Source organism: Lithobates pipiens, unplaced genomic scaffold (genome assembly GCF_037356315.1).
Source record: "Lithobates pipiens isolate NorthernLeopardFrog02 unplaced genomic scaffold, aLitPip1_a1.2 Scaffold_18, whole genome shotgun sequence".
NCBI lineage: Eukaryota > Metazoa > Chordata > Amphibia > Anura > Ranidae > Lithobates > Lithobates pipiens.
In genome coordinates this window covers 332908867-332970678 of record NW_027507758.1, presented here as the reverse complement: position 1 = coordinate 332970678, position 61812 = coordinate 332908867, and the positions used below count along the sequence as shown (strand labels likewise).

General features: G+C 41.4%; 2 protein-coding genes across 4 annotated transcripts in view; both read left to right on the top strand.

The window, feature by feature from the left end:
* The first annotated feature begins 1860 nt into the window (after positions 1 to 1860).
* SH3BGRL2 (SH3 domain binding glutamate rich protein like 2) lies at positions 1861 to 33379 on the top strand. 3 transcript variants are annotated; one of them, XM_077487339.1, is made up of 4 exons: positions 1861 to 2235; positions 15140 to 15325; positions 30045 to 30125; positions 31942 to 33379. In XM_077487339.1, exons 1-4 carry the CDS (start codon positions 2191 to 2193, stop codon positions 32110 to 32112), a joined length of 483 nt encoding a protein of 160 aa, XP_077343465.1. In that variant the 5' UTR covers positions 1861 to 2190; the 3' UTR covers positions 32113 to 33379. The 3 variants fall into 3 exon arrangements, with proteins under 3 accessions (XP_077343465.1, XP_077343467.1, XP_077343466.1); XM_077487341.1 differs by having other exon boundaries at positions 1864 to 2235; positions 31880 to 32096; XM_077487340.1 differs by lacking the exon at positions 1861 to 2235 and adding an exon at positions 11478 to 11579.
* A 22294-nt stretch (positions 33380 to 55673) lies between these two features.
* Positions 55674 to 61812, top strand: part of LOC143988073 (dynein axonemal heavy chain 5-like) — a 310868-nt gene continuing 304729 nt past the window's right edge. The window contains exon 1 of the mRNA XM_077487337.1: positions 55674 to 55900. Within this exon, the coding sequence (XP_077343463.1) occupies positions 55765 to 55900 (136 nt within the window). The 5' untranslated portion in view covers positions 55674 to 55764. The remainder of the gene's footprint in view (positions 55901 to 61812) is intronic.

Genomic DNA, 61812 nt, shown 5'->3' with positions numbered 1-61812 from the left:
ATGTTTAAGTTGTTTTAGTGCCAATTTTCCCTTCTAATAAAGCTTACTTGTAGGTAAAATGAATATCTCCTAAACATGCACATGAGCAGCAGCGCACGTGCTCTAAAGGAAAGGCAGAGCTGTGTGCCGCGGCCGCGTGACATCATCACAGCTCGTCCAGTCAGATGGCCAGAGTCCTCAAACTGGTGCATACTAGCACATAATTGCTTTACCTTGCAGGGTTTGTGTTTGTTTGTTTTTTTAATGCCTTTAATAAAGCAGAACTGTACTTACCTTCAGCTCCAGCGATGTGGTGTCCCAGAGCTTCAGCTCGATCTTTGGCTTGATTGCTGGCCGTTCTCATTGGCCGGATGGGGATGATGTCATCTGCCTGTTTGCCGGCTTCCACTTTGAAGGAGAACTAATCCGTTATCATTTTCAGCCAAGGAAGCTGCCATCTTAGCCTTTGTTTGATCTTCAGCTGCAATGATGCTGCACATGTGATTAGTTATGACACCAGCCATTGGATGATTTGACAGTTTGGTTGAGCGCACAAGTAAATGTAAGTTACAGTACATTCCTTTCACATGTCAGGAATGTAACTGTTTATGGAAACTGTTAAATTAATGGGTGCAATAAGGCAGGGCCTGGTCCTGTCAAACAGGTAATTAATGGATTTCCTTTCCCCCGCAAAGCAGGGAATACAATCTATTACTTCCCTTAGTAAAAGCACCACACACAGTACACTAAAAACACTGGCTAGCCACACATTTAACCCTTTGATCACTCTAGATGTTTAACCCCTCACAGCCAGTGTCATTAGTACAGTGACAGTGCATATTTTTAGCACTGATCGCTGTATTAGTGTCACTGGTTCCCAAAAAGTGTCAGTATGTCTGCCGCAATATCACAGTCCCGCTATAATTCGCTGATCGCCGCCATTACTAAAAAAAATGTAACATTACAGTATATATCCCATAGTTTGTAGATGCTATAACCTTTGCACAAACCAATCAATATACGCTTATTGGGATTATTTTTGACCAAAAATATGTAACAGAATACATATTGGCCTGAATTTATGAAGAAATTAAAACATTTTTATTGGATTTTTTTTTCAGAAAGTAAAATATATTGTTTATTTATTTATTTTCAAAATTGTTGGTCTGTTTTTGCTTATAGCGCAAAAAATAAAAAATGCAGAGGTAATCAAATACCACCAAAAGAAATCGAAAGTGAAGAGGTTACTCAACTTACGAAGATTCTCGTATGACAGAACACAACTTCGGAAGAGATGTAATGCGTTGAATTGTTTTGCAATGTATTCTTTCGTTTCCGAGCATGTATTGCTCTTACGATTTTTTTAAATCGGACGTTGTGTTTGTGCACGATAAAAATTTTATAGCCTGAACCTTCAGGTTTTGTTGTCCGAAAAGTTGGAATCAGCTGTCGAAAGCATTATAATAATGATCAGATAGTTGACCGATCGTTCATCGTACGAAATTTTACTTCCGATTTTCTTATCCTGTTATGACTTACCATTACCCTCCCCCCAGACTGAAAAAAAAACAAAAAACTGCAGCGACTGCATGCAAAAATATGTAAGCTGCAATACATTCCATTTTTGTCTTTAGGTTTAAACCACTTTAGTAAAAATAAACCTAAATGTTCAATGAGCAAATATAAATAGTATCACTCAATAGCTGTACTTGTGCTAACAGGTTTATAAAATAAATAAGTGATAAATAACACAAGTAATTAGCTAGGAGCAGCATGTTGTAATACCACCCACGTACACATGATGGCAGTACTGACTGCCGTTGACTGCCTTATCAAAGAGTCGGCTCTACATGATCAGTGTAGGGAATAGGAGATTTGGAATGTGTCGGCTGTCCATGTGTTTTATGGGCTGTATTGTACACAGACCGGACTAATCCTTATTGATGTGTTTTGATGATGATGCAGCTGAAAAGTCAGGCTCACTGCCCTTTGCCAGCGCTCCTCCCTTCCCAGTGAGGGCGGTGGAAGAGGCGGTAACTGGTTCTACTTGGCTGTACGTTGGTGTCAGTGAGTGTGTTAAAGAGCCGTGCGGGAGGTTGGAGCGGATCCCGGGGTCGTTCCACTGCTAGAGTCCATCGTGACACCGGAAGGTGGGGGACACCTGCATTGACAGCTGCTGGAGGAGTAGAGCTGCATCTACTACTAGGCAGGATGGTGACCAGGGTTTACACAGCATCTTCATCCTGCTCTACCACGGTAAGTCTCCTTTACATGGGGCTTACTTTTCTGATGGGTCCTGTGTAATGTCACTAGGAATTCCTGTATTCACTCTGGCTCCTCTACACATACATAACATTACTTTTCTGTTTTCATTACTTGCTGTAGTTCAGTTCACCAGGTGAGATCACATTTTAGTGCAACACAGTCCAAATGTATTATTACTTAACCTAAATTTCCTTTTTATTTTTTTAATTTATTTATTTCATGCAGTGTCTAAATCTGTTTTCTATTTTTCAGATTATAATATTATTTTTATTTGTTTTGTTAATAAATTAGTTTTAACACCCCAACTCCTTTTTTGCATCTGTTCTCATGGCCTTGGGGATGTTAATGATTAGACTTTTCTTAACCAGGTTTCCAGAGATTTCTCTGGGTTCCTTGAGCAGTGGCAGATTTGTCCCCCACCTACATTGACCACTAATGTCAAGGGGAATGTATCCTCTGACGTACAATTTAGAAAGCATTACTTGGACAGGGTTCTGTGGAATCCTAAGGTTCCTCCAGAGATTGCTAGGGGTTCCTTGAGTAGTGGCTGATTTGTCTCCCATCAATGTAAAGAGGTGTTTTTCCTTCTTGTCCCTTTTTAGATTTTGTTGGATGAACTGTCGTTATTAGCTCTTGAAAGCTGCATATTAATGAATAGATTACACGATCAGTCTGAAATAAAAGTTTGTGCTATGACTTTCTGATCATGTGTGCTACGCATTACTCAACCCAGAGTTTTCTAGGGGTTCCTAGAGCAGTACATTGACCACCAATGTACATGGGCATTTTTTTTCTCTGACGTGCAATTTAGAAAGTCTTTCTCAACTAGGGTTCTGTGGAACCCTAAGGTTCCTTGAACAATGGTGGATTATATTCCCACCTGATGTTGCCTACATAGTTATGGTACCAATGCCACTTGATAGAGCCAGTGGTCCTCCTCCCTCCTCCTCCTCCTTTTTTAATTGGCTAACCACTAGCACTTAAGATCATGTTAGCTGCCTCTATAGGAGGGTATTCTTTCTACTGATGACAAATTTGTATATAAAATCCTTTTTAGCAGTGGTTACCCAAGCCCTGAGTATTATTGGAAGGGTTCCTCCATGGTTAAAAGGTTGGTTTAGATGATATTTCTGGGGAACAAATACATTAGAGCAGCCTTTCTCCACCAGGGTTCGGTAAAACTCTAGGGGTCCTCCTGAGGTTGCAACAGTTCCTTGGGTGTAGACATTGAGTAATTGATATCCCAGCTACACTTAGCTGCTAAGGATGAACCTGGGTTTTTGAAGACCCGGAAAGAAGCTGTCATTCCTGCCCAGTCAACTGTAGCCAGGGTATTTCCACATAGCAATCTAAAGTTGATTTCACAAGCAATGATGAGTATGTTAGGACAAGAGTCTGAGCTATCCCGCCAGGAAGCTGTCAGTCAAAAATGGTGTTCCCAACCCCGCAGCCGCACATATACACACCAATAGCGTATGTGCAGCTGTGGAGTGAGGAATGCCGTTGTCAGCTTTGATTGCTCTGGCCAGTTTAGACTTGTATGCCGATACACCTGAGCTCGTCCCTAGTCATGAGCATCTCAGCCCCTTTGTTAATGTGCAGCTGCTGAGCAAGGACTTTGCCGGCTGCAGTTCACTGGGTGGAAGTGGACACGAGTGACATTCCTTCTGGATTCAGACCAAACCCAAGCTTATCCTTGCTAGCCACCAATGCAAGACTTTTTATACTTTCTGCTAGGGATGCACCAATGCTATTTTTTTGTTAACACTGAGTACGAGTACCAAAACTTTTTTAACTTGCTTGCCAATACCACTTGCCGATACCTATTGCCTAGGAAGAGTAGGCAGAATGGGGGAGGGGGGGCTGGGAGGGCAAGTGGGTGGGGGATAAGCTAGAATGGACTCTGGGAACACAAAGGACAGAAAGTGCAGCATGACTGCAAGTTAATGTCTAAAAGGTACAAAATACACTCTCACACGGTTAAAAGCCATCACTGCCTGCCTGTGGTACCATGGAAGCCCCCATCACCTGGTTCAATGCCAGTCCTGCTTCTGGTATAGTGGCAGGCCCTGCCAGTTCCCCCATCATCCTGCCCTAGGTATAGTACCAGTCCTCTCCTGCCCTCCTATCCCTGATGGTGTCAGTCCCACCCCTTAGTGTAGTGCCAGCCCCCATTCCCCATATATCCCAAGTATGATTCCATCCATCCCCCAGTACAGAGCCAGTCCCCCTCCTCCCTATGTTTGGATCCCTCTTCATCGGTCGGTGTCCCTCAAATGGAGCCCGGGCGGACGTCACTTGCCCCTCAGCAGGCAGCCCAGGCCACAAAACGGCTGGCTACTCAGCACGGCGCTCCACATATTGTGTTATCTTCAGGGCCCTGACATGGTAGCGACTCCTCAGTGCTCCCGGCTCTCTTGGCTTTCCCTCTCCAACCACTCCATGATGCGTGTGAGCGTCCTCTGCTCCCCCTCTCCTGCCATGGACAGTTTACATTCAATCTGTCCATATACTAACATTGAGTTTTTGATCAGATCTGTCTGAAAACTGATCGCTGGGTATTATCGGACTGCCCATGTGAAAGGGGCCTTTATTACAAGAATAGTGATTTCAATACAAAAGCATCTTGGGAGCAAAAAACAAAACGAAACAAAAAATGCACATTCTGGAGGCTGATCTCCCTGATGCCTGGAATCTGCTGCACAATCCCTCTCTAGAAAGCACTTCTCCTTAGATCACTTTTCAGAAGACAGTAAAGCCCGCTACTCACTCAGTTTTTTTTCTGTGTTTTTCCTTCAGGTTTACCAAAACCATGTGGTGCAAAGGCCACATTGAAACTCCTAAGGTTTGACCTCATTATATGGTTTTGGTAAATTCGAAGGAAAAACTCAGCAGAAAAACTGATAGTGTGTATGGGGCTTAAGAGACTGCTGCATGTGTGAAAGGGGACTTGGGGACTGTTATATTGTTTTTAAGTTTAAACATGACAGTACTCCAAGTGATTGTTTTACAATATCTGTTTTAGTATTCTTGTGTGTTTTTGTTCTCATATCACTATTGCTCAAGTCTGCATTGTCATTGTTTTTCTGTAAGACTGTTGTCACTATTACCAAGCCTTTGTAAATATTTGAATATAGGGACCTGTTTGTTGATTCATTAGTTACGGGATCATTTCAGCCTACTAAATAGCAGAGAGGAATGTTTTCTATAGATAGCCAGCTGATGATGTCATAGATGACACGGTCTTTTAAACATTTTACTTTTTTTTTTTTAAATATATACAGGAGCTGTTAGAGCCAGCTAGGATTTCCCCAGACAGTTTAACTTGCCTCCTGTACTGTCTTCTGAAGCTCAGGCTAGTCTGATTAATAATTAAGAATTATTTGACTGCTAAATCTGCAGCCTTTCCAAGGTCCAGCTCTATAGGCAATGCAACCTGCATCTCGCACCACCAGTCTAGCCCAATGCACCATTAGGTAGCATGACTTGTGCAGCCTTCCTGCATGTCCCACACATTTCAGTTAGATGCTATCTTTGGAGGAAAAACTTTAACTCTCATTCCCTAGACTGCCTCAATTCTTGGCAAGCATCTGGTACTCATTCTGAGGTTTGCTTATTTTTTGTGGTGGCTTACAAATTAGGAAGCTAGGTTGGAAGGTGGCCACTTTGTCAGACTGTCCCTGAATATGTTATATAGTAGTTTCCTAAGCGTGGAAAGCCTTCAGTTTGTGTGTGGCTTAAATGGTATGTCGATATGTCTAATGATTTAGATAATCACACACACAGGATGGACTTGTGTCTTTTTTCAACCTCACCTACTATGTAACTATGTAATGATTATTTTTTAGCAATTCAGGTAATATTGTGGTACGTAATTTATAGGTGTAGCATGGTGGTGGTCACTACTATCTGCAAAGGTTTGACTGGCAGTTCTGCTTTGGCTCTAATTATGGGCACTCTCTCTCTCTCTCTCTCTCTCTCTCTCTCTCTCTCTCTCTCTCTATCTGTAGTATTCTTTGATTTCCACCATCTAATTGTTGTATTGTGAATTTTGCTGCAGTGTTTACTTTTTTTTTTTTTTTTTTGTTGTTTTCCTGGCTGTAGCAGTGGTTAGAGGCAGTAGTGGTGGTAAGTTCATGTGTCTGTGGTGGTCATTCTCTGCTGTAGCAGTGATCTGTCTTTGAGTCTAGTCATCATCTACTCGTCCGCCTCACAGAAGTAGCCGGAGTCCAAGACATAGATCTCCAATGGTTCGCGTCCTTCCTAGGAAATCGGTCACAGACAGTGAAACTAGGAAAATACTTCTCCGAATCTCGGGCAGTCACCTGCGGGGTCCCTCAAGGCTCTCCTTTGTCACCCGTTCTCTTTAACATTTACATCCGCCCACTGCTCCAAATCATCAGATGCTCAGACCTTTGCTTCCACTCTTACGCTGACGACACACAACACTATTTAACGATCAATGTTAAAAGATCACCAACAACTTGAAAATTGCCTCAGATCAATAGAGGACTGGATGACCACCAACTCCCTCCAACTGAACGTATCAAAAACAGAGCTGCTTATCTTGCACCCAAATCATAAACCCGCAACCAACACCCCCTGCTCTCCAATAACTGCCTTTGGGCAGGCTATCTCCCCAAAAACCAAAGCCAAGAGTCTTGGGGTTATATTAGACGCACAATGTCAATGGATGCGCAAATACGAACAGTAGTCAGGGGATCTCACCATCTGCTGCGCATGCTTCGCAGACTCATCCCTTTTATCCCAAAGGAGGACAAGGCAGTGGTAGTTGGAACAATCATCAATTCGCGACTGGACTACGCAGACTCGCTTTACATAGGATTACCTCAATATCAACTTGCGCAATTACAACTTATCCAAAACACGGCGGCAAGGCTGATAACAGGAAAAAAAACATGGGAATCCATCTCTCCTTCGCTGAGGAGCTTACATTGGCTAACTGTAAAAAATCGGATCACGTTCAAAACCCTTTGCCTCACCCATAAATGCGTGCATAGAGAAGCTCTGCAATCCCTAATGGAGAAAATAAATCATTACACACCAAACTGCAGTCTTCGATCTGCTAACAAAAACCTCCTCCTTGTGCCCAAAGCCCGGTATAAATCCAAGGGGGATCGGAGATTCGCTGTCCATGGGCCCCGGCTATGGAATGCTCTACCAATCGACATCCGTTTGGAAGAAAATCACCTGGCTTTTAGGAAAAAACTTAAGACCTTCCTCTTTTAGCAGATGATCAAAGCTCGCCACAGCGCCTAGAGGCGATTCAGTTCGCATTGTGCGCTATATAAGTATTTCATTCATTCATTCATTCATTCATCAAGTCCCATGTCCTTTTGGAATTTATATCCTTATCCCTTTTGGGAGTCATTCACTAGCTGGTCTGTGTTTGGGTCTAGGCACCGTCAAGCCCCATATCATTTTGAATTTAGAGGCAGTGACTCAACCATCTAAACCAGGTGTGTCCAACCTGCCACCCAATATGGCTATGAACTTACAAAAAAAACAAAAACTTTTTAAGTATCATGTTAACATGAGCAGCGTTTTTCAGCTCAAGTGTGCATGAGGCCTAAAATGTATGGTGCCTGTTTACCTTGTTTTATACATGGTTTCAGTTTGACTCCAATATTTATGGCTGCATGTAAAGGCAAACTCCTGGCTCCTGATGCATATTAAAAGTAGAGAATGTCTACTTCTCATTATTAAGGAATTATATTATATGAAAAATTTGTACCTGCCTTTACTTTTACTTAAACTGTTCATGTTGTTGCTGGCCCCAATGACTTTGTTCAGGACAATGTGTTCTGTATACCTTGTGTACGTGACCTACTTGTGGTAGTATTGTTTGCAAATGTATATAGCAGCTACATGATTATAGGTCAAATGCTATTTAAAATGATGTAATTCCACAGGGTTTATTGCCCATAAAATAAAGTTTCTTTTGTGTAAAACGCACACACACACACACACACACACTCCCTGGTTGGTTATTTTGTTGATTGTCCATGGTGATGAGATAAGCGGCTACCATTTTGTTTGATTTTTTAGCAACATGGTTAGGTTAGAAAGACCAATGCAGAATCTTAGCAACAGGTTTATTACTTATATTGCTTATTTATTATGTGTGGCATTTTGGCGGAACTCGATCACTTATGCAGTTTTTTGTGCTCTTATTGCGCTTTTATTTTATTTTTTGTTTTGTGGGACTGTGACATTGCGGTGGACAGATCAGACACTTTTGACACTCTTTTGGGACTTGCAAAATGCACTGGTTACTGTATAAATGACACTGGCAGGGAAGGGGCTAGAAATAGTGGTGATCAAGGGGTTAAATGTGTTCCCAGGGAGGTGTTTCTAACTGTGGGGGCAGTGTACTGACTGGAGGAGGAGAGAGATCGCTGTTCCTGTTCACTAGGAGCAGAGGATCACTCTCTACTCCCCTTTCAGAACGGTGATCTGTTGTATACATTGACAGATCCCCTGTTCTGGCTCTGTGGAGTGATCGCGGCCATGCACATTGGCTCCCCCGCCATGCAGCAGGCCTATAGCTCTTAAAAGAGCAGACTACAGCTATGGCGATTTTTATCATGGGAATGTGCCGACCTGCCGAAGGATGACAGCGGCTGGTCGGCAAGTGGTTCATCTTTCAGTTACTTGACCACACAGCCCTTGTTATCTTCTTCCTTCCTTTATAGTGTCCCTTCACTAAATGGATGGCTAGAGTGCAAGTGGGTTATAACCCCTGTCATTTTTTTATTTCTTTACTTTTTCAATATTTTCACAATGGCATTTCATTTATAAATTTTTATTTTCATTAAATCCAATAAAGAACTTCTACAGATGAAACAAACTTATGTAGGATGACAACTTGTGGTGAGGTCATCATGTTTTTTAAATTTTATTTTATTTATTTATTTTTATACTCAGGCTGCCTGTTTTTTGCTGAGACGGTCTACTGGTAGCCTGTGCCAGTACAAGGTCATCTAGAGCCCAGGGCAAATATGCCAAATTGTGCCACTATACACTACAAAATTCCCCTTTTTCCTAGCATGAATCCTCTGCCCTCCAACAATCCCCCTCCAAATCCTTTTTTTTTATTTTTTTATTTTTTTTCCGTCCTAGCACAAAGCTCCTCTCTCCCCCCCCACAATATTACCTTTTTTATCTAGCACAAGTCCTCTTCCTCCATCTCCCCACTCAATACAAATCTTCCCCCTCCCCTCAAATCACCACACCACCTAAAATTTCCCCTCCTAGAACAATTCATACCACCTGCTGCCCCCGAACCTCACTTGATACCACAGTACCCAGGGCAGCCGCCCCTCCTGCCCACCTCTTGTCCCGGCCCTGCTGATAGCCATGTAACCATTGAGGTGCATTGTATACTTATCGTTTTCCCATATGCATTTAACTGTTGGGCACTCAAGTTTATGGATTTTATCTTTTTAAATAAAGTATCTATAGTGATTTTACACTAAGAGAAGTGTTTTGCACATCGCAACATATGATTTCTAGATATGTCAAGGTGACAGATGAACTCCTTTCCGATTTTGAGGCAAACATTCTGACATCCTGAGTTACTGCTGAGGCCTGGCACACACCATAAAGCTGGCCTCGCATTATACAATTGTGTTGTAAAATTTTCCTTTAGATTTACCAAAACCATTTAATATGAGGTCAAACCGAAACCCTTTTAATTTATATGCAGACAGGCAGGCCCTTGCCCTACATATTTGAAGGTAAATCATAAGAAAATTGTATAATGTATTGCCAGCTCAAATGTGTGTGTGTGTGTGTGTGTGTGTGTGTGTGTGTTATTTTTTATTTTTTTTTCCAACCTAGCGGGCTGAATGGGGGGGGGGGGGGGGGGGAAGCTGACAGATTGCTGTTACTAACACAATGTTAGTGCAGCGATCTTTCCCAATTTGTTCTGACAGAGGGGCCGCCCTCCTCCTGGTTTCCAGCATGCTCATCTGACAGAAGCTTTTTGGGCAGCTGTACACACGTGACAAATGTCAGCCGGTCTCTAGAGACTTTCTACTGTACTGACATCGGATGGTACTCGACTTGACAACATTGACCTTTCTAGAAATAGAGGTCATATCATGATGGCGAGTTGCTTTCCATAGGTGGTGTGTGTGTGTGTGTGTGTGTGTGTGTGTGTGTGTATATATATATATATATATATATATATATATATATATATATATATATATATATATATAATATAGTGTATTTGCCACATTTCAGGCTTCAAACATAAAGATATAAAATTTTTATTTTTTGTGAAGAATCGCCAACAAGTGGGACACAATTGTGAAGTGGAACGAAGTCTATTTGATTTTTGAAACTTTTTTTAACTAATAAAAAAAATGAAAAGTGGGGCGTGCAAAATGATTCGGCCCCCTTGTGTTAATACTTTGTAGAGCCACCTTTTGCTGCGATTACAGCTGCAAGTCGCTTGAGGTATGTCTCTATCAGTTTTGCACATCGAGAGACTGAAATTCTTGCCCATTCTTCCTTGCAAAACAGCTCGAGCTCGGTGAGGTTGGATGGAGAGCGTTTGCGAACAGCAGTTTTCAGCTCTTTCCACAGATTCTCAATTGGATTCAGGTCTGGACTTTGACTTGGCCATTCTAACACCTGGATACGTTTATCTGTGAACCATTCCTTTGTAGATTTTACTGTATGTTTTGGGATCATTGTCTTGTTGGAAGATAAATCTCCATCCCAGTTTCAGGTCTTTTGCAGACTCCAACAGGTTTTCATCCAGAATGGTCCTGTATTTGGCTGCCATCTCAGCTAGCGTGGCTATCTGGCAACTATCTTTGATACACTGAGCACTGTAACCGAGGCGGAAGGAGGTGTCTAACACGAGGAACAGAACTGGGAGAGTGTGGCGCTGTGTTTGAACTGTGAGCTCCGCTGTGAGGTACCAAACAGCAGAAGGAAGGGTGAGAGACAGTATCTGTGCTGCTAATCCAACCAGTATCCACTGTGACCACCAATACCTTGGAGTAGAGTGCGCTGTTGCTGAGGATTGTAGTGATTTTGAAGTGCTTTCGTTCAAGTTGTGTCTATGTGAGTGCATTAATGAGTGGGTTTTAATTTTTGTAATTAAAGATTTTTTACAGTGTTGCACTATGGGAGGTCTCTTTTTTTTTTTTTTTTTTTTCTTTCTGAGGTGCTTTGAGGGGTAGCCCTATTGAAGCCTTAAAGGAGAATATACATTGAGTGCTGAACATCTGCTGTCATCATTTTAAGAGATCTAACGCCTATTTAGCTTGGCACGAGAGTGCTGGGCGCCGCAGCTGGTGAGTGCTCCAACGAGGGGGGTCACGGACACTGATGGTGTGGTGAAGGCTTTATCATTACTATATGGACACTGATAAGATCTGCACATGAAAAGGATTTAACATTTAAGAATCCTTTTTTTTTTTTTTATTATTTCCTATGGACTATTGTTTCTGTTTTAAAGAATATAAACACTTGTATTGTGGTGTTTTGGGATAATCACATTCAGTTTGTTATTCACAAATATTTTACAAGGAATTGTATATTTTTCAATTGAATTTCATATATTTGGTTCTATATATGTTTTCGTGAGAAACAGATTATTGATTGAGGGGTAGAATTAATGAGGTTATCTTTTACGTAAGTCTAGCACTACAAGGTGATATTTATGTGGTAATTTGGATTTGCAGATTTATATTCACCTTCTTATTTATCTATAAACAGAAGCACATTTTTTGAGGCCTCGTTCACATGGGTGGTGACATGCCTACACTGGATTCCAGCTGCAAGAATCATCTGATTATGTGACTAGAATCACAAGAGTATGCAAACAGCAGAGACTGCCCAGCCTGTACAAAGTAATGACAGGCTGACAGGAGCTGTCCTTATACATGTATCCACATACCCAGGGCTTACTTTTTGTTGGGGCTGGATGAGCACCCTCGGGTGCAGACAGATGCATCCAGGTGGCCCTGACATCCGTTCCTAACAGCAGTTAGACTCTGGTGTGCGAAATACATGTGAGCAGTGATGGCTCCTCTCAGCCTGTTATTGCTTTGTACAAGCTGGGTGGCCCCTGCATCTTAGAAAAAAATGGTTGCTGGAACATCTGAAACCACAATGGAGAACATACTGTATGTAGCAGTTTAGTGCCAATGCTTGTGTAGTGTCCCCACGCTATACAAGCAACACTACTTGTCAAGGTTCAGTTCATCTCTGGTATGCATACCACATAATAGGAATCGCTAAACTTCAAATATCAGCAGTGTGTTTGGTTTTGCTGGCATTTTTGTCTTGTGTGAATTCTCAGTTTTCATTTAATGCATTGAAGACAATGCTGTTTGTAAATGGAAGACTGTTTGCATTGCGTATCTTGCTGTACACATGAACCTTCCTTGTCAAGATTATCACGTCTCTGGTATGGGGAGGGGCAATTTAAGAGTACAGTTTGTATTAATGCTTTTGTGAAATGTGCGGATTTGCCAGCATAGATTCTTCTTTAGCCTGTGTAGGTTGTTGTGGGTTCTCTTCTCTTCCCCCCCCCCCCCCCCCCCAAAATTGTGTATACTGTAAATAGTTTGTATTACAGTAGTTGCATGCTATGATGTTGGCATGCATGGTGATGAGTTCTGCTTTTTTTTTGGTCAGCAGTATTAGTTCGGCTGTCCCTCCTATTGTAAATGTGCTGTCGTATTGTGGAAATATATATATATATATATATATATATATATATATATATATATATATATATATATATATATATATATATATATATTTTTTTTTTTTTTATTTTTTTTGATTCTTGCTGTTTACTACTTGATCCATTCTACATCTACTTGACATGCCCCAGAGTTTGTAGTACCCACTACACACAATATAAAAATTTTATGAAAAGAAAGTTACTGGTGTGTGTGTGTGTGTGTGTGTGTGTGTGTGTGTGTGTGTTTTTTTTTTTTTTTTTTTTTTATGCATACATGCTATTTATTTTTTATTTTTTTGGGGAACTTTCATTTAGTGGTAAATGGTTTAAACCAGCGTTCCAACCACTTTTGAAAGGTGGTCTTAAACTTAACGACCACCCTCTACCCCTTGTTTTTGGATAGTTTAAAACATTTTTTTTTTTTTTTTCCAAAGCGTGTTTGTTTCTTCTGAAGTACTGATTGTACTTCCATTCCAGCCGGGCTGCAGTGCAGGACATCATGTCCTCTTGTGTGGTGAGCACCCCACCCCCGTTCACAAAGTGATGCGCAACTTGCATATGGGCAGTAGGAAATCAGCTGTGAAGTCTCAAGGCTCCACTACCGGTTTCCCTTAGTTAGAATGCCGGTGCCTGCACCCAATCTAATGGACGGAACAGCTTCGGGGGGGGGGGGGGGGCAGGCGTCTGACATCGCTGGCTTCCTGGACAGGTAAGGACAGTGTTTGTAGCTGCTGACTTGGAAAAAAAAAGTGTTTGGCTGAAACTCCGTTTTTAAAGCTCAACCTACAAGGTATCAGCAACCCCACCCCCTCCAACTATTGATGCGTTATCTCTCTTCTGTTTACATCCCTGGGTCCTCATCACTGCCTCCTATTGTTGGATGTGACACTAGCAGCTGCCGGGCTCTTTTCTCATAGTCTCCAGAGGCAGAAGAACCCAGGTGTGGGGAGAGGACCAGTGTCTATGATAATGAGCAGGGAAAAATGCCTGGTCCCCAGTGCAGGAAATGAAAGTGGAGTTCCACCCAAAAGTAAAAGCTCTGCTTATCATACAAGCCCCCCCCCTTTCCGGAGCCATATTTGGCACTTTTCAGACGGGGAGCAGGTACCCGTTCCCACTTCTGAGATCACTCCGAGTTCATCCCCCCCCTCCCTCTACAGTCCATCTTCGTCCGATTCCCCCATAGAGGAGAGCGATGCTCTGACAGGTCCGTCGCTGCACAGTATGCAGAGACAGACCTGTCATCTGCCTGCTTGGCGTGGATCGACAGAGCGATCCCCTGCTAAGCAAAGTGGAGACCATACACGGGTACGTCCATGTGAAAGGGCCCTTAGTCTTTTGACTAAAATGCAATTATTTATTTTTTAAGTTTTAGTTGTATTTTATTCATCTCAATTGACAAGTAAGTGTTCTAATGTTAAGTCAGCAGCTACAGTATGTGTAGCTGCTGACTTTTTATTTTATTTTTTTTCATTTTTTGTAGGCTTCCTAAATGTGTGATTACCTGTCACAATAATCATATCATTGGGAGCCTGTCCTACCAGCAGCCAATTGTCACTCTGTGGCTGGGAACTGTGGATAACAGCCCTGTCAATGCTGAGAGGTGCGTGATTGAGCGCACTTCCAAAATACACTAAAAAGGGTCACATATACTGTATGTGACAGCACAGAATGAGGCCCATTCCATTCTGCCATGGAGCATCTGTTTGGAACTAAAGTATAATTGCAATTGTCCCTGATTTCGAGGGGCTGTCGTCCCTGATTTGGAGCAATGTCCCTCTGTCCCTCAATCCACCTCATTTGTCTCTCATTTTGGTCTGATCTATATAATTGTATATAAAATGCACCTTTTATCGTTCAAAAAGGTGTTTCCCAGTGCTAAACCTTTCATCCAATTTTCTAAATTCCTGCATTTGTACAAAAGCCAATATAAAGGAATAGTAGTGGTGGAAAAAAGTCTGTGTGGATTTAATTAACTCCTTTTTTTTTTTTTTTTTTTTTTGGCTAATTCTCCTTTAAGGGTGTGTGGCAGGGGGTGTGTCCTATGCCTACTTACATTTGTTAGTAGATGTCCCTCATTTCCATCTCAAAATGTTGGGAGGTATGGAATTGGTCAGTGAGCTTGTGGCATATTCATTAAACCCGTGTTCTCTCCAACAGATGAAGAAGCACCAACAGGAAGTAATGCAGTATTTGGAAGCCCACAATATTGATTTTGAAGTTGTGGATATTACCATGTCGGAAGAGAAGCGGCAATGGATGTACAAAAATATTCCAAAGAGTAAATGGCCTGAGCATGGCAATCCTTTACCACCACAGATATATTATGGTGATACCTACTGTGGGGTGAGTATGCCTGCATAAATTTATTTTTATTAAACATTTTCACCTGTTTATATTGCATTCATGCTAGACAACTTTCAAATATACAATGTGAGCTGTTTTTTTATTTTTTTTTATTTTTTACTATAACAATATTTATAAGGCCTCCTATACACACGAGCCTAATACAGCATACACCCATGCATGCAGGCAGCCCCATTCATGTCATTTGGGATATAGCAGCTGCATGGACACAGCATTTGACAGCCACTTGAGCATTTCCATTATTTACCACTTTATAGAACCTGTCCTCTTCTGCTCATTCTCCTCTTACCATGCATTCCTCTGCTAAGTGGAGCAGGACTTCTTTCATCTGGTGTATGTGATCCATTCGCTAGGTTTAAGAGTATTTATACCCTTTTAGTAGAAGGTGATGGCAACAGCCAAAACCTAAGGAGAGCCAAAAATCTCACCTCTGATGGTGACCCAGGTCTGAGTTAAAGTGCGCACCACATAGGTACATTTGAGCAATATAGCAGCTAATGGGTACAAGCTGCACCAAAGGAAGATATATAAATGTGTATATACAGATTTCTGAACCCCCCCCCCCCCTTTTTTTTTTTTTTTTTTTTTTTTTTTTTTTCTCCTATTGGCTCCTAGGTAGTTTCTTATATGTATGTGGGTACAAACATGGTTTATACTGTACATTTTCCCAGGACAAATCTTCATAAGAGATGTAACAGAAATGTTACAAGTTAAATACTGTAGGAAATGTATTATCTCCAGTTCTCATGTCACACAATTTGCTTAGTAAAGAGGCTAAAAACACAAACTTTGGATAAGTTTTTTTGTGTGCCATGTGCACAGCACAGATAAGACTCCACAGTGACATCCAGAAATGTTACTTATCCCAGTAAGTATTTCTCTGTGTGTTTTATAGCTAATATTCATAGCTTGGTGCAGGCAGGGTGTATCATTTTATAATGAATAAAGTATATAAAGACAGAGCCACAATCGGGAACCACACCTTAGCCTAACTATAGAATGCAATCTGCATTATTTCAGCAGGAAGCAGGATTGGATCAGATGGCTGTGGGTGTCAGCGGGCATGTGTCTGTTGACATCAACCGCTCCATATAGACGAAGATCAGGTGGACTTGATTTGATCACCCATGTGAAAGGGGTTTTTCCCATCCGTCTTGCCCTATAGAAAAGAGCAGGCTATGTCTGCAGAGCGGACACGGACCTGTCATCCACCTGCTCAGCAGGGATCAGCGGAGAGAGCCCCAGAAGAGCAAGCGGATCCTGCTTCATGAAGGTGCCCGTGTGAAAGGGACCTCGTACCAGGTAGTAAATCAATCATGATCTGGGAAACCGTTTCTTTTTGGTCTGTAATCGTCACTGTATATTGGCAGCAGATTTCTACCTCTAGGAAACCAAATCTTGTGACCTAATTAAAGAAAATGATCTTATGGTATAGTAGCATTTTAAAGAAATAATTAAACATTTTTTTTCATAGATGCATTGGGTTTATCTGCTGAACTATGTTTTTTATTTATTTTTATTTTTTATCATGGTGCCATGGCACCTGATTTAAAGCAGAACTAAACCCTCCTATCCTTTTCAGTCAAGGAAGCTGTCATTTTAGCCTCTGTTTGATAAGCAAATGCCATTAGTTAGGACACTGAACATTTTACGATTTTACAGTTTGGTTGAGAACAGAAGCAAATGTGATAGTTGGCATTCCTAGAATATAACCAGTTTTCTTTTTTTTAAACTGTTAAATCAATGGGTTTAAGATCTTGTATAAGCCTGGTCATGGAGGACTCCCCTATGAGAACATATTTAGCTTCACTGAATTTATTCACCTTCCGAAAGATGCTATTAAAATGGTGTATAATAAGCATCTATATAGACAATTTACATCTTCTTCAGAGTCGGTTACATTTTTTTTTTTTTTTTTTCTTCTTTCAACCTGATTTAGTATATAATGATGTGCGTTCATTTGACTCTAACGAAACAGACTGGTTATAACCTAATACGCAGGAGCAAACCAATTCTGTGAGCTGATTTCATGAGTGCCATTTCACTGAGAACGTTCCACCAACAGAAGCCGGCTGAAGTTGCCAAAAAAGATGTAGGGTAGGCAGCAGAAGGGGAGTTAGAAGAGACGCCAGTTTTCATTGTCCCCAATGTCCCTCCCAAGTGGGCCTATGCATCGGAGACTGCTTTTGACATTTTCAAACGTCACAAAATTTTTTGCATATATCTCTAACAGCCTACCATTTCCTGTATACTGTATGTGCTGATCATTTGCTTTCTGCCTCAACCCATCATGCCACTGCCTTCCACCTGAACTGACCCCAGCCTGTTTATCGTTTATGCCTCTGCCTGCTGTCTGCAATGTTTATCCACCATGCTTCTGCCTTCCACCTGAACTGACCTCAGCCTGTTAAAGAGGAAGTAAACCCTTCCAAACAACTTGGACCTATAGGTAAGCCTAGATTAAGGCTTACCTGTAGGTCCAAGCAATATCTCCTAAACCTATATGGTTTAGGAGATATTTGCCCGAAAATGGGCACCGCTGTCTACGGCGCATGCGCCGTAGACAGCGGCGCGCATGCGCACTAAATGCGGCAAATCCAAGAATGGATTTGCCAAATTTGTCGACTCCCGTGCGCATGCGCGGGAGTGACGTCATCGCGGCCTCGCCGTATGACAGCGGCGGAGCTGCGAGGTGCGACTCCCGTGCGCATGCGCGGGAGTGACGTCATCGCGGCTTCGCCGCTGTCATTGGTCGGAGCTGCGAGACGCCACCAGCAAGATGGACGCGGCGGACTACAGGGATCAGCGGCGACTTCGCTGGCTCCTGTGTCAGGTAAGTGACACATAATGAGCTACTATGCGATGCATAGTAGTCCATTATGCTTTACCTTTGCAGGGAAAAAAAAGAGGAAGTAAACCCATTAGGGTTTACTTCCTCTTTAATTGACCATGTTTTTTTTCCTGCTGCTTGGACTAATCTTTTGCCCTCCTACTGTAGTAGTGGGATTCAAGATAACACAGGAGTCTCGCACATGAGTGGCTTCAGAATAGTGTTCTGAGTAGAGAAAAACAGTTTTTGTTTTTTCTCTGGGTTTTGCAATTCCCAGATCAGGGTCTAGAGACCGGAGGGTTCAAAGAGATTTGGGTGGGAAGAAGCCTCTACCCTGTGCCCATTCTTTCCTGAGGCCCTGAACTTGATGTTCCTGCCTGTTGCCTGAACTAATACTTTGGCTGTGCTGACCCATATCTATGCTTGCTGCCTGTACTGACTATGGATAGTATTGCTGCCTGGACAATTCCTTTTGTTGTCTCTGACCGTGTCCCTGCCTGCTGCCTGGATCACTGCACTGTAATTCCTAGTATGTACATGGTATGTGTTAGAAATATGAAGGGCCTTCTGTCAGGAAATTAGATTTGTAATTTTATGTCTGTAAAACACCTGATGGTGCTGCTTAGATGTTGGGCCTCTTTATGTGGCCAGGCTGTCAAAAAGTATCACATGTGGTATCGCCATACTCGGGAGGAGTAGCAGAATGTATTTTGGGTGTAATTCTTGCTATGTGCACAATGTATTTTAGAAATCTCCTATAAATTGACAACTTTGTGTTTTAAAAATAAAATAAAAACATTTCCACTTTCTTTCAAACGTTTTCCAAAAATTTGACTGTCTACTGTCTACCCTCACAGGGGTAATTTGGGGGTTATTTGTACTGTCTTGAGATTTCAAGGGCTCAAGAAATGAGATGGGCAGTCAATACATCAGGATTGATCAATTTAGGCCCAAAATAACTAATCGATTAGTTGGACTGCATACCGAATGCATTATGTGTTTACATATTAGAAAAAAAAATAGTACAGCACACCTACAGCTCAGTACACCATCCATACATGTCAGTAAGTGCCTGAGAACTTGTAAATTTGTCAGGAGCAAAGTCTCATGGCATATGTAGTCCTGGGCAGGAAGTGGGGGTTGTTCTAAAGGCAGTGTGTATATGATATATATATATAATTTTTTTTTTTTTTTTTTTTTTTTACCTTGCTATAGGGGTGCTCTATAGTATACAGTATCTCCCAAAAGTGAGTATACCACTCACATTTTTTGTAAATATTTTATTATATCTTTTCATGTGACAACACTGAAGAAATTACACTTTGCTACAATGTAAAGTAGTGTGTGTATAACAGTGTAAATTTGCTGTCCCCTCAAAATAATTAAACACACAGCCATTAATGTCTAAACCGCTGGCAATAAAAGGGAGTACGCCCTTAAGTGAAAATATCCAAATTGAGCCCAAAGTGTCTATTTTGGCAACCCTTCTTTTTTTTTTTTTTTTTTTTTTTTTTTTTCCAGCACTGCCTTAACCCTCTTGGGCATGGAGCTCACCAGAGCTTCACAGGTTGCAACTGGAGTCTATGATGACATCGCAGAGCTGGTGGATGTTGGAGACCTTGCATTCCTCCACCTTCCATTTGAGGAAGCCCCAGGTCTGGAGATAAGCTTGGCTAGTCCATTACCTTTACCCCCGGCTTCTTTAGCAGGCAGTGGTCATCTTGGAGATGTGTTTGGGGTCGTTATGTTGAAATGCTGCCCTGCGGTCCAGTCTCCGAAGAGAGGGGATCATGTTCTGCTTCAGTATGTCACAGTACATGTTGGCATTCGTGGTTCCCTCAATGAATTGCAGCTCCAGAGCATGACACTCCAACCACCATGTTTAACTGTAGGTAAGACACACTTGTCTTTGTACTTCACCTGGTTTGCCTTGACACCATCTGAACCAAATAAGTTTATCTTGGTCTCATCAGACAGCAGGACATGGTTCCAGTAATCCATGTCCTTAGTCTGCTTGTCTTCAGCAAACTGTTTGCAGGCTTTCTTGTGCATCATCTTTAGAAGAGACTTCCTTCTGGGACAACAGCCATGCAGACCAATTTGTGTGCGGCATATGGTCTGAGCACTGACAGGCTGACCCCCTCACCCCTTCAACCTCTGCAGCATTGCTGGCAGCACTCGTTTGTCTATTTCCCAAAGACAACCTCTGGATATGACACTGAGCACGTGCACTCAACTTCTTTGGTCTACCATGGTGAGGCCTGTTCTGAGAGGAACCTGTCTTGTTAAACCTCTGTATGGTCTTGGCCACTGTGCTGCAGCTTAGTTTCAGGGTCTTAGCAATCCATCTTATAGCCTAGGCCATTTTTCTGTAGAGCAACAATTCTTTTTTCAGATCCTCAGAGACTTCTTTGCCATGAGGTGCCATGTTGACCTTCCAGTGACCAGTATGAGAGAGTGAGCGATGACACCAAATTTAACACACCTGCTCCCTATTCACACCTGAGATCTTGTAACAATAACGGGTCACATAACACCAGGGAGGAAAAATTACTAATTGGGCCCAATTTGTCCATTTTCACTTAGGGGTATACTCACTTTTTGTTGCCAGCAGTTTTGACCTTAATGGCTGTGTTGAGTTATTATGAGGGGACAGTTTATTTTATTTAATTTTTTTTACAATGTAATACAAGCTCTACACTCACTACTTTACTTTGTAGCAAAGTGTAATTTCTTCGTTGTTGTCACATAAAAAGATTATAATATATTTACAGAAATGTGAGGGGTGTACTCATAATATTATTATTATTATTTTTATTTTTTTAAATCAGCAAAACGTTTATTGAGCATGTAAACGGAGAATACATATACAAGTGCAACATGCACCAAATTTAAGGAGATCACATCTGACACTTATTGATACAGAATGCATACAGTATAGAAAAATGGTTACGGTCCTCCTAGGGATCATGATGGGGTATACCTTAGGGTGGTCCGGGAGGGCAACATACAGCAATCAACCACAAGGGCACACAGAGCAACCACAGTGTTGTAAATACCGGCTATTAGGGCGCACCAGTAGGAGACGACCAATTATGCTCTGGGACACACCAAAAGTCGGCAATGTAATAAAGGACTAGTCCTGTTCCGTGCATGTGGACGAGTCTTCCACCCATCTTTCCCATATTTTATTGAACTTGATTGGACAGCCTCTATGCACCTACAGCACCCTTTTGTAGGGAAGGGTGGCAATAACTGCCCCCCTCCATTGTTGGATGGTGGGGGGGCGCCCTAATCCAGGTGCGAGCAATTTGCATCCTGGCGAGGAACAATGATTCCGGCACAAAAGTGTACTTTTTTTTTTTTTTTTTTTCTCTTCAGGTAGGAAGAGGATGCCAAGTAGGCATTGACGGGGACATGAGGATAAGGGTGATCCCATGCCATGGTTTAGAAATTTCACCACTTGGGACCAGAATTCCTGAAGCCTTGGACATGTCCATAGCAGGTGGTAAAACATACCCTGGGGGCCGTCACTTTTAGGGCAGGCCGGGCTGTAATTTGGTTTGAACTTGGACAGGCGAATGGGGGTGACGTAAGATCTGTGCAGCATATACAGGTGGGTAAGTCTGTCTGACAATTTAGGGGAGACTACCTTGGAGGTAGCCAATGCATCCGCCTCCCACTTGGGCTTAAGCCAGTAAGCCTGTAAAGTGGCTGCCGGCGTTATAAGCTGGTTATAAAAAAAAAAAAAAAAAAATCATCCCTTTTGGGGTTTGGCCGCAGAGCACGTTCACGAGTGGTAGCCACTCGAGTCTGGGAATGGAATCTACAAATTGGGAGCTGAGGGCATGGCAAAAGGGCATTCGACTGGGGAGGCTGAACTCATCCTTAAGAGCTTGGAACCATCTAATCGCCCCGTCTTCAAGAACTTGTGAAAGAAAGAGAGTATTCCTTTGACTATCCACTGGTTCTGGGATTGTGTGTAGTTCAGGGAGTTTGGAGTTGGCCCATAGGGGTGTGTGTTTGTGTAATGTGGGGACCTTAGTTGTGATGATGGCTTTATTATTAAAATTATTATTGTTAAAATTATTTTAACTTTGTAAACAATTAGTTTGAAAAACAGGCCTGGTCTTTAAGTGGCCCTCACTCTTCAAAAGGTTGGGCACCCCTGCTCTGACTTTTACACAGACTAAATAATATACTCTAATTTGGGTTGTTTTAACATGTGTAGCAATATACATTTTAGCGCTAAAATCGATGAAGAAAAATTTTTTAATTGTTTTTTCACTAATCACAAAAGAGAGCACTATTTGAAAAAAAAAAAAATTATAAAAATGTTTTGGTACAGTGTAACATGACTGAGCAATTGTCGTTTTAAAGTGTGAGAGCACTGAAAGCTGAAAATTGGGCAGAAAGGGGATAAAAGTGTCTGGTATTGAAGAGGTTAATGAAGTTTGGTGTCGAGAGAGAGCGCATCTTCACAAGGGGGAGGAAAGGGTTCTAGGGCAGTTCCATAGCACACAGATCAAGGCATAGCATAATGTGCTGAACTCCTTAACCCCCCCCCCACTTCTATGTTATTTCCTTGACCTGGCAGCCCATTGTAATGTGCTGTGATAATAAAATGATGGGATGCATTATTTTAACTCCACACCAGCCCAGTGTACTTGGGTGAACAGGACCCATACAAAGCATTGTCTTTTGCTTTAGGAATGCTTTTGGCAACATCCCCCCCCCCCAATGGGTCTGGTGCAAAATGGATTGATAAGTCCTTGGAGGTTCAGAATGTTGATTAGAACATATTCTTTTGTATTGTGGGAAAGCAAAATTTTTACATTTTGAAGGCAACTGCTTACTGTCATTTTTGTGCCACATTTTGACTAAAATGGCAGCTAACAGAATAATTGCTTGTACAGCTTGGTTTTGAAATTTCATACACCTCCGCACATGGAGATGGGAAGATATTTATTTATGCGGGTGTGTAAATGCTTACCACTCTTTTGCATAACGTGATTTAAAATGGGATAAGTTAGTATGACTTGGGTATTCTTTAAAGAATACAGACGTTCATCCCTCATATTGTTAACCTAAACTAATTATGGTGTTGTTTTTCCCAGAATGTCCACTCCTGTCCGTAGAGCAACCTAATTCAAACTGTACACCATAGTAGAGGCCCATTACTGGTTTGTTCTCCCTTCTCAGCCTGGAAGCTAATTGAGTTTCTCCTATTTGGCTCTCTATTAGTGTGCATTTTTGCTTTTAGAGCAGAATGAATCACTCCCAGCAGAATGTGCGTTCCATTAGTCATGACTTTTTATGGATATTCACTTGCTTTGATAAAGCAGAAGTATCCTTTACATTTTGTCTGTTTTTCTTTTTTATTCTTAGATTGTATTACATTTTGTTGGGTTTTGCTGTCCTCTGTCCCCACTCAGGACATTCTATGCATTTCTATACTGGCTGCTCTGTGCAACAGGGTGGCACTGGGAAAGAAGGCGATGGAAATTCTTCCCGACCGAATGGCGATAACCATCTGGAAGTAGTTCTGTCCTAATTTTAACTCCATCCAAAGCTGAAAAAGGAAAATCATTTGACTGGAGTTGGACTTTAATGGTCAATTTATCCAGGAAAAAAAAAGGAATAGTGCCCCATCGTTGGTTTCAGTAAGAGAAGTAGTGGCCCATCGTTGGTGTCAGTGGGAGGGATGGTGCCCCCTCATTGCTGTTATTGGGAGGAATGGTGGCCCCTCATTGCTGTCAGTCGGGGGGAAATGGTGGCCCCTCATTGCTGTCAGTGGGGGGAAATGGTGGCCCCTCATTGCTGTCAGTGGGGGGAAATGGTGGCCCCTCATTGCTGTCAGTGGGGGGGAATGGTGGCCCCTCATTGCTGTCAGTGGGGGGAATGGTGCCCCCTCATTGCTGTCAGTGGGGGGAATGGTGCCCCCTCATTGCTGTCAGTGGGGGGAATGGTGCCCCCTCATTGCTGTCAGTGGGGGGAATGGTGCCCCCCTCATTGCTGTCAGTGGGGGGAATGGTGCCCCCCTCATTGCTGTCAGTGGGGGGAATGGTGCCCCCCTCATTGCTGTCAGTGGGAGGAATGGTGCCCCCCTCATTGCTGTCAGTAGAACGAATAAACCCGAGGGCCAGATAAAGGCTAGCAAAGGGCCACTGTTTTAGTATATCAACCTCAGAGCATAGGTGTCCAACTCCATTTTGTTGTGGGCTGCATTGGCATTATAGTTTTCCTCAAAGGGCCGATTGTGTCTGTAGCACTATATATTTCTGCTGTGCTTTTTTTTTTTTTTTTTTTTTTTTTTCCCCCTCAGAGAAAAGGTCCAAGAACTCAACCACACATCGCATCGAATTGTGGGTGTGGCTAATTTGTAGTGGGATGGTCTTAAAGGGGCAATAAATATCAGAAGTGGTTCAGGGGTGCTCTGTGTACTGTGTGCAGAGTTTAGGGGTTTGCTATGCACAGTGTGCGGGAAGTGGCTCTTTCAGACTGCCATAGAGTCTACAATAAAAGCCTAACTGCCAGCAGTGTGACGTTTTCTTCTTCTTCTTTTTTTATTTATTTTTTTTTTTTTATTTATTTTTTTTTTTTATTTATTTTTTTTTTTTTTTAGTTGAACTTAATTTTTTTTTATAGCCTAGCCAAAAAAATCCATCCAGAGAGTGAAGTGATTCTGTCACTAAATAAAAAAAATCAAAGCTGCTTGCAGGTACTGGTGCAGGCGCACAGACTTGCTGGCTAAAAAGAACGCATGGGGGGGCTCAGGCAAGCTCTATCACAAGCCCATGTCTTTTACATTAGCACCAGAGACCTACATAATGGATGAGTGTTCCATGTGCTGGTGGCTGCCATATTCCATGAAACCTGTCTCCCAAATATCCCCACAACTGTGATCTTCCAGTGCTGTGGGGGTAATAAGAGGTACTACCTATCACAGGCATGTGTCAAAAGTGCTGACTAAGCCCCTGTACACACGGTCGGAGATTCTGCCAACCAAATCCGTCGAATTTAGTCCGACGGATTGTGTCCGAAAACTGTTGCATACACACGGTCGGGGCAAGTTGGTGAAAAATCCGATCTTTCAGAACGTGATGACGTAATTTCGTTATGATGGGACTACATTCAGGCTAGTAGCCAATAGCTTTGATGTAGGAATTTGATCTGAGCATGCGTGGCACTTGGTCCGATCAAAATGCTATACACATGATCGGATTAGGTCCGATCTGCCCAGTTGGTCGGGAAATATTTCCAACATGTTGGAAAATTGGGTCGAACGGAGATTCGGACGGAATCAGTCCGATGCATACCACACACAGTCGAATTATCTGACGACACGGTCCGATAAGACGCAAATTCCGACAGATTCTCCGACCGTGTGTACAGGGCTTAAGAATGCGCTTTCCACCCTGCCCGGCTCAATTGGTATAAGCATGCTATCGGTTCCCGTAAAAGCACTCTGAGTGGAGGGCAGACGGATGAATGAAATACCCACAGTATGATCTGTGCCTGAGCAGCCTATTTACTATCCTTGGTGCTGCTAGTGGGAGGCAAAAGAGGGGAGGGCATTGATGTGATTCAACTTTCTCAGTCGATGTTTGCTTAGAAACTTTTGGGTTCTAAGATGCACTGGGGGACTCCTAATATACTAATAGGTGTATACTGGCACCCTTTTGTCTCTAAACTTAAATCGCCATGCTTCTTTGTGTAATTAGTTGATCTTGCTTTCAGACAGAAACTGTTTTCTCTCCAACAGCTGCCTGGTGGGGAAAAAAAAGAACCAGACTTTCAGCTAGGAATATGATTTACCTCTTCTGTGGCTAAATCTAGCCCTCTTGTGTGCCACTGAGACTGGAGAGGTGTACCACCCCCACACATTTAGAAATACAGACTTTATTGCACAAACAAGGTCCTTAAAGACATGGATGAGCGAGTTTGGGGTGGAGGAACTTAACTGGCCTGCACAGAGTCCTGAACCTCAACCCCATAGAACATCTTTGGGATGAAGTAGAGCTGAGACGATGAGCCAGGCCTTCTCAGCCACATCAGTGCCTGATCTCCCAAATACGCTTCTGGAAGAATGGTCAAACATTCCCATAGACACACTCCTAAACCTTATGGACAGCCTTCCCAGAAGAGTTGAAGCTGTTACAGCTGCAAAGGGTGGGCCAACTCAATATTGAAGCCTACAGACTAAGACGCCATGTTCATGTGCGTGTAAAGGCAGGCTTCCCAATACTTTTGGTAATATAGTGTATGTAATGTCACAATATTTGTCAAAAAAGCTGTAATTTTATTAAAAGCAATTTAGGCTCCCTGAACAAGTGACTTTGTGCCTTGGCTGAGATGTTATTAGCAACTGCATGAAGCAGTTCCTCAGTCTCTCTTCTCTTTTTTTTTTTTTTTTTTTTTTTTTTTTTTTTTTTGAGGGTGGGGGAATGCAAGTCCCTTCACCTATTCAACAAAAAAAAGCCCTGGTTATGCCCATATCTAATGCTCCCTCACACTCAAGTAGACATTTCACACTACAAGCCTGATATCATTCACCTCATTTATAAAGCTCATAGAGCTCATGAAGACAGATTTCAAGTAATTGCAATTACTTGAATTAAAGTAATTGTGGATTTAGCTTGCCTGTGGGAGGGGGGTCTTGAAATGCTGTCAATTTTATAAAATATGGCAAAGGTCCTGAGATGCCTGAAATTTTAATGCGGCAAAATGTGAATATTTTCCGTAATTATTCAAGTAATTGGTACTATCAAGATGAAGTTTAACCAGCTACGTGAGATGTAATGTAAAGAAGCAATTATGCCAGATCTTTTCTCAAGGAAAGTATCCAAAATAAAAATTCTTGGATAAATTTGAAGAGAACATATGGAAATGCTGGCTTTAATTTCTAGTCGGGGGAAATCCTTAGAAATTGTATTCAGATGTTGGCAACCACAAACAGTTTTTAACCCAGCCTTGTAATTACACATTTTACATTGAGTCTCGCAAACTTATAGCAAAGAGTATTTTCAAATCAAAAGCGGTGTTAAAGAGGAACTGCACCAAAAATATAAAAAATTAAAAGTCAGCAGCTACAAATACTGCAGCTGCTGACTTTTAATAAATGGACACTTACCCATTCCAGGGTCCAGCCATGTCGGCAGCAGATGACGAGCAATCGCTCGTCTCTCGGCTGCCCCCGCCGCCATCCTCTGTCGGGGAATCGGGAAGTGAAGCATTGTGGCCTCGCTGCCCGGTTCCCTACTGCGCATGCACGAGTCGCACTGTGTGTCTCCACTGGTCCCCGCTGTGTCCTGGGAACTGTGTGTTTCCCAGAACACAACGGGGGGGGGGGGGGGGGCGCATCTGCGGCTAGCTTGTCCCAGAAGTGGCTGCAGATACCTGGATTATCCAGGTATCTGCACCTCCTGAAAGGTGCCAATTGTGGCACTGGAGGGGTGGAGGGTTCCGATGAGCGGACCTTCCACTTTAGGGTGGGTGGTCTGCTTTAACTATTCTCTAACTGCTAGGCATTGACTATGGTAAATTTTGACACTTTTTATTTTTTTATTTTTTTATAACTTATTTCTTACGGCAAGTCCGTTTTGTCAAACTTTTTACCATTCTGCAATATCTTTTGTTAACAGTTCCTTTTTTATGACTGCCTACATCCTGAAGATGGCCATGAAGGCTAGAACGTGTGTGTGTGTGTGTGTGTGTGTGTGTGTGTGTGTGTGTGTGTGTGATATATATCATCAAATGTCCATGTGGACTTGTCAAGTGAAATGATCTTTAATATTTACGTTATACCCCTTTATGTGGGTGACAAGAGAGACCCAAAAAAGTGACACGGGGTGTCGGAGTACAATACTGGTCTGACTTAACCAGTTTATCGTATAAAGTTGTTGTTCTATGATACTAGGGCAATGGAGGATGATAAAATTCAGGAACATTCAGATAATTTTTATTTAGTATGGACCAATGTTTTCCAATTATATTGAATTTGAGAAGGGATGGAATTGGGATATGAAAGGGATCCTGCAACCTATATCCTTATCTTTATTGAGATGTAAATTATTACGTTCTTGGTGAACAAGCTCACTGGGGAATCCCCGTTGGCGCAGTCTGCCTTCCATTTCATCCAATCTCTCTTCTCTAAAGATGAATTTACTAGTAATTCTAGATACTCGTTCAGCTGACTCCTGGGTCTAGATTTAAATACTCCAGGTGGATGGAAGCTAGAGTAATGTAGCAGCTGGTTCCGATCTGTCAGTTTGCGATACAAATCGCTCACGATCATCTTGTATATGCATTATTGTATCCAAGAATGGAGTAGCTGTATCCGAAATGGACATTTTTCAGAGCTTTATTATAGCAATGCCTATACCTCTACAATGTGAACTTGTCTGACAGTTTACTGAGGTGCCACAAAGTGTATTGGGGATTGTGATCAAGAACGCAGGGAACAGACTGCATAAGCTAAGTGCTTCTTGCAAAGTGCTTCTTATGAGATCTTCCTTTTAAATAATGAGCTCACCGAGCACTTCATCTGAAAACTGAAAACTTCATCCGAAGCACTTTACAAGAAGCTTTTTGTTTTACATATGAACTGCAAGCTTTATTGGTACATCTAGGATTTTTTTTGTTTGAACTATACACAGTATTCTTTTTCTTTTTTGATCATGCTTTATTTCAATATTTTTGAGCTTTTTTCACATTTTATTTACTTGGATCATTCATCAGTTGTATTTATTATCATTTACTGGGATTGTTGTTAGTGATCATCACATCATTTTGCGGTTGCGCTCATCACTATTTATTTCATTCAGTTCTAGTACCTGTACTTGGTGTGCCACGCATGCAGCTCAGTCCACCCCAGGTGGCAGTAGGGGTTAGAATGCATAAGGCACCAAGGTCACCTACAGTGATGGTTTTTATCGTAGTTACTAATTATTGTAAGTGTCTTTTACATCTTTGAGATTACCAGTGTTTTGCATCACTTGTATACGCTGTTGTTTGTTCGTGTGAGTTTGTTAACATGAGTGTTAGAGCAGTCTATTCATTTAAATGGGCTCCCTTGTGCACTAAAACGCAAAAGGGGGTGTGTATGTGTGTATATATAATGAATGGCATTTCAGCCGCACAATGCGCACATTTTTACGCATAGCAGTAACGCACACGTTTCCACAGTTGAAAGGTATGAACCCAGCTTTATTTGTTATGATGAATGCCTTCTGGAAGCAATTAGGACAGAGAAAAGTAAAATATCACTTGCTGACATCATCCCCAGGCATTTGCTTCAATAATTGTGTAGGGCCCTGTCAAAGCATATAATTGTAACCAAGTATGCGGAGTTGTCAGGCAGGGATATATTTGAAATAGTTTTTAATATATTCACCAAAGTCATTCTTTGATATTATGGAAAGGCAGTTTTTGGAGCATTATTGTTGCCAGTAATTTCATACAATGAAATAGCTGTGTTTTGGAGGAATGGTTTGGTAAGTGCAATGTGTGAAAAGGAATAGCCTGTCCTCTATGGCTTGTGTTTTATAGCATTGTCTTGATTTCACTTTTCTGCAGCCAAGAATTAATGCTGCACACCCACCACTGGTTGTAGATTTAGTAAATAACAGTTGTCAGTCTGGTTATCTACAAAGTGTAGCCGAATGCTTGCCTGATCTTACACAGCTTAAACTATTGACAAACAGATGGAAGAATAACATCTTGGTTCAGGGAATTAACCTTCCAGCTGCTGTCAGTTCTCTGTACTCGTACTATAACATTTTGTTTTGCCAATTTTTATTATATTTTTTTTTTTTCATTTTCTCATACATAATTTTATATTAATTTTGTACTGGGGTTTTTCAACAGGATTATAATGACTTTTTTGAAGCCAAGGAAAGTAATACAGTATCTTCCTTCCTACGGATAAAGTCAAAATCTGCATCAAGGGTATGGCATCCTATTTCTATACTTGTTTTTTTTTTTTTTTTTCCTCTGTGCTAGAGCATTCTAGAAGTTAAAATGTTTAAAAATGTTTTTGAAGGCTGAATATTTTTTAACTTCATGCATTTTATGCATGATGATAAAAACCTTCAGTGGGCAGTATCCTCCCTCTGCTCCCCCTAATACTGACCCAAGTCCGATCTTCCTCTAGCAATATGCATGAGAGCCTTGACTCTTTGGGGCCTCTCCCTCATTGGCTAACACAACAACAGCAGATATTGACCCCTGCTGCTGGCAATCACAGTTGGTGAACCAATGAGTAAAGAGGGAGCGGGGCTGAGCTTAGGTTCTGTGTGTGTGAATGGACGCGCACAAAGGGGCAGCTCTGGACTGCGCCTGCTTGGGTGCTCCCATTGCAAGCTGCTTGCTCTGGGAGCATTTCGCAGGAGGGAGACCAGGAGCACCAGTCGGGGACCCAAGAAGACGAGGATCGTGGCTGCTCTGTGCAAAAGCACTGCACAGAGCAGGTAAGTATAACCTGCTAGTAAAGTAAAAAAAAATTATTTGAATAACAATCACGTTTGACGATTCCAGTGGATCATTTTGATCTTGGCATTTTTAGGAAGTCATGATAGAATTATGGCAACTGCTGTTGCTGAGGCTTCTGACATTTGACATTTAGCTTGTCAATTGCCTGACCCCACAGTTTCCCATCTTCTGAATATGTAGCATAAGAGATCAGGTAATTGATGGGCAGTAACTGTCCCTAACTTTCCAGTTTGTCAGACTTGGACTTGAACATAAGCCGTTAGAACACAATAGCGGTTTGATTTGAATGGGCGAATCGCTCCTGTTGCGCCGTTGTGTTCGGACAAGGCAGAGCCTTGCCCACCATTAGAACACACTGATCAGTGTTGCTAAAGCCGGCGGCACTGATTGGGAAAAAGCAGCTGGGTGAATGAAAGATGTAAAGACTGAATTTTTACATTCCTACATAAGCCCAGTCATAGTGAATTATTTTCCATAAATTACCTACACTGCCACTTTCAGTAGTAGCACAATCATATGTTGGAACTTGCTTTGTCTATGTTCTAAAGGTTCTAAACACTGGTATATTCTGTCAGCTATTGTATCCGCTGCCCAAACCCCCCCCCCCACTTCCACTCATTGTTGGTTGCTGAAGCAACCTACAACTGTGATGGCCTAACAGGGAAGTGCAAGAGACTTTGGGTTTCATCTAGTACACTAACTCTTTATAACATATTTGGAGGTGCCCAGAGGTCTAAGTTTGTTGAGTGGTGGATTGGGACATTCATACAGGTGTATACAATAAATTAGTGGTTACAAAGGCTCAAGGTTTTTTTTACCATGCATTCTCTTATACTAAACCTAAGCCTGATCTTGATCCAGTGCTGATCCCTTTGGCTCCTGCTGCTATCAGTCAAATCCTGTGATAAGGGGCAATGCCGAGATTTGCTGTCTGTGTCTATAGATGCAGGCAGCATGGCTCAGGATCCAGCAGGTGTGCCACCATAGGAAGTAGCTTCCTATGGTGGCACACCAAGAAGAGGAGGAGCCAGGAGTGTTAGCGGGGAACACGAGAAGAGGAGGATTGGGACCACTCTGTGCAATACCATAGCACAGAGCAGGTAAGTAGAACATTTTGTTATTTTAAAAGAAAAAAAATTGACACTTTAAGTATGTTTTGATTTCAACTACTATGGATATTAAGTGCTTTTTTTATTTTTTTTTACCTGCAGAAAGAAGAAATGTAGAAATTTTTTTTTTTTTTTTTTTTTTTTTTTTTTTGTATGTGATCTAGCGATTTAAGCACAACATCAGAGCAACATCACCTTGTCATGTACTGGAGGAAGTCATGAATATTCTTCATAAAAATGAAGAAGAATTTGTTTCTGAAGTTACAAGGACTGCACTTCTAATGAATATATTGTGTGACCGGATGAAGGAGACATCGAAAAGGCCATTATTTTAATTCAAGCTATTTGCATAGACTAGCCCTCCTTTTCAGGAAGATCACCTACCATTCAACTTGCCATTCAGTCTGTGTCCTTTTTTTGCCTAAAGGATTTTCATTTTCTTTATCCTTTTAGGTCAGTATAAAGTATTCCCTTTCCTGAGATGTATGCAAATGTAACTAGCATATTGCTATAAATAATGTATGCACTAATGGATTCCAATAAATCATTTAAATGGTAACAAAAAATTAAACGCCCATGCAATGGGTATCTTTTATGCTACAAGAGTATAAAATTTAAGCCTGTAACTTTTTCAAGAGTATCTTCAGCTGTCTAGTGCAGCATTTGCATTCTCCTGTATTTCTGCCTTAGCTAGACGGGACGGGTATATATTCCAGGAGAAGAAAGGGGGAGGAATCATTGAAAGATGAATTTAAGTAATAACCTGTCTAATCCTTGTCCCCTCATTCTCTTCTCAAAATATTTTGTCTGCTCTATCTGGTTAAGGCTGGACATACACATCTCAAAATTTTGAGCTGTGGGTGGCCCTATTGACACCAGCAGGCTTAACAAAACAAAACTGTTGACAGAACAGTGACTGCGTCCTATCAGATGCAGTCACTGTTCAGATATGCAGCTGCTTAAATATAATAACCGGCAGTGTAGATTTCATCCATCCACACACATATGGATAGAGGAATCTATTGATTCCTAGCTTAAGATATGGGTTTCAGGGTATGCAAAGGCTGCACCTTCCCTGTAAAGGCTGGGCAATCGAAGGGAAAATTTGCTGTTCTAAAATTGATTTGCATATGCTATGTACCTGCAGTGCAAATGCAGGAATGTGTGTTGTTTTTTTTTTTTTTTCTTACAAATCTTAAATTACTTTTCAATCATGGGAATATGTAGAGAGGGAATTTTAAAGGCCAATGTTCCAAATAGAGATGCAAAGAGACTTTGTACCAAAAAAAACCCTAAATTTTTCCAGTTTTACCTCCCACAGTTGTGCAAGGTGTCTAAATATGACTGGGCAGTCCTATCAGTTCCAGAAATAGACCCAGTGCTGCCAGTAATTGGCTGAAATTAACTGAACTGGTCAGATCCCTCACTTCCCTTGCAAAATTAGTCTGCGTGGGGACACTTATGATAGATGTTGTGGCTTTGTGCCAACATAGAGCATTGGAGGAGGATCAGCAGGAACATTTCCATGTAAATATCTGTCACGGATAATAAAACGTGAAGGTTCAGGACTATAAAGTGAGGAGACTTTAATTATGCTTTAACCACTTCAGCCTCGGACCAATAAATACCTTAAGGACCAGAGGTCTTTTTGCAATTTCGCACTGCGCTGCTTTAACTGGTAATTGCGCGGTCATGCAATATTGCACCCAAACGAAATTTGCGTCCTTTTCTTCCCACAAATAGAGCTTTCTTTTGATGGTATTTGATTGCCTCTGCGATTTTTTTTTTTTTTGCGATATAAATGGAAAAAGAGCGAAAATTTTGAAAAAAAAAGATATTTTCTTCTTTTTGTTATAAGAAAAATCGAATAAACTAAATTTTAGTCATACATTGAGGGCAAAATTTATTCAGCCACATGTCTTTAGTAAAAAAAATGTCAATAAGCGAATATTTTTTGGTTTGCGCAAAAGTTATAGCGTCTACAAACTAGAGTACATTTTCTGGAATTTACACAGCTTTTAATTTATGACTGCCGATCTCATTTCTTGAGGTGCTAAAATGACAGGGCAGTACAAATCCCCCCCAAATGACCCCATTTTGGAAAGTAGACACCCCAAGGAAATTGCTGATGGGTATGTTGAGCCCATTGAATATTTATTTTTTTTGTCCTAAGGGATTGAATAATGACAAAAAAAAAAAAAAAAAAATTTTTTTACAAAAAGTTGTCACTAAATGATATATTGCTCACACATGCCATGGTTATATGTGGAATTGCACCCCAAAATACATTCTGCTGCTTCTCCCGAGTACGGGGATACCACATGTGTGGGACTTTTTGGGAGTCTAGTCGCGCACGGCACCCCGAAAACCAATCACCACCTTCAGGATTTCTAAGGGTGCAAATTTTTGATTTAACTCCTCACTACCTATCACAGTTTCGAAGGCCATAAAATGCCAAAATAGCACAAAACCCCCCCAAATGACCCCATTTTGGAAAGTAGACACCCCAAGCTATTTACTGAGAGGCATGTTGAGTCCATGGAATATTTTATATTTTGCCAAAAGTTGCGGGAATATTACAAACTTTTTTTTTTTTGCACAAAGTTGTCACTAAATGATATATTGCTCACACATGCTATGGGCAGAAGTCAAATTACACCCCAAAATAAATTCTGCTGCTTCTCCCGAGTACGGGGATACCACATGTGGGGGACTTTTTGGGAGCCTAGCCACGTACGGGACCCCGAAAACCAAGCACTGCCTTCCGGATTTGAATATAAAATGCTATAAAAAACAAACTAACCAGAGTCACCCGTAACACTTATACGGTGATCAGTGGTGAAAGGGTTAACTAGGGGCAATCAGGGGGTTCAAATTTTTATTAGGTAGTATATGGGGGTCCCTGGCGCTATATAAAAACCTGACGGGGAACCTAAATAACTAACTGGCTAACCAGCGTCACCAGTGACACTTATACTGTGATCGCTGGTGAAAGGGGGTGAAAGGGTTAACTAGCGGAAATCAGGGGGTTAAAACCATTATTGGGTAGTATATCGGGGTACCTAGCGCTATAAAAACCTGGCGGTGAACCTAAAAAAATAACTAGCTACCTAGCGACTGTAGCGACACTAATGCAGCGATCAGAAAAACGATCGCTTAGTGACACTGGCAAAAGGGGGTGAAAGGGTTAACTAGCGGCAATCAGGGGGTTAAAAACATTATTGGGTAGTATATCGGGGTACCTAGCGATATAAAAACCTGGCGGTGAACCTAAAAAAATAACTAGCTACCTAGCGACTGTAGCGACACTAATGCAGCGATCAGAAAAACGATCGCTTAGTGACACTGGCAAAAGGGGGTGAAAGGGTTAACTAGCGGCAATCAGGGGGTTAAAAACATTATTGGGTAGTATATCGGGGTACCTAGCGATATAAAAACCTGGCGGTGAACCTAAAAAAATAACTAGCTACCTAGCGACACTAGCGACACATGCAGCGATCAGAAAAATGATCGCTTAGTGACACTGGCAAAAGGGGGTGAAAGGGTTAACTCTAGGGGCAATCAGGGGGTTAAATCTTTATTGGGGGGTGATAGGGGGCTACCCTGGACCTAACACTAACTGTCCTGACAGTTTTTACTGTCACAACTGACACTGAATGCATTGATCAGTAAAGAAATGATCAATGCAATCAGTGACACTGTGACTGGGGGGGGAGGGGGGGCGGGGGGGGCGATCGGGGGGGGGATCGGGGGGGGTTTGTGTGCCTGTGTGTACCTACATGTCAGTGTAGTGTTGGTGCACACTTACTTTTACTGTTCTCCTCGTAGTCCGGTCAAAAAGACCGCCCCGAGGAGAATGACATCACTTCCTCCTTCCTGTGTAAACAATACACAGGGGAGGAAGCTTCTCATTGGCCAGGAGCGATCCAGAGGGGGTGGCCGAAAACCAACGGCCATCCCCTCATCACGGAGAGCTCCTGGACCGAATCGGACCGCCGTAACCAGCGGGAGGGGGTCCGATCGGACCCCCCACCCACTGGAAGGCAATCACATAGATGTACGTGATTATGGCTGCCTGTGCCATTGTGCTGACGTACAATGGCAATACGGCGGTCCTCAAGTGGTTAATGAATAAAAAAAGCACCCAAGAAATAATAGGACTGATCTGAGTCATACAAATTAGTGAGAGAAAAAAAAACATTTGGAGAGCTTACTGGCTGAAGTTAGGCTGCTCACAACTGACATGGCTCCCAGCAGTGGGTACGCAGCAGGTTACCAGAAGAAAATATGCACCAATGGAAGGCGTGCCAGACCAAATATTAGGAATTAGGAGATTAATTTATTGGGTTGCACAAGGAGAAAATGGCCAACACATTTTGGGGGCCAGAAAAGCACCCCTCTTTCATAAGGGAAGTTAATTGCTGGACTAAGAGTTTCTAGCCAGTAGCATCTGTGTAAACAATCGCATATTCTTTGTTCTCAGCTATATAAGGGTCTTGGAGGGCTGGGGGTGTAGAAAGAGCAGTACACTTATCTTCCCAGTGAATGGCTATGCAGGGATGGGGGGGGGGGGGTTGGAGGGGGCTTGTCAGCACAAGTCTGATCATTACAGGCAGGAAGAGCTTCCAGCACAGCCAGAAAACTGATTTTGTTTTTGGATCCCTTGTTCAGGCTCTCTAAGGTGCATACTTTGGTCTCTATAAACTGAAATAAATTGGTACAGTGGGGGCTATGCAAACCATTGTAGCTTATACCCAGCTTAAAACAACTGTACCCTCAAATACAGTAAGTCCCCTACATACGAAGATTCTACTTACAAACTTTCACAGATACGAACGTGTCCAATCCTGTAAAGCTGGGTACGCACACTCAGTTTTTTTCGTTCAACCCAGCGGCTGAACAAAAAAAAAAAAACCTGACAGACACAAGCAATGTTGGTGCAGCCTTTGTCTGCAAGCGCTGATCTTTACTGGACTTAAAAACGTTGAACTTACGAACGCCTTCTGTTCTGGGAGCTCGTTTGTAAGTAGGGGACTTACTGTATTCATATTAGTCAGAGCCCTTTAATAGAAAATCTACTCTTTAAATGCAAGCACTTGAGGTTAGGAATTCTACACACTGGACCAAAATTGTTCAGCTTGTGTATCAAAATTTCCTTGTATATTTTTATTTTTATTATAAAAAAAAATGTACATGTGCATTTGTTAAAAAGGACATAAGCAGCAGTTTTCTTGAACAAAAGGAAATGCCTGATTAGCTTCATATAACATAACATATATGTTTGCACGAGCAAATAATCCCACACACCTATCTGCATGTTGCGTCAATGTTGAATGGTAGAATTATGTGCTAGATATCCTTATAATTTGTGAATAGAACTTTTCTCGTTTGCTTGGATTCACCCTTAACCAGGATCACACTTCACCTGCTCACCTTGTAACCTTAGTCATTGTAGGGGAATAAAAAGGCATACAGTTACCGTAAGTCTGTTTGTAAAGGTTGGAGCATGGGCCTATAACTTTGCACTGCAATAGAGGTAGAATCAGTTTCTTTAGCTGGAACTGTTTTATTCATCAAAATAGTTTTTTTTTTTTTTTTTTTTTTTTTTTTTTTTTAATATTAATGGCCAAGTTCAGGGTATGCTAACCTATTAATAGTACCGTATCTTTTTTAAGTAAATTTTTTTTTTTTTTTTCTCTAACTTTACTAATTATATATTTTTATATATACTAATATTTTATGTAACCCACCTTCCTAAATTTTTTAAGCAGAAAAGTTCTTGGGTGTGTTAAAGGTGCTTGTTTAAAAAAAAAAAACATTTTTCCATACTGATCCAGATTTTGCTGCAGTCTTTAGGAATTGATTAAAACGCAACTGAACGTTCATCATTTTAGCTAAATTCATTCCAGGTGCATTCAAACAAAAAGCATGTAAAGTCTTTTTAAGTTTGATTTTTTTTCTAAAAAAAACAGCCACAGCCTGAGTTAAAAGCTTATCTCCTGCCAGCATGCTAGGGAAAAGGAACCTTGCTCTCTGTGTAAAAGTGGTCTTTCTGCAGAGGTCCGACATACTCCCTGCTGAATTAGAGTTCTGCATTTAATAGGGAGCATGAGCTTTGCTGATTGCATAGCTATAAGTCTCATTCATCAGGATGTATGTCAGACCTCTGCAGAGAGCACTGCTTCCACACACAGTGCAAGGGTCCTTCTCTACCAGTGGTGGCCTGTCCATTAGGGGCACCCGGGTGCCGTCCCCTCGTTAATGCAGCCAATCCCCTTTCAGGTCACCAGTCGCATAAATTAGAGCGGCCAGGTTTTTTTTTCTTAGGCACCTGATTAAATTAGATTAATTATTTGATTAGAGCCAGAAGCTCTAATAGTCTTCAAAATAGAGTGGGATCACCTGATTGGCTGAAAGGACAGGCGCTCCTATTAGACGCTTAGGAGGGGAGAAGACGGCAGAAGCGAGGCGGACAAGAGCTGATGCATGGATGCCCGATCCCCGTCTTAGGACATCTGGATGGGGTTAGATTGTTTGCCCCCCCCCCCCCCAAACAAAAACCCACCATCTGCCACTGTTCTCTACAGCATGCTGCCAAGACTTTGTAATAAGTCTCTAATAATAGGCTATGACTGTTTTCTAAAGAAAGCAAGCAGACTTTTCAAACCCTTTGTCTTCATACACTGTTTTTGATGGCTGTTATCAGGCTTATGTTTCCTCTATAACAGGGGTCTTCAAACTACGGCCCTCCAGTTGTTCAGGAACTACAATTCCCATTATGCCTAGTTATGTCTGTGAATGTCAGAGTTTTACAATGACTTATGGGATGTGTAGTTCTGCAACAGCTGGAGAGCCATAGTTTGAAGATTCCTGCTCTATAACCATTAGTGGTTTACATTTGTATGGCTGGGTAGGCATGAAGAGGATATGATTTTTTGGAAACCGGCCATCAGACTTTTACACAAACTCTTCTTCATCTGACCTGCTTATCCACTATGCAGTTAATATGATGTGGTGGTCTGTGTCACTATAGGTGTGCAGGTTTACTGCTATTAAATCAGAAGATAACAACAAAAGGTTTTTTACCTTAAAGGGGTTGTAAAGGTATTTTTTTTATTTTCTACATAGGTTCCTTTAAGCTAGTGCATTATTGGTTCACTTATCTTTTCCTTCGATTTCCCTTCTAAATGTTTTTTTTCTTTGTTTTCTTTGTCTGAATTTCTCACTTCCTGTTCCTCCTCAGTAAGCTGTTCAGTAAGCTGTTCTGGCTGACTAACCACCAGCTTGGATGATGGTGAGAAGTTTACTGAGGAGAAACAGGAAGTGAGATATTCAGACAAAGCAAAAAAACATTTAGAAGGGAAATCAAAGGAAAAGGTAAGTGAACCAACAATGCACTAGCTTAAAGGAACCTATGTAGCAAATAAAAAAATTACCTTTACAACCCCTTTAAGCCTATGTTCACACTCACTGGGGAATGAAGCTGAACTCGCACAATTTCATTCCTGCATGTCAGTCCCGACTTCAGGGGCAATTTCAGAGACATCTGTGCAGGTTTCTGCACAGATGTCAATGGAAATCGCACCCCGCAATCGACTAAAGTAATACAGAAACGACTTTTGGGAATAGGTCTAGCGCCAGCAATTGCCACCGATTTGGCATGCAATTTGACATGCCAAATCGCATCAATGTAAGCCAGGGCTAAAGGACATTTGTCACGTGCCATCTCGTTATACATTTTCCACAGTGAATTGTCATATTATTGTGCGTAATCAATTCAAATGCAGCAGTTTTTTTTGTGTGCATCTTTATTTGGTAACCACTGTCAGCAAGTCAGAAGGCAATGCAAGAGCTTCAGACATCCTCTGGTCCCTCGGCACAGTGCAGGTTAGGAGCAGAGGACTGTCTACCAATTAAAACAAATCTGTATGGGAAGAAGCTATGTGTGGAAATTCTAGACATTTTGGCAAAACCCCTTGAATAATCTCTGCAGTCTTGCTCCTGATATTGCAAATGTTACTTGTGTGTAAATTATTTTTCAATAAACATTTTCTGATTCATTCAGCAAAATTGCATTTGTGTGTCATTTCATTATTCTATCATGTGCATAATTTGTGAGATATAGCAGTTATTGTATTTTCTTTCCTGCTGTCCATTGATTTTTGAAGAACAACATCACTCAAATATTGTTGGTCCCAGCTGCAAAAGAAACATTCTATCATTACTGATAAAAAGATTTGTTACAACTGATCTGTGTATATGGTGTGCAGCATAAATGCCTATGACCTCATTTACACTGCAGCTGGTAAACGGACATTTAGGAGCAGTTGTATGTTTTTTGCTTTTTTTTTTTTTTTTTTGGGGGGGGGGGGTTTCAGCAGCCCCTGAACCCTTGTCTGTTATCTTATCAGAAAGCAAAAGAATGCGTTCTGGATGGATGTTCAGAGGCATTTATAACGCCAAATGCTTGTAACGGCTCGTAAACGCGGTAACTCACATTTTATAAACTTGAGAGAGACAGAGATTTTCTCATTGAAAACACTTGTAAACAAAATCATTCATTAACGCAGCACGTAAATGTGGCAAAATGGACCGTTTTTAATGTCGGTTTCTAACTGTCAAGTTTTAATGTTCAGAAGAGGTTTTCAAATATCTAGTGTACATGAAGCCTAAAGCCTCGTACACACGATGGGAATTTCCACGGACAAATCACCAGACTTGTCCGAAGGGTGTGTGCCTGGATTTTGTCTTGCGTACTAATGGCACATAATTGTCTGCCAACAAACACAAACGTAGTGACGTACTACAAGGAATTTCAGCTCTTGATCGCCACCCTTTGGGCACCGTTTGAGCATTGATTCTGAGCATACGTGTTTGTACTTTGGACTTTTGTGTGATGGCCTTGTGTATACACGATAGGAAAATCTGACAACAGACTGTTTACTAGCCTGCCATCCAACATTTGTCTGATCACACAATTCCCTGCCGAAAATCTGATCATGTGTATGAGGCTTCAGAGTGCCCACTATGCTGTCCACACAGTGGGGTTGATTTACTAAAACTGGAGAGTGAAAAATCTGGTACAGCTCTGCATAGAAACCAAACTAAAGTTATATGCTGAGTGGCTACCATGCACAGCTGCACCAGATTTTGCACTCTTCAGTTTTAGTAAATCAACCCCAATAAGTCAGAGCATTTATGAATAGTAGAGATTGTAGTTGCTTTGGAAAATGCCAGTTCGTGCAGTACAGGAAACAGGCTTTGTTAGATTATTTTGACTGGGTTATATGCTGTTGCCTTCAGGTAATTGAACTTGGGGGACCATACCTGGTCCTTGCTCTGAGTACTCCCCTTGGAACAAAGTGCAGCGTGTGGAGTTTCAGGGTACTTTACAAGTCCAGAGCCGCTGTCTGTCTAGTGCAGAGCTGAGTCTCTGAAGATAGAGGGGGGGGGGGGACCAGGAAGGGTTTTATCCCCCACCACCCCCCCCCCCATATTACTGATGTGCATGGACCTTTAGCTCCCTAGGGGTTGCCATCATTCTGACTTCCTTCTCCTGATCATTTGGCCAGGACATCGCATAACCAGCCTTCTCTTTCCTTTTTATAGGGAGAAAATTTCTGACACAATGTCAGGAGTTCATGGGCAGAATTTCGGGCCTTGTTAAGCCCCTAGAAAGTGGGGGTCATGGCTTTGCCCTTTCAACATCCCTCCTTGAGTTGGTCTTTGACTTTGCCCCAGAGCCAGTCACAGTGTAAGCGGAGGTGGTGTCAGCTAAGGAAGATTCCTCACTTTCTGAGGTGTCTGATCAGGAGGATAAAGCCTGCTACAGACATTTCTCGTAATTTGAAAGGGACTATTTCTACCCTTATTGAAGCTTTATGCTCTTGTTTAGCATTGGAGCAGACAGTCTGCTTTCCCAAGGGTATCAAGTATTGGGACTCTAAAGTAACTTACACCAGTTAAGATCTTCCCTGTCCACACATCAGTTTAGCTTTTCCTGTATGGAGACTGGATTTACCCAGCAAAGATATTTTTGGTCTGCAATATTCTAGTGAAAGTTTCCCCATGAAAATGGCAATTGATCCAGACATTTCTTATATATTAGCAAGACCCTCATGGCTCCCTTGGTGGAGAATCCAGTGTTCAAAGACCCAAAAGAAAAATGGATCGAGGCCCTCTAAAGTTAATTTTGCCCTGGAGGGACCTGCCATGGCAGTCTTAGACCACTGCTGTCTAAAAGCCAAATCCATTTCTCAGGGGACCGGTTCAGAATCTTCCAGCAATCTCCTCTGTCCTTTCTCCCACTCTATCCCACTGAAATAAAATGCTCCAGGACAGACCACCTCTTTATGGTTTAAAAATGAGGCTCGTTCTGGATCTGAATGACTCTCAACTTGTTCCTGTGGGTTCAGAAGTTTTGCATGGAAAATGCCAGATCAGTAATTGCCCCCCTCCTGTGGGATTTTCTGGTTCAATAGACATCAACGATGCCATCTATGCTTTTCCATTTTTTTCATCCTAACACTCTGTGTTTTGCAGTGGGCAATCAGCATTACCAATTTGTTGCCCCTCCTTTTTGACCAGTCCATGGTGCCTGTATTTTCACCAAGGTACTTGCCCTGGTTCTGGCTCTGCACTGTTCTCAAGGGATTCACGTTGTAGGGTACCTTTGACGATCTCGTGTTAAATGACCAGTCTTCCCTGTCTGTCAGCCAACACCCAACAGACATTATAGGTTCTACAGAGCTTCAGTTGGATCTTCAGCCTCAAAGTCATCACTGTAGCCTTTTCACTGATTGGAGTACCTAGGTCTGGTTCTGGACACGTCCTTGCCCAGAATTTTTCTGCTTCAGGACAATCATTTTTGTCCTTTCCTTATGCCATGGCCCTCCGTTTCCATAGGAAGCTCTTGATTCATGCATACATTAGGGTCTTGGGTCACATGATGGCCTCCTTCAAGAACTTGTTGTTCATCTTACTAAATTTGGCAAAATATTGAGACATATAAATCTATGTTTACAGCCGATATCTATCAAGTTACATACTGAGACAATTAAGACCATTCACCTATGCCGTTCATTTGGGGGTTCAGCGATGGAAACTCTGGTTTCATTCATTGGTAAGTATTGGGCTGTTTTGCTATGGCCCATTCTGCCATTGTTCTTAAATTTACCACTGTGACACATTTATTTGTCTATTTAGATACATCTCATCCACATCCACCCCTGATGAGCAAGCAATGATCTCGCGAAACGTGCGTCGGAATTTCTGATGCGTGCATTTGTATATAATGTGTGTATTGACTTTATTCTCTTATGTGCAAATCCATTGGCTGAGCTAATATGCTATATTATCCATGTATGTACATTAATTTTAATAAACAGTTATACTACTATTAGTCTTGTTACTGTGACCAACTCATTTAAAGTCCCAGGGCTACTCTCCTTTTTCTTTTTTTGTTTGTTTTATATATCTCCTTCAAGAACATGACCGATGTCCAGTTTCACTCCAGACCATTGCAACTTCTGGCTGTGGGGGACAAACAGACCACCCTATGCACCTGGTTCAGGGTCAGCATGATGGTTTGCTACTCCTGAGCTGGAGTTGGGGAAGCCCTTTGTTACATAATAGTAGAAAGTTCTCATGATGGATGCCAGCCTGTTGGGCTGGGAAGCAATCCTGAACCCCTTGTCGGTGCAGGAGACTTGGTCATTGGAGGAAGCTCAACTTGAATCACCATTCTGAAATTCGGTTGTCCCTTCAATACTGGGCTCCACCATTAAGAGGATGCCTGACCAATCAAACAGTGCCACAGCTGTGACTTACATCAATCATTAAGGAGGCACCAGAGGTTATGTCACTCCAAGAGAAACTGACTTTCCTAGGCAGAACTTCATGTTCTGGCCCAGTCCACCATACACATCCCAGGCAAAGAAAATTGTCAGATGGACTTTTCTCTGTCAGCTTCTGAATCCCGGGGTCTTTCAATCCTCTTACTACAGTTAAGGAATATCAAATGTGAATCTGCTTGCTTCCACTTTAAAAATAAACTGGACAAAATTTGTTGCCAGTTCCTAAGACTGTTGGGCCTACTAGTGGACACTAGTGATGCTATGGTATCAGTTCAACTATGCCTTTCTGCCCCTCCAGATTCTGTCTGGCCTACTCTGCAGGATTGAGAAACAGGGCATTCTGGTAATCCTCAAAGCACCAAATTGGCTCCAGGGGCAAGGTGCTCTGACATACTCAAGTTTTTGATAGAAGCTCTGTGGCCCAATTCAGGATCATCTGTATCTCATGTCCCAAGGACCAGTGTTCTATCCTGTTTCTCAGTCACTGGCATTAACTGTATGGTTATTGCAGCAGTGGTAATGTGGGACTAAGGCCTGTTGGACTAAACCACTCCTACCTACTTGAAGGCTTGAAAATTGACTTCTTGTAAAGTCTGCCATCGTACCCGGAAGGCCTACCATGCTTGTTGTGAGTCGCACAACTTTCACCTTAGACAGTACTTTGTGGAGTATTTACTGTCCCTCCAATCTGAACTGAACCAACTTTTGGCCTTGAATACCATTTAAAGGACAAATCTCAGCCTTGATCTTTGTTTCAGAGACCTTTGGCCTCTCATTTTCTAATTAAAGATTTTGTTAAGGAGTATCTCGCACCTGGTTCTCTTTCGGATCTTCGGAAGCTACCCTTTAAACTTTAGGAATTTTCCTTTGTCTGACCTGACCCATAAGGGGACCTTTCTTGTGGCTGTCATCATTGTGTGGAGAGTCTAAGTTAACACCCTTATCCTGTAAAGAGCCTTTGTTACTGTTGCAAAAGGATAAAATTGTCTGGAGGTCTAAGACCTCTTTTCTTGCAAAGATGGTCTCTGCCTTCCACCTTAACCGGTTCCCGACCAGCGCACGACGATGTACGTCGAGAGAATGGCACGGGCAGGCATATTGGCGTACAGGTACGTCCAATATTCAATGCCGCCCTGCCATCGGGAGCGCTGGTCGGGACCCCCGTGAGTCTGGTCGCGGGACCCGCGGACTCGATCGCCGCGGGCATCCCCGAGATCGTCTCACGGGATGGCTGAATGGAGGAAATGCCGTGTAAACAGCATTTCTCCATTCTGCCTAGCAACTAGTGACGCTGATCTCTGCTCCATGTGATTGGAGCAGAGATCAGTGTTAACTAAATGAAAGCCCAACCCCCCCACAGTTAGTAACACACCCCTAGGAACACTTAACCCCTTCACTGCCAGTGTCATTTACACAGGAATCACTGCATTTATATAGCAGCAATTACTGTATAAATGACAATGGTCTCAAAAATGTCCGATGGGTCCCCCACAATGTCGCAGTCACAATAAAAATCGCAGATCGCCGCCATTACTAGTAAAAAAAAAAATAATAAAAAATTATTAATAAAAATGCTATAAAACTATCCCTATTTTGTAAACGCTATAACTTTTGCGCAAACCAATCAATACTCGCTTATTGCGATTTTTTTTTTTTTTTTTTTTTTTTTTTTACCAAAAATATGTAGAAGAATACGTATCGGCCTAAACTGAGGGAAAAAAATGTTTTTTTTTATATATTTTTGGGGGATATTTATTATAACAAAAAGTAAAAAAGAATGCGTTTTTTTTCAAAATTGTCGCTCTATTTTTGTTTATAGCGCAAAAAATAAAAACCGCAGGGGTGATCAAATACCACCAAAAGAAAGCTCTATTTGTGGGAAAAAAAGGACCTCAATTTTGTTTTGGAGCCACGTCGCACGACCGCGCAATTGTCAGTTAAAGCGACGCAGTGCCGTTTCGCAAAAAGTGGTCTGGTCTTTGACCAGCAAAATGGTCCGGTCTGTAAGTGGTTAATTAGGATATTGCACTCTGCCAGATATACGAGTGCTTTTTGTACTTTTGTCATCAGGCACTTGTTTCCCAGATTTGCAAGGCTGTTACCTGGGCTTCTATTCACTCATTTGTTCTACCAGGTGGATGTACAAGTCTCCCCTGATGCCAATTTCTGGTGTAAGGTGCTACAACCTGCTCTCTGCCAAGCATTTCTTGTCCTGTCGTGTTGTCCACCCGAGACGAACTGCTTTTGTACATCCCAGTCATAATGCTTTAAAGAAGCTTGTGTCATGTACTGTGCACAATTGGGAAAATTCGATTTTTAATATCCTTTACCTGTTTCCTGGAGTGCAGTGGGAGGGAGATACTGTTGAAACATAATACATCAAGAGAGTGAACAATGTTCAAGAGGGCAGTATTTTCAATTTGAAACCAAAATCAAGAACACAGTGATATGACCAGCGAGGTGTCATCCATGTGTGCAGGGTGTTCACTGCACAAGGGTCTCCAAATGGGGGGGGGCCCACTGAAGAGGATGCCCATGCAGTAACTTCCACCAGTGACCTCCGCTGATCTCTGCAATAAATTATATCATCAGTTAGAGCCTAGCAGAGAAGTCAGCAGAGGAAGTTTTGCTTTCTTGAGATCGTTCACTGCACTGGCATCCCTTTTTAGATGAGAAAAATCGGCCCAGAAGAAATGTGAGAGAGGGAGGATTCTTTTACACAGAAAGCCAGATGGATCAAGCGGCCAGGTAAGGAGCACCAGTGCTCCCTCCCCCACTGACTGGCAGTGTCCCCCACTCTGCCTCCCCAAAGCACCAAGACCCCCATCTCTCCCACTAACACCAGGACCCCCCATCTCCGCTAAGCACCAGGGCCCCCTATCTCCCCCCCCCCAACTAAGCACCAGGACCTCCCACTAAGCACCAAGGAATGCTGGGAATGAGACCGGTTATATCCCTGCAACATTTTTTTTTTTTTTTTGCCTTGTCTAGTTGCCTAAAGGTATCTGCAAATGACCTGGTCATAATGATTACAAAAAAGGCCCTTGTTCTGTGCTATACTGCAGGAAATTGCGTTTACTATTAAAGTGGTTGTAAAGGCAGAATTTTTTTTTTTTTCTTTTTATCTTAATGCATTCTATGCATTAGGCTTTATGTACACAGGACATTTGAAAACCTCTTCTGAACACTAACTTGGCAGTTAGTAACCGACAGTTAACCACTTGGGATCCGCGCTATTGCCAAATGACGGCATTACCTACATTTCCGGGACTACGTCTATTGACGTCGTCCCGTGTACGAGCGGCCTGCGCGCCCCCTGAGGGGCGCGCGCGGCGCGCTCTGTGATCGGCGAGTCCATGAGACTCGCCTGATCACCGATCCGTGCAAGGGGTCGATCCCGACCCCTTATCACGCGATCAGCTGTCAGCCAATGACAGCTGATCATGTGATAGAATGGAGCCGGTAATCGGCTATTATTCCTCCTCGCGCTGATAGCGCGAGGAGAAAAAAAAAAAGCCGATCACCGGCGGCCGTGATCGGGTCATCAGTCCCGATCACGGCCATCAATACAAGGGACCACCTGCCACCTGCCAGTGCCCACCTGCCTCCCGCAGTGCCATCCTGAAGTAAAAGTAAAAGTGCCCCCCGTCAGTGCCCATAGTGCCACCCCACAGTGCCACCCACAGTGCCCACAATCTGCCTCAAAGGTGCTGCACCCCAGTGCCGCCCATCAGTGCCCAGCAGTGCCGCCCATCAGTGCCCAGCAGTGCCACCTATCAGTGCCCATCAGTCCCATCTATCTGTGGTACCTATCAGTGCCCATCCGTGCCACCCATCCGTGCCACTTATCCGTGCCATCTTATCTGTGCCCATCTTTGCCCATCAGTGCCGCCTTATCTGTGCCCATCGGTGCCGCCTTATCTGTGCCTATTAGTGCCGCCTTAACTATGCCTATCAGTGCCCACCAATGCAGCCCATCAGTGCTCACCAATGCAGCCTATCAGTGCCGCCTAATCAGCGCACTTCAATGAAGGAGAAAAATGACCCGTTTGCAAAATTTTATAACAAACTATTAAAACATGATTTTTTTTTTTTTTTGCATCTTTTTTTGTTTGTTTAGCAAAAAATAAAACTCCGAGCTGTAACTAAATACCACCAAAAGAAAGCTCTATTTGTGGGAAAAAAATGATAAAAATTTAATTTGGGTACAGTGTTGTATGCCCGCGCAATTGTCATTCAAAGTGCATCAGCGCTGAAAGCTGAAAATTGGTCTGGGACTGAGGGGGGTTTAAGTGCCCCGTAAGCAAGTGGTTAAAAATGTCCGTTTTGCCACTTTTACATATTGCCTTTATGCACGTTCTGCGGCATTTCAGGAACATTTGCGTTTAGAAGCGTTTTTGACAGATAACAGATTTTTCAGATCAGTAGACCTTCCCAAATGCCTACAATGCAGCAAAAAAACAGGGTCTCTCCCTCTGATGCTTTTACATGCTGTTACAAGCATTTGCCGTTTTCAAATGCCCCTGAATTGAGAAGAGTTCAGGGGCCCAAATGCTCCTAAACACCTGTTTACCATCTGCAGTGCACATGAGGCCTTAAGATAAAAAAAAAAACCTGTGCACAGCAGACCCCATAATACCTGAGCACCATCCCCATCCAGCGATGTTGCACGAGAACCTCAGCTGTCCAAGACTCTCCCTCCTGATTGGCTGAGACACATCAGCGGGTGCCATTAGCTGTCAAAGTCAGTGAGCTAATGAAGAGAGAGGGGGTGGAACAAGCCATGGCTCTATGTTAATGGAGACACAGAGCAGCGGCTTGGCTTGAGTGCCCCCATAGCAAGTTGCTTGCTGTGGGGCCATTTGGCAGGGGGGAGGTGCAAGGAGTGCCTGTAAGGGACCCGAGAAGAGGAGGTTCAGGACTGCTGTGTTGAAAATTATTGCACAGAGCAGGTGAGTATAACATGTTTGTTATTAACTGCTTCCCGACTGCCTCACCCAGCTATACTGCGGCAGAAGGGCACGTAAAGGCAGATTAACATACCTGTATGTTGCCCTTTAAGAGGCAGCTTGCGGGTGTGCGCGCCCGCCAGCAGCTCTGTGAGCGGGATCGCGGGTCCTGTGGACTCACTGTCTGCAGGGACACCCGGGATCGTCTCACTGTGAGGAAGAATGGGGAGATGCTAATGTAAACCAGCATCTCCCCATTCTGCCTAATGACACACTCGCTGATCACAGCTCCCTGTAATCGGGAGCAGCGATCAGTGATGTGTCACACACAGCCCCCCACAGTTGGAATCACTCCCTAGGACACACTTAACTCCTACAGCGCTACCTAGCAGTTAACCCCTTCACAGCCAGTGACATTTTTACAGTAATCAATGCAATTTTTTGCATTGGCCGCTTTATTAATGCCAGTGGTCCCAAAAATGTGTCAAAATTATTTGACGTGTCCGCCATAATGTCGCAGTCACAATAAAAATCGCTGATTGCCGCCATTACTAGTAAAAAAATATATATATTAATAAAAATGCCATAAAATTATTTTGTAGATGCTATCACTTTTGCGCAAACCAATCAAACTCTTATTGTGATTTTTTTTTTTTTGTAGAAGAATACTTATTGGCCTAAAAGGAGGGAAATTTTTTTTTTATTGTTTTTTGGGGATATTTATTATAGCGAAAAGTAAAAAAAAATGTTTTTTTCAAAATCGTCGCTTTTTTTTGTTTTATAGCGCAAAAAATAACTGCAGAGGTGATTAAATACCCAAAAAAAAAAGACTTTAATCTCACTTTAAGTCAAAAATATATATATATATATATATATATATATATTTTTCCTGACTGTCTCTGTCTTCAGTTATTTGAGAGGTAGACCAAGGTCTAGCGTACCCGTCAAGAAGGACAGAATTCCTAATCTGCATACTCATTCTAAGTCGGTGACCTAAAAAATACTAAAGTCGTTGCATTAGCTTGAGATCCCAGGAACTAGCATTTTTAGAAGGAAGAATCAGCAACGGCAGCCTCCATATATTTTCACTACAGGTTTCCATTTAAAAAAAAAAAATGGTAACATTCCAGTAAGCTAGCCCCTGCAACCTCTTTATCTTGTAAACCAGATCATGACATTGCTTACATTCCTGTTGAATTGCATCTTTTCATGGGTTGTAAAAACAGCTAATGTGTTTTTTTATTTTTGAAAAAATGAAAATGAAACCAGGAAAACCCAATTCACAAGTTGATGGTTATTCGTTTATTTTAATTTTTTCCATTCAGCTACTGCTGCACTAAAAGATTCCTGCATCCATACAAGCGAGTTGGATGCAGGAATTCCCCCCTTCTTGCAGGATATTGTATTCTGACAGTGGAACCTGACGCTGTCAGAATACACTGATCAGTGGCTGCAGCCGCTACTGCAGAAAAAAATTCAAATTTTGTCATGACAATGATTAAGGGTAGCTTTCTAATATCAGTGGAGCACATATTTATTAGCAATAATCCATACGTTCTGCAAATCAAGTAAAGATTAAGGTAGGCAACTATAGGCAAAACTTTTTATTTTTTTCCATTTTAGATTGAGTAAGGGAAGGTCAAAACCCCTGTCAGTTTATTTTTTGCCATCTGTGCCCTATTGGGGAGACTTCACCTCCTGTCCCATAGCCAAAACAGGAAGTGAGGGGGAATCTCTGAAAATTAAGGGGATTCTTTGGGGACCCTTGGGTCACCAGAACCCCATTGGAAGATTTCTATTCTGCTCCTTTTCTGGGGACAACACAAAATTTGGGATTTTTTTTTATCATTCACTTTCAATGATAATGGTAAACCGGACTAATAGAGAGGTATACCTCCAAACTTTTTTTTAGATGGGAACAAGGGACACCTGGCATAGCCATACACTAGGCATAGGACACACCTGCTGCCACACCCCCTTAAAGGAGAATTATACAAAAAAATTATTTGTTATTAACTATTATTCCTTTATTTTGGCTTTTGAAATTTACAACAATAATTTATAATTTGGATGAAAGGTTTAGAACTGGGAAACACTTTTTGAAAGATAAATGGTGCATTTTTTTTTATACAACTATATGGATCAGACCAAAATGAGGGACAAGTGAGGAGGAAAGAGGGACTTTGTTACAAATCAGGGACAGTTAGGAGCTATGGAGAGTGTGAATCACCCTAACGGAAGGGCACGGACAGCAATAAGAACTGACCGTTGTTCTAATCCCTCTCCACTCAATTCGAAATGTAAAAAAAAAGTTTTGCCCATAGTTGTACTTTAATGTTTTTTTATAAACCACAACAATGAACTTCTCTTATTTGCTCCTTGTTGGTCTGTTACTAAACTGTTGACGTGTTTTGTTACACTTGATCCTGCTGGAAATCCAGTAATCAACTAAATTCTGGCGCACTCTGCCACTACTGCACTGTAATCCCAAGTAATGTTATCAGCCCTGCCCAGTTCACTTACTGTATTTGATCAATAGAACGCATCCCCCATGCTATGGAAACAAGGATGTATTTTGTAGTCCAACTCACTAGTAAGCAGCCTAGAGTTGGCACTCCTTTGCCATATATACAGTACGATGAATGAGCATTGTCACCCTAGAACAGAAAGTGTGTACTGGCCAGATTAGTCTTTGGAAAAAAAAAGCAACGCTTTAAAAAAATAATTTAAACTAATGTAGCCATGACATATTATAGCTTACCAGTCCTTATACAGTATATATAAAAATATACAAATAAATATATTTAAAAAAAAAGTCACCCTTGTATTGAAACTTCTCACGTGGATTTTTTGCTTGCTGGGACTGTTAGGCCACCTTTTTGTTCTGTTTTTTCCTTTGGATTTAAATTGACTTTTTACTGCATTTGAGATGTTTTATTAAGCCCTGACATGCACTGCACTCCTTTGTTTAAATATTGACTTTTGGATTATGTGAAAACTCTTTTAGTGTTCAGCTGCATTTTATCTTTTATATATTTCTCTTTGCACTGATTGTATTCAATTTAGATATAGAAAAATGTTTATTCTTGGGTTTAAAAAGGCTTTAAGTTCGGACTGAAAGTTACTTAAAGGCTAACGCCACCTTTAGCTACATGTTACATCCGTATTTCAGGTGTAGTATGTTGATAAGTCTCCCTCATCCCCTGAGCCCACTCCCCGTGACAGCAGCCACTGTCACTATCAATAGATAAACTACAACCCCCATCTGCCACATTCTCAATGGAACACAAGTGTGGTAATCAGCACACTCATACTCCTATGACACTCCCTCCAGCTCTCCAAATGAAAAGCCTATACAGAGATAAGGCAGAGCTTGCAGCAGCCTGACATTGCACTTACAAAAACAATAAACAATAAATGCACATTTTTAACCAGCAAAAATTTGTGATTTTTTTTTTTTTGTTTTTTATTATTTTTTTAAAGGTGAGCTTTTAAGAGGCAAAGATCACTTTTTTTTTTCTAAATTCCAGCTCCCCTATGTACCATTATTGTACCTCTGTTGCAGAAAAATGAAAGCTTTCTTAGATTTTTAGTTCAAGGCTTTACCTTAACCGGTTCCCGACCGGCGCACACTGATGTACGTTGGCAGAATGGCACGGGCAGGCAAATGGGCGTACCTGTATGTCCCTTTAAATTTGACGCCCTGCCATTGCGAGCGAGCTGCCAGCGGCGCGCTCGCGTGCCGGTCAGGACCCCCGTGAGTCTGGTCGCAGGTCCTGGGGACTCGATCGCCATGGGCATACCCGCGATCATCTCACTGGAGGCTGAACGGAGAGATGCCGTTGTAAACAGCATCTCCCTGTTCTGCCTAGCAACTAGTGACGCTGATCTCTGCTCCATGTGACTGGAGGAGAGATCAGTGTTCACTAAATGAAAGCCCAGCCCCCAACAGTTAGTAACACACTCCTAGGAACACATAACCCCTACACTGCCACCCACTGGTTAACCCCTTCACTACCAGTGTCATTTACACAGGAATCACTGCATTTATATAGCAGTGATTGCTGTATAAATGACATTGGTCTCAAAAATGTCCGATGTGTCTGCCATAATGTCGCAGTCACAATAAAAATCGCTGATTAATCAAAATGCCATAAAACTATTCCCTATTTTGTAAACGCTATAACTTTTGCTCAAACCAATCAATCGCTTATTGCGATTTTTTTTTTTTTTTTTTTTTAACCAAAAATATGTAGAAGAATACGTATCGGCCTAAACTGAGGGAAAAAAACATTTTTTTAATATATTTTTGGGGGATATTTATTATAACAAAAAGTAAAAAATAATGCTTTTTTTTCAAAATTGTCGCTCTATTTTTGTTTGTAGCGCAAAAATAAAAACCGCAGGGGTGATCAAATGCCACCAAAAGGAAGCTCTATTTGTGGGGAAAAAAAAATTTGTTTGGGAGCCACATCGCATGACCACGCAATTGTCAGTTAAAGTGACGCAGTGCATAATTGCAAAAAGTGGTCTGGTCTTTGGCCAGCAAAATGGTCTGGGGCTGAAGTGCTTAAGGCCCGTACACACGATACGCAAATAGGAAGTAAAACTTTGTCAGATGAACGATCTGACCATTTACAGATCATTAGTATGGAGCTTTCAACAGCCGATTCCAATTTTTCATCAGACAAAAACTGGATGTGCAGACTATAACATTTTTGTCATACATGAACTCAACCTCCCATTTTCACTTAATTAGTATGGTTTTCGTCCGAAAAAAATCGTAAGAGCAAGACTACGAATGCTCAGAAACAAAAGAATACATACAAAACTAGTCAATACATTACGTCACTTCTGAAGTTGTTTTCTGTCGTATGAGAATTTTTCATATGGTGAGTAACCTCTTCACTTTCGACATGAGCCTAGCATGCCACAAAAAACAGACGAACGGTTGTCCGAAAATCTGATCGTGTGTACTAGGCTTTAGTCCCTGGTGCGTTCCATAGAAAACTTCATGTCTTCCTAGTATGTTGATTTAGGACATGAAAACCAGTACAACAACGAATTTCTAACAGTGAATGTGGTTTTTGTTCAGTAAAGTCCATTCATTCCCAAATTAAATGTTAAAAGCAAGCAAAGTCTATCAAATTACATTCAAACGTTTTGAGAATGTTCTTATAAATTTTCCTAAGAATTTACCTTTGAAAATCAGATGAAAAATACCAATTTCAAAGAGATCGTATGATAATCAGATCATTAGTACACAACTTTTGTCCGAAATTTTCCGTAGGGACAAGCACGAAAAACTTTCTCGTCTCATACCAGATCGTACGATTTTCCTTTTAATCAGTACAGATTTCATCTGAAAACACAATACATATGCAATACATCACTTACTTATTTTTATTCTGTCGTACGAGGATTTTGGTATTTTAGTAACCTCTTCTTTTTTTGATATGAAGACTAGCATGCAAAAAAAAAAACACGGTAATTCGCCCAATAATCTCATTGTGTGTACCAGGCTTTAGTTACCACTCTTTTTTTCTTATTCATTACATCTATTGCGTCTCCACATTATTTGTGGATGTGATTTTTTTTTTTTTTCCATACTTTTTTTTTTATTATAAATTTTTTTAGCACTAGGAACACTATTGGCATTCTAGGTGCCATCATGTTAGACAGGTGCATCTCAAAATTAGAATATCATCAAAAAGTTAATATATTTCAGTAACGTAATTCAATTCAAAAAGTGAAATAAATTATATAGTTACACAGAGTGATATATTTCAAGCATTTCTTTCTTTTAATTTTGATGATTAGGGCTTACAACTAATGAAAACTCAAAATTCAGTATCTCAGAGAAGTCGAATATTACATAAGACCAATAAAAAAAAGGATTTTTAATATAGAAGTGTTGGCAAAAAAGTATGTACAGTGTAGTATGCACTCAATACCTGGTCAAGATCTCTTTTGCATGAATTACTGCATCAATGCAGCGTTGTATGGAGGCGTTATGGAAGCCCAGGTTGCTTTAATAGTGGCCTTCAGCTTGTCTGCTTTGTTGGGTCTGGTGTCTCTCATTCTCTATGGCACGGGTAGGCAACCTCAGCCATCCAACTGTGGTGAAACTACAAATTTCATCATGCCTCTGCCTCTAGGAGTCATGCCTGTGATTGTCAGGATCTTGCAATGTCTTATGTGACTTGTAGTTTCAAAACGGCAGGAGGGCCGAGGTTGCCTACCCTTGCTCTATGGGGTTTAGGTCAGGTGAGTTTGCTGGCCAAACAAGCACAGTGATACCATGATCATTAAACCAGTTATTGGTACTTTTGACGGTGTAGGCAGGTACCAAGTCCTGCTGGATGATGAAATCAGTAACTCTATAAAGCTGGTCAGCAGAGGGAAGCATGAAGTGCTCTAGAATTCCCTGCTAGAGGACACCAGACCCAACAATGCAGACAAGCTGAAGGCCGCTATCAAAGCAACCTGGGCTTCCATAACTTCTTAGCAGTGCCACATGCTGATCACCCCCATGCCACGCCACATTGATGCAGTAATTCATGCAAAAGGAGCCCCAACCAATTATTGAGTGCATGCATACTGTACATGGACATACTTTTGAGTAAGGCACAATTTCTATATTAAAAATATTTTTTTGTTATTGGTCTTATGTGATATTCTAGTTTTCTGAGATACAGATTTTTGGGTTTTCACTAGTTGTAAGCCATATTCATCAAAATAAAAAGAAAGAAATACGTATAACGTATTTATATAAAATATGTGTTTCACTGTTTCAATAAAATTAATGAAATTAACTTTTTGATGATAGTCTAATTTTATGAGATGCACCTGTATTCAATGGTGTTTCAGAGAATTTATATGCATTATACCTGTAAATGTCTAGCTGTTTCATTAGTTTTCACTAGGTTATTTCTAGTGTACGTAGTCCATAACAAGCAGCTTATCTGAAGGTTTACAAACACAGCTTCTTTTGTTACTGTCCCCAGGAGTTAATGAAAGGGTTACCAGTTAGAGAGATGTTCATTGTTAAAGAGTGTTTACTGTTGGCCTTGACAACAGATGCAACTTTGCTGGGTTCTGATATAACTCCTTTCTTCAAATACTTTTTTTCCCCATGAAGAAGCAGAGTTTTCTAAGTTTTCTGGAGTGAAAAGTTGAAGAAATGGATGAGAGGCATTGGTGGATAGCAGGCAAAGTGCAGCAGACATTCCACACAGCAGGACAGGACAGCTCCACCGCATTGGAAGCCTTTATATCAGAAACCAACAATCTGCAACTTATCAACAGCTTTCTCAGAGGTCTGTATAATATACTAAATGATTTTTCCAAAGATCTGATATTGTTCCTGTCACAGCATCAAGGGGATTAAAATAGTATATAGCTTAAGAGCTTGTTGTCTAACATGCATTGCTGCCGAATCTTGTGGCTATTGATTTTAAATTGCAAACAAAAAAAAAAAAAAAAAAAAACTAGATCCACAAAAAATCTCTTTGACTAATAGAAATATAGATTTTTTTTACTACTGATGATATCTTGTACGCATTTTAAAAATATACGTTCTTTTAATTGCTCATGCACACTGTAGCTCAAAGAAGCAGCTCCTTCAGGCTTTTGAGCTTTTTTGAGCTCTTTTTTTTTCTGCCTGGAAACTCCGCTCCATATTAGCCAATGTGTCCATACACACTATGGGGGTTATTTACGAAAGGCAAATCCACTTTAGGCATGTGCAATTCGTTTCGTAACGAATCGAAATTCGGCCGAATTTTGCATCTTTCGGACATTCGGATGCATCCGAATAAAAAAATAACGAATTACAACGAATACGAAAGAAATATAACAAATGAATTTGAATGCATTCGACATCAAATTCGGAAACAATTCTAGTCGAATCGAATTTGAAAATAATTTGAATCGAATTTGCAAACAAATTTGAAGAAAAATCGAAAAAATATAAATCGATTTCTAAAAAATAATACAGTAAAATAGAATATAAAATAATAACACAATATATATACACACCATCTTCCGAAATTCGAATTTCCTATAGAATGAATTAGAATAGAAAAGATTTGAATACAGAAGAATAGACTAGAAAAACAATTGAACAGAATAGTATAAAATATTATTTTTCTATTTATTTTTATTCCATAACTGAGTCCAAGCCTTATTCTTCAAGGGGAAACCCTAACCCCAACCCCAACCCTAACCCTAAACCTAACCCGAACTCCAAGTTGGGGATTGTCCACTTGCCACATCACCTGCCACAAGTTGTGTATTGTCCACTTGCCACGACACCTGCCACGAGTGCCACGTGACCGGCCACGGGTGCCACGTGACCGGTCACGGGTGCCACGTGACCTGCTACAAGTGCCACGTGACCAAGTTGTGGACTGTCCACTTGCCACATCACCTGCCAAAAGTTATGGGGTTCCTAGCACCAAGTGTGATATGTATCTTGGGGGCCACTTACAGCTAGAGTGTGGCCCCCGAGATATGTGGCCCCAAATTTGGGTCGCAAAATGTCATTCTCTGATATGGACAATATGTCAAGCACTTTTCTGTAGCAGAGAATTACATTTTGTGACCCAAATTTGGGGCCACATATCTCAGGGTCACTTGGTGCTAGAAACCCCAAATTTGGTGATTTGGTGAAATCATTATATACTAAATTCGAATTTCGGAAGATGGTGGTTTTATAATATATATATATTTCTTTCCGACATTCGAATTTCATATAGAATGCATTCGAATTTGAATAGAAAAGATTAGAATGGAAAAAGAGAATAGACTAGAAAAACGATAGAACAGAATAGAATATATTATATTTTATTCTGTTCTGTTCTATTGTTTTTCTAGTCTATTCTTTTATATTCTATCGAAATCTTTTCTATTCAAATTCGAATTCATTCTATACGAAATTCGAATGTCGAAAAAAATATTATTATATATATATATATATATATATATATATATATATATATGTGTATTATAATTATATTTTTTTCGACATTCGAATTTCGTATAGAATGAATTCGAATATGAATAGAAAAGATTTTAATAGAATATAAAATAATAGACTAGAAAAACAATAGAAAAGAACAGAATAAAATATAATATATTCTATTCTATTGTTTTCTAGTCAACTTTCTATTTTATTATAATTTTTTCTATCCAATTTTAAAATTAATTAATTTAAAAATTTGAATTCATTCTATTTGAAATTCGAATTTCAGAAGATGGCTGTATATTCTTTTTATTTTATTCTATTAAATTATATTATTTTTCTAATCTTTTCTATTTGAATTAGAAATTTTGGAAGATGGTTAGTTACTTACTTATATATATCTGTCACATCAACTTCTCATACTTGCAGTGTACCAGTGCAAAAAAACACACACATCTTATTTCATTTATATTTATCACATCAATGAAGTTATCAGCATGCCTGATTTAAGAAGTCATGGATGTCAATCTTTTTTTTTTTTTTTTTTTGCCACCTCAGTGAATTTATTCGGGAGACTCAATTCACCTTTGAGCTCATATTTCTCTCCTCCCAGTTTGCACATCATTGTGGCTTATTTATTCAAATATTTTCTTCTCTTTTTTCATTTCTTTCCTCTTTTCTTTTCTTTACTATTTAAAAAATTTATATATATCCGAAAATAGGTAAACAATCGAGATAACAAAACCCCACTGCCTACAACTCATTTTAGCCCAACCACCATAGTTATTTACCTTATTTTACACCTAGGTGTGTATATTCTCCCATCCCCCCCTCCACTCAGTCCCACCCCCACCCCCCAGCGCATGAAAGCACACACTAAATAAGAGACTACATGACAAAAGTCGCTAAAAGAGATATCACCAAGAAACACACATTCTATCTCAACTACTTATAAGGGAATCCCCAATTTCAACAATCCGAAGCTCCATATACTTTCGAACTTCTTACTATTACCCTGCTTAACAAAAAAAACCCTTTCGTTGCTAATTATTTTCTTTATATTGGCCATCCATATTTCAGGTAGTGGGCTAGAATGTGACTGCCAATTTTGAGCAATCAGCTTCCTTGCCTGGAAAAGGCATCTAGTCACTGGTATAAATATATTTTTAGGGATTTTATATCCCTCTGGTATAGCCAACAAGCAAGTCCTCACTGTTGCATCCAATGTCAAACCGAAGACTTCATTCACATGCTCTATCACCCGTGTCCAGTATCTAAAAAGTTTCGGACACCTCCAAAACATATGGATGAAGTCTCCAGCTCGGCCACATCTAGGACACTGATCATTATCTCTCCACCCTATTCTAAACATTTTCCTAGGTGTATAATATACCCGGTGAAAGAAGAAGAGTTGGGAGGCTTTCTGTGATGGAGAGATGGAGACCTTAGTTCCCTGTTCCATTATCCAATCCCAATCGGGTATGGACAGTGGGCCCACGTCCCTCTCCCATTTCCTTTTACTTTTAATCGTACCTCTTCGATCTAATACTTTATCCCCCAGCCTAGTATATAGGAATGAGATCAAGCCCTTAAGCGTGTACCGAGACATAATTTGGGACAGCACCGGGATCTGATTCAGCTGCACCTCCTGTGATCTTTATTGGGCCTGAATTGCATGTCTGACCTGGAGGTATTTATAAAATGAGCGGTTTGATAGAGAAAATTCTGACTTTAAGTCGACAAATGACCTGATATCTGAACCCTGGAACATTTGCGCTAATTTATATATCCCTTGATTTACCCACTCCTTACATCTTTCGACTTTAAATAGCTCCTCCAGATTCCTATTATCCCATAGGGGGGCCATCACAGATATCTTCTGATATCCCAATAGGTCCTTGGCTGTTTTCCAAAGTTTAGTAACCTGAATAATCGTTGGACAGTATATATTAAACGAATTTGCCTCCAGCGCCTCCAAAAGCGTGTTATGTGGACATCCTAGCATTAATAACTTATGGCAAGGATTGGTTTCATTTATTGCTAATGCTCCAGCTAGATGTTGTAGCTGGGCCGCCAAATAGTAAAGTCTAGGATGTGGTATCGCCAACCCCCCCTCTTCCGGCGGTAGCTGCAAGGTCCGCAAGCTAATCCTCAGGGGGACCCCTTTTCCATATAAAGAGTCTGAATAAGGATTCTATTTTCTTAAACCACCCTTCCCCAATCCATAATGGTGAATTGTGGAGAAAATACAGAATTTGAGGGAGCCATACCATCTTAACCAGGTTGCAGCGACCCGCCAATGAGAGGGGGAGGCGGCTCCAGATATCAGCCTTTTGTTTTAGCTTCACTAAAAGAGGGGATAGGTTATCTTCCAGATAAGAATTTACATCTCTAGTAATCCACACCCCCAGATATTTAAACTTCTCTACCTGCTTCAGATTCACGATATCCTGGGGAGCGCCAGTAGACCCCCTTACCAATGGCAGTAAGGCGGACTTATCCCAATTAATGGTTAATCCTGATATAAGACCAAATTCTCCAATCATCTTCATTACCACTTTCAATGAATTTTGAACATCCCCTAAGAACAGCAAGACGTCGTCGGCAAACAATGCGATTTTTTCCTCCGACTGTCCTCTCCTAAATCCCTGTATATTAGGGCAGGCCCTAATGGCAATAGCCAGCGGCTCCATTGCCAAAACAAATAATAAAGGGGAAAGGGGGCACCCCTGTCTCGTGCCTCGTTCCAACAAGAACGTCTCAGAGAGCTCATTATTAATTTTAATTTTCGCTCTTGGATCAGTGTAGAGTAGTTTTACCCATTTGATGAAATTTGGGCCAAACCCAAATCTAGTAAGCGCTTTAAATAAATATACCCATTCGAGGGTGTCAAATGCTTTGGCTGCATCCAGAGTCAGAACTGCTCTGGCACCTCCATTATCTACCGGAATCTGGGTGTTCAAGAAGAGTCTACGGATGTTAACACTGGTGGATCTATTCGGAATGAAGCCCGACTGATCAGGGTGAACGAGTTTATGGACACTTCTTTTTAAACGTGTTGCGAGCACTTTTGCTAAAATTTTTACATCCGACCCCAAAAGCGAGATCGGACGATATGAGGCCGGGTCCATAGGGTCCTTATCCTCTTTAGGAATAACCACTATAGTGGCTTCCAGCATCGAGGAAGGCAAAGTTCTATACTCCAAGGCCTGCCTCAATGTCTCCAGCAATTGTGGGAGCAGGAGCTCTCCATACCTCTTGTAGACCTCGATTGGTAGTCCATCGGGCCCTGGTGCTTTTAAGTTAGGCATCTCTGCCACCGCTTTTTGGAGTTCCTCAATAGTAATTGGGGCCTCCAATATTGCTAAATCTTCTTCTGTTACTGTTGGCATATCTAAAATCCCCAGAAAAGCAGCCATGTCTCCCCCTTCGCTCCCCCCTTGGGATTTATATAATGAGCTATAATAGTGATAGAATGTATTATTAATAGTGGATGATTCAGAAGTGGTCTCTCCCCCTGGCGTCCTAATTGATAATATCGCTGGGGGGGCCGTATTTGCTTTAACCAGCAAAGACAATATTCGTCCCACTTTCTCTCCCTCCCCAAAATTTACTTGTTTCTGCAATATGCGCCTATTATCCATCTTACGCCTGGTAATTGTCCTATACTCTTGCTGATTATCAAGCCAAGCCTTCTGTGTAATAGGATTCGGATTAATAATATATTGTCTTTCTGACAATGACACCGCCTTAATGGCTTCCTCTTCCTGTTTTTTCGTCTCGGCCCTATTTCTAGCAATTTGTTGAATAAAGAGACCCCTCAAAAAGGCCTTTAAAGAGTCCCACACAACACCCGCTGATGCTGTACCCGTATTAACGTAGATAAACTCCTTTAACTCAGTTGTCACCCGGTCAGTATCCTTTATTAATTCCAACCATGAAGGGTCAATTTTCCATTGGCCAGAGTATTGTTTCTTACCTACACAGAGTGTCAATATTAGGGGGGAGTGGTCCGAGACTCCTCTCGGGGCATATTCCACCTCATCCACTCGTGGCAACGCACTACTATTCACCAAAGCCATATCAAGTCTCGATAGTGTAGAGAAAGATGCTGAGTAGCAAGAATACTGTCGCTCCCCCGGATACCGAATGCGCCATGCGTCGCATAGACCAACTTCTTGTAAGAAGCGGGCTAGCCTCGTTTCATCTCTCCCTGTTGGTATATTTACAGTTGGGAACCTGTCCAAAGCTTTATCCAAGACTTCA

Coding starts and splice junctions, on each gene's coding strand:
- SH3BGRL2 (XM_077487339.1), top strand. CDS start 2,191: ATGGTGACCAGGGTTTACACAGCATCTTCATCCTGCTCTACCACG. Junction 2,236..15,139: donor CTTCATCCTGCTCTACCACG/GTAAGTCTCCTT, acceptor TCTCTCCAACAG/ATGAAGAAGCACCAACAGGA. Junction 15,326..30,044: donor ATGGTGATACCTACTGTGGG/GTGAGTATGCCT, acceptor GTTTTTCAACAG/GATTATAATGACTTTTTTGA.